At 40.3% G+C, this 64,272-nt stretch overlaps 1 protein-coding gene across 1 annotated transcript; it reads right to left on the bottom strand.

Annotated features, from left to right (window-relative positions):
* Positions 1 to 9,116: 9,116 nt before the first annotated feature.
* Positions 9,117 to 48,405, bottom strand: LOC148013858 (uncharacterized). The gene is made up of 8 exons (XM_087666852.1): positions 48,153 to 48,405; positions 47,655 to 48,056; positions 47,369 to 47,570; positions 47,163 to 47,254; positions 47,018 to 47,081; positions 12,404 to 12,517; positions 9,921 to 9,992; positions 9,117 to 9,813 (listed from the first exon to the last, which is right to left on the bottom strand). The coding sequence occupies exons 1-8, from the start codon at positions 48,284 to 48,286 to the stop codon at positions 9,484 to 9,486; spliced, it is 1,410 nt and encodes a 469-aa protein (XP_087522978.1). The 5' UTR covers positions 48,287 to 48,405; the 3' UTR covers positions 9,117 to 9,483.
* Between the last annotated feature and the right edge of the window lie 15,867 nt (positions 48,406 to 64,272).

Below are 64,272 nucleotides of genomic sequence, written 5' to 3'. Positions count from 1 at the left end.
AATTGTACATGAACACATGCAAGAGGTTGAGCCAAAACTTAGCATCATTGTAAAAAAATAATCAAATGGAAGCCAATAACACAAACCAAGTCTTTACTTCACATGGTTATTATATTGGTTTGTTCAATTGAGTTGATTCTTAAAACTAATACAATCTAAGTTTAAAATTATCTAAAAAGATAGGTAATTTAGCATTGTGTTACGATCCCTTAAGTGTTTTAAAAAACCATCAACTATAGGGAAGAAAAAAAAACTATGGTAATAGCAAAAAAAAGCTTGGTAAATACATTAATGGTCTAGAAAACTAGCAACATTTATTCTAGCATGACTTACTAATGTGAGTACAAAACAAAAGACCTAAAGGGAGCAACATGCAATTAAAATTACTATTGTACCTTTTGAACTAAAAGCTAAAGCTAAGAAAAATCATGAAGTAAGTGGTTGATTGTAGCTTAACTATTTGTACTTGTGGTTGTGTAGAGATAGTACATTACCCTCATCTTTTGCTTCTAACAACCAAATAAGAAAAGAATAAAGAAAAGAACACTTGGACACCCAAAACAATGTGTCATGATCATATTGCAAGATATGGTAAATAAGGCCATCTTGTGGGATATGCTACTTGGTGACCTCCTCTCATGACCTTTGAGGTAAAGGAGCAACATATCAGACACTTCCATAGTGTAGAATAGGTATTGCGGTGGAAGACATCATACTGTGCTTATGAGCAATAAATCTCCTCTTACCCAACGATTGATAGTGTGATCTTGTGTGTCCTAGGCTTTCGAGGTTAGAAGTTCCTACTCTAAGCAAGGCTAGTTTTATCACTTTTGCGAGAATGAGACATTATGAATGTTCTAATGCACTAATGTTTTTCAATTTACTTTTGTGAATGCGAAGGGGATACAACAAACTTGAGCACATTAATAAAAGGAATCTAGCTTTGCATACCACACAATGTGGTACCATACAATATTTAGATAACTAAAGAGAATTGTATGAGTGCACAAAAATTGGGAGAGGTGATAACTATAGAGAATTGGATAAGTGCATATAAAGTGGGAGAGTTGAACCTCAATGGTTGAGGGTGGACCCTCTAAGTTGGGTAACCTTCCAAAAAGATATTAAGAAGAACTATTTTATTGAGGCTACCTTTGCTTAGGTTAGAAACTAAATCGATATTCTTTTAGGGAAATGTAGGTTAAAGATGCTCTGATAGAGGCATTGATGCATATCTTCCCCTCATTTTACACACTCCTTGAACTAGATGTCGTATTAGTTATCTCATCCATGAAATTTGACCAAGTGATCTTTCTCAGAGGGGGTGGTCCCATTAGCATTTCCCCTGCCAAGTAGATGGGAAAAACTCACATGACCAACTAATTCTACCAATTCAATCTAGATAGGGTTGCTTATGGAAGCCATAAGTTGTAGCAAATCACTAGAGATCTCTCTAGGGACATCGAGGGGGACATCTCACATTCCTACTCTTGGCCCTCATGAAACTAGTCCATCGATGGTAATCCATAACCTTTTCATGTTATTTCATGTAGAAAACTTTGTATAGCATCCTAGAAATACTCTTTAAACCATTTTCAAAAAATAAATAAGATCATGAATGCTATGGAGTAAATGAGATCTATAATCACAAGGATTATTTTGAAAGACATTTTTTTGTAAAATGAGAGATATGTTACATTTGAATAAGTATATACATAAATAAGGCATGAGTAATGTACTAATCCTTTCAACCCTAAAAAGCCAATCTTTTATAATTAGAGAAAGAAGCCCCATACCACCAAAATAATATCCACATGTTTCCAATCTATATATTTTTAGTTTGCATTATAATCAGTAATCTAAGGCCATCTTTTGATTTTCAAAACATTTTGTATTAACTTTAAGTCCCATATTTGTCATATCTTTTGTTAATGAATAGGATTGTTAGGACTACTAAAACATGTCCAACTTTGGATATTTCGATTAAAAAAGAGAAGAAAACCATGAAATAAAGTCTACTATATCCAAAGTGGAGGAGACTCTCTTCCACTCTTTTCTTAATCTAGGTCTTAACAAAACTACATTTTTTGGCATTTTTGACCCTAATGGCCAAACCAGCCTATACGAGGAAGATATTACATCTGACAGTCAAGGAGTTTTCCCGAGTCCTAAAAACAATTGTCATCTAATGTTATGACTAACTATATGGAGAATAAACCATATATATTTGATGAATACAATATGATTTTTAGACCAAATACAATGTGAAACTACTCTTGGGGTACTCTCATCCCAAGATATTTATCATGGATCTATCTAGCATAGAGAAGCTGAAGCAACAAGTTAAGGCTCCTCTGTATGATGTAATATCATTTGTATCTACAAATGATACCTCTTCTAGGGGTGTGGACTAGCTAGGCATGGACAACAAGCTCTACATCTCTCAATAGCTTTATCTAATGTGACTCCCTACGGTGGGGCCATCCATCAATCAGATATAGGCTCTGTGGTAGGGGGGAATGGTCAAAGCTCTATAGCACTCTATGAATGTACGTTGATGTGTGTCTCTAGGTGTGTGCTCCTAATTTTGTAGGAGGTGCTCTCTATTTCAACATACCTCTAGTAGGAAGATCTTGAGACATCTCTAATCTAGGAAATCCATCACCTTGGATAATGGTCTAGATCCCTCTCTAAAAAGGAAATGGAAGTGTCCTCTATCTCATTGTACACCATGCATATGCATAATAGTGCTTCTCTATCTCTAGCTCAAGTTGACATAGGTGGGGAAATCATGTCCTCCAAGAAGAGAGAATTCACTCCATATCTATTTGTGTCGATCTATAGAGCTAATGTGATGATGTATAGAGCTCGCCAATGGCACATCACACTCCATGAGATATGTGTATATCCATATACATCATCGAGTGATATATGTAGAAGATGCTTCTGGTAGAAAGCAATCTTTGTCCCCAAGTCCTTAGCAACTATCACCCATGTCGTAGCTTTGTGTAGTTGAATAATAGCATCCTAATGATGTAGTTTGACTCTAAGTTGAGCTTCAAGTTTACTGTAGGGTGGGAGGTGTTCCATGTGTAATCCATGTAGCTATAGCCATGCCTCTGTCTGAGCCTACCAGCACCACTTTGTATCGCCCTATAATGCTAGTTGTCTAGACAACTCTAGTGTGATCCAAGAGTATCTCTATCTCAACAAGGTCTAGAGCCTGTGCAAAAATGTCATTGTCTAGAGAAGGTCCTACACCACTATGGGTGGTACTTCCATCCATGCTCTAACAATCTCCAAATCATCTATGAAATCATCAATACTACGGGACTCTCCATCTACTCCCATCCGTCATATATCTCCTCTCCCTTGGTGGGTAGTGGTCCTTATATGATATAGACTCAATCTCCATATGGGGACCCCATATAGAAGTGCTAATGTGACCAACATGTCAAAGAGCCAAAGCATTATCTCAAGCTTCTCAAACTTCATGTGTGCACATTAGCTCCCATGGATCCTAGGGCCACATACCCTCCTGTCAATCTATCCTCTACAACTCTCCTCAGAGTGAATCTTGGCCCTAAAAATGTAATGTGTAATCTGCAAGTAAGCATCTCTCTGGACCACCTTAATTGTCTTCTCTCCATATGTGAAATGGGGTATTGATCATTGTATCCACTAAATGGAGGCATTAAATATCATCCCAAGGTTCATCGTGAAATCCATATCCTGCAAGAAAGCATGTAGTGCATAGACAACACTACAATTCCTTTGGTGTACTAGAATATATAATCTATATATAGTAATATGGGTGTCAATGCCCCCCCAAGGCCAAATCCCTCCCCTCCAAGTCCATCAATGTAGTTTGATATCTCATCAATATAAAACTCAGACAAAGTGGATAAGAGAAAGTATCTATGTTTCACTCCAATGGTAATGGTGATCTCCTCAGATAATCCTCCTAGTGCTTGTACTTGTCCTGTGACAGACTCATGTAGTGCTAGTATCCTCCATCTTGTCTCAATCAGAACCTCTACCTCTTGTAGTTTCTACATGAGTCTAGCATGGGGTATTGGGTCAAAGGTCTTGCAGAGATCCACAAAGTAGCAATATAACCGCCTCTCCTATTCTTTGCTCTACTATGGGACCTTTCACTCAACCACCAAGACCCTCGGACCGCTTATTGTTTCAAGCGTTCCGAGCCGAGCACTAATGGCTACCTCTCACATAGCCGATGCGCCATCCATATCTATGGGTGTAGTGAGCTTACCTTGATGCCGTTCGAGTTACCTCCTCTCCCGCGCACTCCGGTAGCTCCACGATCCAAGTGCAAGCTTCAAGCAAGCTCCATCCTCAAGCTCCACGCTCCAAGCTCCATTGCCGCGAGTAAGACAAGAGAAGAGAAGAGAAGAGAAGAAGAGAGGAGAAGATGGAGAGCTTCTCCTCCTCAGTCCCTCACCCTCACACACTCACTCCCTCACACTCTCACACTCCCTCTCTCAAGCATAAGCTCAAGCAAGCAAGAACAAGAAGAAAAAGAAGAAGAGGAGAGCTACTTTTGGCCACACACAAGAATGAGCTTCTCATTCACTTTTCAACTTTATATACAAAACCCTAAATCCCTTTTGGGCGGTCATCCCCTTTTCCCCTTTTTACATGGCTGTTTGGCCCTTTTTCCCATTGTCCTTCATCTTCCTATCTTCCTTTCCACCGCCCGTCTACATTTACAAATTGCACGGGTAAGAGCCCCGCGCTCTTTTACAAGATTTCAGGGTGCGCCATTTTATTTTAAAATGCGCCTTTCCCCTTTTGCCTTTGCCTTGGACTTTTAAGATTGCCCTTGCGCTTTTGGCCTTTTCTCCTTTTCTTTCTTCAGTCAGGCTACCTTTTTTCCGCCTTTGCCCTGCATCTTTTCCACTTCCTTTTGCTTTCTTCGTGTTGGGGTTAACATCTACTCAATGATGGCTCAAAGTGTGAGAATCTGATCAAGTGTGGAGTATCCTCTCACAAACCTTACATGTCTATGTGTGATGTTGGTGCTTGTTTGCCCATTTTCTCACCTCCTGCTTTAGTATAGATCCATAAAGCTTGGCTACAATGTGGCCAACCATGGCCATTCGATAGTTTGAAGGAACCATGGGATCTCCAACTTTTAAGATTGGTACTATAGTATAAACTAACTAACTAGTAGTAGGGAAGCTGTGGGAACTTTCGCTCAACCGCCAAGACCCACGGACCACTTATTGCTTCAAGCGTTTCAAGCGAACTCTAATGGCTATCTCTCACCTAGCCAACGCACCGTCGATCCTACGAATGTAGTGAGCTTATCTTGATGCTGATGTGAGTAGCCTCCTCCCTCGCACACCTCGATAGCTCCACGATTCTTGATACTAGCTCAAGCATCCTCAAGCCTCCTCCATCTCCAAGCTCCATCCTCCATAGCTACGCGCGCGAGAAAAGAGAAGAGAAGAGAAGAGAAGAAAAGAAAAGGAGATGGTGAAGAGCTTCACCCTCTTGATCCCTCACTTCCACACACTCACTCCCTCACACTCTCACACACTCTCTCTCAAGAGCACACACAAGCAAGAAGGAGAGAAGAAGACTCCTTTTGCCACACACCAAAGAATGAGCTTCTCATTCACTTTTCAACTTTTTATACAAAACCCTAAATCCCTTTTGGGCAGTCATCCCCTTTTTCCCTTTTTTACATGGCCGACCGTAGCCTAGGCCCTTTTTTCCATTGTTCTTCTATCTTCCTAGCTTCCTTTCCACCGCCCGTCTACATTTACAAATTGCACGGGACGCTCCTTGAATTAAACCATGATGCGCTTGCGCTCTTTTACAATAGTTTGACTTGCGCTTTTCCTTGTGCGCCTTTGTCTTCCGTTTCTCTTTACCTTAGCCTTTGTCTTTGTCTTCTGTTTTAGCTTTCCGGATTTTCCACCACCTGACATTCTTTTACAAGATTTCAAGATGCGCCTTTGTATTTTAAAATGCACCTTTTCCCTTTTGCATTTGCCTTGGACTTTTAAGGTTGCCCTTGCGCTTTTGGCCTTTCCTCCTCTTCTTTCTTCAGTTGAGCTACCTTTTTTCCGCCTTTGCACCTTTCCCCTTTTGGTTTCTTCGTGTTGGGGTTAATAGAAGCCTTCATATAGGTAGGTCCTAGTATATCTTTGGCATATGATAGGTACCCTACTATTAGTCCATCATGGTTTTGGGCCCTGTCATTTTAAAGTCTATCAATGGCATCACAAATCATAGTTGTAGTGAAGGTGGATGATGTGGGCTTTTCCTCTGATAATTGAGGCAAAGAGGGCTATACAAGTACACATGATATAGTGAGGTGGCATATGCATGCCATGTCATTAGAGATGTCTCTGGGGTCGAGGCTCTTGGAATGCCTTCCATGCCTCTTTGTCTTATCCCACAAATAGTTGGTATCCATGGGATAACTCATTGGGATCACATCATGTCTCTAGGCGATGCTTGCTAAATTGTAGGTATGCAAGGTCAATTATGATGGCCGATGCCAATGGCATGGGAAGACTCTACAAGATTGTATGTCGCGGATGAGAGATTATTGTCCTAAAAGATATCCATCGTGCTTGCTCATATCCTCTATATAGATCCTATAGAGAGGCCTTCTCCCATATTAAGGATGGCTAATCCATATGCATCTCCCAAGGCTAGGACGTGCTTATCATAACCTGCTCACTCGACTATCTCCTATAATGCCAAACTAAGCCCCATCTTCTCCCATATTATCTATTTGTACATGTGATCCTCACTCTCAAAGAAGGGGACGTCTCTGTGATGTGGAAGTATTAAAGTCCCCACCCAACAAGACATCTCCTATGCTAGAGAGTGCATGACATCCTCATATAGTGGGAAATATGTTGACACCCCCTCCCTATGGTGTAAACAAGGAGACCACTTGAACAAAGTAATGTATTGCAATGGTCTATATATATATCTAGATCCACATGAAGTAAGGCTCCTCATCTACTTTCATGGCTTGCACAAAATGCTACAACTCCTTGTATCATACAACCACTCCCCCCATACCCTCTAGTCCCCTAGATCCACATGAAGTAAGGCTCCTCATCTACTTTCATGGCTTGCACAATATGCTACAACTCCTTGTATCATACAACCACTCCCCCCAGACCCTCTAGTCCCCCCTCGTGACCAAACTCGTGGGTGATATGCCATCTCCCAACTATAGCCTCTCACCACTAGTAAATGTGCATCTTGACTCCGATATGTCTGTTTACAAGATGATGTCCATATTAATGAAGGTCCCCTAGAATAGCCTAACATCGATTTGTATGGCTCCATTACTAGTAAATGTGCATCTTGACTCCGATATGTCTGTTTACAAAATGATGTCTCATAGGTCATGCCCCACCATGGCACATGCGTATGATAATGATGCATCCCTCTTTATATACTGCCCAATTGCCCACCTTGTGAGCCTCTATGATTTGCCACATGCATTCCTATCGGTGGGCAACCTAGGCTAGTGTAAGATCATCCTCTAGGGGTAGACTTTGTCCCCTTTAAGAGCATTCCTTTTGGAGAGGAAGTACATTAAGAGAGAGGATTCAAAGAAAACAAAGGTTTTAAAGGGTGTTGGATGTGCACCACATGGCACCCCCAACAATATCAATACAAACATTTTTCAACTAATCAAATCACCCACCTTGTGAGCCTCTATGGTTTTTCACATGCATTCTTGCCGATGGGCTACCTAGGCTAGTGTAAAATCATCCTCTAGGGGTAGATTTTGTCCCCTTTAAGAGAGTTCCTTTTGGAGAGGTAGTACATTTTTTAATTGATCAAATTACCCACCTTGTGAGCTCGCGTGCATTCTTGCTGATGGGCTACCTAGGCTAGTGTAAGATCATCCTCTAGGGGTAGATTTTGTCCCCTTTAAGAGAGTTCCTTTTGGAGAGGAAGTAGATTGAGAGAGAGGACTCAAAGAAAACAAAGGTTTTCAAGGGTGTTGGATGTGCACATGGCACCCCCATCAATATCAATACAAACATTTTGCAATTGATCAATCAATCTCAACCTCATATTCACATTGCTCCATCAACATCAATCAATTGGCATTGTGGATAACAAACTATTGGGGTCCCATGGTAGGTGCAAAGATTGCAAGCAATAAGCACTAAACTATGAGACATTCTGAAGTTAAGAAAAAAAAAAACAAAAACCATCATTTCAATGGAAAATATTTTGATAGAGTGATGGAGACATCATAAACATGTATACTTCTATTGATGCTCACAGTGGTATGCTATGAAGTGGTTCTAATTTCTAGAAAGCATCTTTTGTTCACATTACAAAGCCCACCTAGTTTTGAAACCTTTTATACAATAAGCACTAGTCCCTAATAGACATGTATACTTCTGTTGATGCTCACAGTGGTATGCTATGAAGTGGTTCCAATTTCTAGGAAGCATCTTTTTGTTCACATTACAAAGCCCACCTAGTTTTGAAACCTTTTATACAATAAGCACTAGTCCCTAATAGTGAAGCCACCAAGTTGTATTCTCAAAGGAAGGGGTTTTAACCAATAACAAAAACACCACTAAATGCGAACTAAAAGCATTTCAAGTTTTGGTTCAAAACACTACAAACGATTTTCAAGAAACCTTCTTAGAAGAGAGCTCTTATGTCAAATGTTCAAACAATCCTCTAGCTAGAAGTCCAACGAAAAATATGCAATCATGTCATACTCTTTCTAGCATGGTAGGGTCAAAAAGAGTTGGCTAACATCCTGTCATACTTCATTTACAAAGAGAGGTGCATTAACCATAGCGAGCAAGAAATTGAAATATCTCACTAGGCAAGTCAAGGGCTCAAGAAGAAAGATGTGAGACGAACCAAGCGTCTAGGCTCAAGAAGACAGATGTGAGACAAACCAAGCCTTAGACAAGAAAAGACTACAAAAATGAGCAAGGTTGGAAAACATAGTGATTGAATGCACACTCGATTGGTTTTTTATGTGGATAGTTAGGTGCAAGCCAGACCAAGAGTTATGATATGACATGCAAATTTACGATTAAAGGTTCATGATCATTTGTCAAATTTTTAAATTTATGCGCTTATACTTATCACTGTAGCATATAGCATAAGGCAAGCCAAAGACTTGCAAACTGTCAAGGACGGTTAGACAGACCCAACAGCCCAAAAAATACGACAATGGCAACTTTCAAACGTTGAGCGATCGGCGTCTTCACATTTGTAACGTTTGGTGTGCAAAGCAGTTCTGGGTGGTTAACACACGAACTCTGGTTGATCACAAGTGGACCGGGGAGATTCGCCCACCAAATCCTTCACCTTACAAATAACAATTGGAATTTGGAGGGCATGCACATTGAATTGAAGCAAGCCAATTGGGGGCGGAGCAGAGACAAACTGCACCAGAATCTATCCACAAGATTCAATAAAATCTTCTTCTCTTTGTGGCATCTAGCTGGTGTCGTCCTCCTCCTCATCAGGTGAGAGAACCGCGCTGCTCCTGCCCTGGTGGCGGAGGAGGAGGAAGGCGTCCCGTTGTTGTTGTGAGAAAGGATAGAGGTGGGCTTCTCGAGCTCCATCCCCCCAGATGAGGTGGAGGCTCTCCAGCTGAGGACACGCCCGCCGCAGCTTACAAAGAGCCGCCTCCAGTTCCTCCGCCCCCACCACCATCCTGCTCGCTTCCAATCGCAGCCGCTTCAAGGCCGGCATCACCCACCTCCCAAAATCACAGCGCGGCAGGTCCAGCACCCCAAACGCCGCAGCAGAAAGGCGCCCCATTCCCTGTCTCAAAACAAACACACCCACCCAATTTCACAAAAACTAATCCAGTTTTCTAACATGGAGGTGGAGGTGAGGTGACCTGACCTAGACGAAAACTATATGTATACCTTCAGACAAGTTGGTGCTGTCTCAAGGTCCCCTTCTCTTTTTATTGCGCAATCACTATGTAGTTCCAAGGCCTGCAAGCGTACGTCCCAACGTTGAACCACAGCTTTTTCTCTTTATAGCAGGAAAGAACGTACGAAGTACATCTTCCTTAATAGCAGGAAAGGAATTATGAATTAAATGCTACTTTTTTAACGGCAGGAAAGATAACAGTCGAACAAAACAGGATAGCGAATTATAGAGCTTTCCCGAACCTATTAAGGCCTTTCTTTCTTTACTCTGCTCTTCTTTCAATCCTTCTGCGTTTTATTTACTCTTTAACCGTTCTCCTACGAATCTTTTGACTCGTGTGGGGTCGGGGCTGGAGGCGGAGGCGGAGGCGGGGGCGGGGGCGGGGGCGGGGGCCATAATCCCAGCTACTAATCACTCAAGACCCTCCTTAAAACAGGATTTATTTCCTCTCATAGAGGCTGGGATTGAGCTAACACAAGGGACAAAATGGAGATGAGTACAGGTAGACTTAATTGACTGGACTGGCGGCTCAAAAAGTCAGGTTTGGAGCTAATCAAGTAGGCTTTAGGCAAGATATGAGCAGGGAATAGAGTCACAAGAGAGTTGTAACAGTAGACGGTTGCTCTGAGCTTGTGTGTCCAGCCATGAGGGTCAGCCTATGGCTTTATTGGCGAGGCCAGGTCTTGCTTTCAGCCGTCTTTCACAGTTTAGAGGCTGCCCAAGGCCAGTGGACCACAGAGAACTCATCTCTAATCGGTTTTCTTGAGTTGTGGGATAGTGCGATTGGTTCTAACCACACTGCTCTGGTCTAATCTCAACTCTGTTATTAACAGCCTGCTTTACCCTGGCCTTTTGCTTCAGATCAATCCATGGAGATAATGGCCGTGCTTTGCATCACTTAACTGAGTAGAAAGGTGCTGGAAATAAGGGCGGAGTGTAGCTCAAACAAATCCAAGGCCCTACTACCTTTATCTAGGAAACCATTCCTTTCAAAATAAGTCCATTCAAGCATCCCACAAGGGCATTTCACATCATAGAATTCCTCCCAAGGAGTACATCAATTCAATGCTTAAGATTATACATAATACCCTTTCTTGCAGGTTTCGAGGCTAAGCATGAAATCTATGAGAACCACAAGCTCCTACTTGCGTGTATATTCTTGGGTCTGGAGGTTCATGACCCTCTTTTTTGGAAAGTTCAAAGCCAATTATTTCTCTAGGCTCCTGAACTCTCCTAGGCCTTAGGCATATCTCTACCTACATGGCATTCTGGGATAATGACTTTCGTCTTTTAGTGCCCCTCCTTGTCTGGAAGACAATAGTGTAGACAAACATATATGTAAAACATTATACTAAAGTATCAGGTATTAAAACGTATACTTCCACTTCACAAGATAAACAGCAAGACCATGGTGCTGGAAAGCTTCAAGCACTTTTGGTTGCAAGAAAACAAAATCCTTCTCGAACCACCTTGGCAGTAAACATCTCTAAGCTGAATACAATAACACTCTTAAAAACAAATGAAACACACATTGGGATAGATAAACATCTCCCAAGTTGCTCGTCTCCAAGGAGAATGTAGTACAAGGGCTGTAAAATAACTTGGTCTTGATATCACTGATACGAAACCATATAAAATCCCCAAGTGCTAGAAAGCCTCTCATGCTAACGTGAACAACTCTTGCAAAATGCTCCAAAGAAACTCATGTTCTATAGAGATGGTGCCAAACCTTCTGCAATACTACACAGACCCCGATCTTAAATAGCAAATGTATCCAAGAGACAATTCAAGGTTCCAATAGAGTTATCTCAAGAGGAATACCACTCTCCTCTCAGCAAACTGCCTACATTTCGTGCTATGTTTTGTCAATGCACAAAACTAGACATTCTCCAAAATGCTGGGTGAAAGACTGTGCCTCATTTTACATCAGGGCGAGTTAGCAGCTCCATGAGAGGTCCTGTAATGTAGGGTAAGTAAAGGACAATGATGGAGATGGCTTGACTCATTTGAGCAATTTCTATCAGTGCCAGGGTCTTTGTATACTGTCTAGCTATGTAGAAAAAGGAAAGAATCCGAAACTTAATTTGACAACCTTTATTCAAGTAAACTGTTGTCAACAAGACAGCATGTCTTAAATAAAAGTTAAATCCTGCAAAGAAAAATGATAATTCTCTTGGATCAAGCATCATCACCAATCAAACATCACCCATAACATACACACATAATATAAATTATCAGCAATAGGTCGTTGGCAACCTCGATTTGTGGGCATGTAGATGTCAATGTAGCAAGTGAAACTTTGGTGAGATCGCAATTCAAGTAAACTGTTGTCAACAAGACAGCATGCCTTAAATAAAAGTTAAATCCTGCAAAGAAAAATGATAATTCTCTTGGATCAAGCATCATCACCAATCAAACATCACCCATAACATACACACATAATATAAATTATCAGCAATAGGTCGTTGGCAACCTCGATTTGTGGGCATGTAGATGTCAATGTAGCAAGTGAAACTTTGGTGAGATCGCAACGATTGAGAGCCAAAGCGCGCAATGGTGGCCCAGCTTGAATTAAAGCATTGAGCTCCTAGTATCCCAGAAGCAAAGACTTTTGTCACAACAAATTCAAAATAGTCAAGGATTTTTAATAGGAAGAATAACATATTAACAATGAAAATAATTGATGTCTCGACACTTGAAAAATGCTGATTTCATCTTTACTGCATCATAAATCTTTAGTATACCTACTATTTCACTCTTATTAAAAACCAAACCATAAAAATAATTGATGTCTCGACACTTTAAAAATGCTGATTTCATCTTTACTGCATCATAAATCTTTAGTATACCAACTATTTCACTCTTATTAAAAACCAAACCATCTCAAACACAAAGGTCTACATAAGCATGAGTTATACAAACCCTCAACATTTAGCCATAGCACATTCACACATAGGGACTACCTTCAACTATTGGCATTGAGCAACCACGTACAAATCTTTCATCTTAATAGACCCATGACCCCGCATCAAGACTAGTTATTACTTTTGGGTTGTTCTGATGAAATCCCTATAAGAGGTCATGATTGAGAAACAACTCAACTGTCATTTTACAAAAATATTTGAAAGCTATATATGAACAACAGTAGCACCAAAACATGTCTAAATTTGGGTTGTTCTGATGAAATCCCTATAAGAGGTCATGATTGAGAAACAATTCAACTGTCATTTTACAAAATATTTGAAAGCTATATATGAACAACAGTAGCACCAAAACATGTCTAAATTCATAGACATATAGCTTTTTGCTGATAGGCAACAATTGAATCAATAATACAGGCTACAAATAGAATAGTTTCACATGATCTCATAAAAGACTGAAAGCTCAAGCCAATAAACTGGGGTTTCCTCTGATAAGTAAAGAGCAAATTATTATTTTTCCGCAATGAATGAGATGAAATAGAGGTTGCACACACTTCTCCGTGACCATTGCTTCTCCTGTTGGCTTCATTCAAATCATGTTATTTAGGGATGAAGATGGAGAAAATAACAACTTTGCATAGAGAATAGGAAATGTGAAGATGGAAAAACGAATTGTTTAGAATGTGTTCTTTAGGCCTACTCCAATGACCACCTCGTGTGTTTGAAAGTAAGAAAGGATGCTCATTTTGCAAGCATTGAACCTCTAAGAGCACCCAAAAAAGCAACTATCCTCTCTCATATGCTTTTTCTTTGTGTATGGCTGCATGACTGCCATTAGGGAAATATGGGCTCCAAAAGGACCCTTCACTCAAGAAGATAGTGTCCTCTAGGCTCCCTCATATACATTCTTTTGCAAGTGTATGGCCATGTGCTTGCCATGAGGGGAAATATGGCTCCAAAAGGGACCTTCATGATCAACCTCAAGAATGTGTGTACACCTTCCAACCATTCGTCAGCAAGCAATGGTGCTAGCTATGATATTCATAATGCCATGCAATATCCATTAAGTGTCTAGGCCAGGTGAATGGGGTTGAGGAATAACCTGCACAAAGCATCTCATACCTCTCCTTTCTACACTATAAATGCTATATGTTGAGGAATAACCTACACAAAGCATCTCATACCTCTCCTTTCTACACTATAAATGCTATATGTTGGCAGTTCCCTCATTTCTCTTATCTATAAGGAAAACAATATCCAGAAAGAAAGAGAGAGAGAGGAGGAGAATGAAGAGAGACAAGGTTAAAACAAAATATACCAGAATGATATATGCTAAGGTGGGTACAATATGGAATGGGTGGCACCTCACAAGTGGCTCCAAAAGCATCACTCTATGAGGCACAATTGATGGAATAAGGATTACAGCAAAAGAGTCCTCAGTCCTCAAGGAATACTGCATCCTTGCTCACGTATCTTCCTATGTGTAATGGGATGGTGTTTTCCATAAAAGAGCTTGTAAGCAATCATGCTTTGAAACCATCACTACAAGAAACTGATTTGAACTTGGAGTCTATCTTCCCCTTCTAGCCTCTGAAACACAACATTAGCATCTTTTGGACACTCTAACATGTGCAACTGATGGGCACCAATGGTCACCTGAAACCATCAGTACAGGAAACAGATTGCAAATATGGACCACAAAACCAACCTCAGCCTAAAGAGAATCAGATAAACTCCAAGCCATCTTCATAATGGTCATATTTTGCTAGTACATGATATGTGCTGCCATGCCACCATTGGTAAAATCCTTGCGAATGTTGTGTGAAGAACAGCCACCATCAAAAGCACAAGAATTGAACTCACTACCAAGATCTCATTTATTCAAGATGATGGCTGACTTCTTGTGCTTCTATCTTTTCTCATACATGGTGCCAACTTCATGGCCCACTAAAACATTTCCAAACATTGTGTCTACACATCAACCAAAATATTGATATGCAAGTTATCCACTAACTCAAAGGCCACAACAACTTTAGAGAAAGAGGAGGAATGTTGTCTACAAAATTGGTAAACTGGGTGAAATACATCTTTGTGTAGCCTTCATTTTCAACCTGCTTTTTCACTGAAGCTCATGCAAGGGGTCCATCAATGGTGTGTAGCCTTCGTTCTCAACCTGCTTTTTCAGCAATCTATTTAGGTTGTTTCTTCTTTTCTCTACGTTCTCTTTCTCTCCCATTGGATCTAGCTCCTACTGACACAATCACATGGTATCATCACCAAGTGTTCATTGGGAACTCTTCCCTTGCTGCATTTCCTACATTGTCGTTGCATTTACCCTAATTTTGACCCGTGCAAGCTTGTTCACAATCTTCTTTGCATGAAGGCTCATTCAGCAGCATCCCATGTCATTGAGATGTGAAATCTCAATGAACTTTTAGTATTGTTTGTTAACTTTTCATAAGATTTTCAATTGAAAAACTTTAATTGTGAGCCTCAATCTAAGTCAAACAAGGGCATTTGGTGCTTCAACACTTTCAACATTATCCATTTCTATCACCATTACTAATTTCTACCTTTTGGCCATTTCTACTTGTTTTGCCTAAATTTATCTGGGAGGTCTAACTAGTTTTCTTAGCACTAGTGCATTTTTCTTGCAATCTACCACATTTATAGGAAGTTCATAGGGATTGGCAAATTTGCATTTCTCCACGTCTTTAGGCTATTGGGTGAGGGCAACATTACTCACACTCACTCATTCATTCTCTTCTTCCTGGACTCTTCCTAATCATCAAAAATATTTTCTCTCCTATAGCCATCTGCTCCTACACCTCACCTACGAGTCTCACTGACAATCACTAACATCTATGTGTTGATGGTATATAGCCCTCATTCTCAACCTGCTTATTCAGCAGTCTATTAAGGTTGTGGTACTTCTTTTCTCTCAAGGTTCTGTACATAGTACAAACTGATCCATACAGTATGATCTGTACAGTACCGTACCGTATGTGCTTGTACGATTTAGTGCGAAAAAACAGGACCTTTTCTGCCACTCTCCCCCGAGCCTACAACTTTCTTTCTTTCTTATTTTTTCTTCTTTCTCTCTCCCCCAAGCCTCTCTCTCTCTCTCTCTCTCTCTCTCTCTCTCTCTCTCAAAATAAGTAATTGTATTAACTACAAAAAAAGTACAAGATTACAAGATGTAGGATGGCTCTAGGCCATCATGCATATATCCAGCTCTCTTTTACTAAAGGTCAGATGACTAAAAGAGTACAAAAGTCACGGCAAAGAAAGATCAGGACCAAATCCTCCCTAGAAAGGAGATCAGTGTGCTAAATAAGGTCCATCTGCCAATGTAGGAGATCTTTCAACTTAGCAAGGTGTGTCTACAACCAAGATGGGGAATCAAAAACAAAAGCATTCCGAGTTGTCCAATTGTGCCAACAGCCCCAAAAATGGAGAAATGGACATAAAATATTCATATGCAGTTGTGCCGGAGTAGGGTATTTGGGCTGAGCAAAGACCTAATCAAAGGGCTGCATTGACATGCCAACCACAGCCCTCCAAATAGCAAACAACAGGGACCAAACTTTCCACACCAAGGGACATCAAAGAAAACGGTAGCAAGAGATTCCACACTAGTGAGACAGAAAAAACAAGTGCCATTGGCAATGTGGCATTTTGCAAGTGCTGTGGCAAGTGGCAGCCCACCAACCATGACACGCCAAAGGAAGACTTTACTTTTGTACAATCTCTTATTGAACCCACCCTCCATGATAGTAATTTTCTTACAATTGTAAGATTTATGCAAGCCCCAAACAATATTTGCCTTAACAATCACCAAATGGTGGTCCTTGATCATAAAGTGATACACTTGACTGGCCGAAGCCTTTTCCAAATGGAGTCAACCTACAAGGTCCCAATCTTGCCAAGGACAATCAAAATCAATGGCAAGGGCGGGCTCTCTAGGCTACAATGTTGTCAAGAGGTGGTCCCACAAGTCCCTATAACCTCAAGGGATGCAAAAAGCCTCCTAGCAATGAGGAAAGACATCAACCCATTCCATTTGAGGAATGTCAAGGAGTCGGAGCTTGCCTAGCATCTTGACATGCTCAGCTTTCACCTTCTAGCAGCTTAAACATTCAGTGACATACTTAAGTACATCACCTTTGAGTCTCTCCCAATGATAACGTTTCCTAACAACATTGAGACTTTTGTCATAGCCAGGATGTCCGGAGAAAGGGGAATCATGAGCTTCCCAAAGTATCTTTCTCTTGAGATTTTGACTTGAAGGAATGCATAGCATCATCTTGAAATAAGCAAGCCCTACTTCTACTGAGAAATTCTGATACTTGATCTTGAACTTAGGATCAATCTCCTTGGCTAGGATCTACCCTAACATCTGTTAATACATTGTATCCTTAGCTGCTGCTTCTTTGGCCGTCTCAATGATAGGGTTGCTAGGCATTTACACCGTAGCTGCTAATGAATCTACCTTAGAAGGTTCTTCTAGGATGATGGCATTGAGGAACGCTTTGCGACTGAGAGCATCTGCAACCACATTTCTCATTGCCTAGTCTATACTTGATCTCAAAGTTCAATTCTTACGAGATTTCTATCCGCCAACATTGACTAATATTTTGATCTCACTAAGTGAAAATCCACTTGAGACTCTTATGGTCAATGATTAGAGAGAACTTATTCCCAAGTAGATAGTGTCTCCACAACTTGAAGGCACGAATCACAACTAGTAGCTCCACATCATGAGTAGCATAATTCTTCTAATGAGTCCTCAACTTCCTCGAAGAATAAGCTATGGGGTAACCTTAGGTACACAACCTAATGCAAGAGAGCTAGCACCTATTACAGCCTCAAATTCTTTGCTTAGATCGGAAAGTTTCAGTATGGGTGCTATCAACAAGCTTCATTTGAGCTTTTCAAAACTACCTTGCTCAATGGGCATCCACATAATAGCAACTTGCTTCTTGAGCAAATCAATGAGGGATGCAACGATCAAGGCATAATTCTTGATAAAGATTCTATACCATCTTGTTAGGCCTAGAAAGTTCGCACTTCCTTAACTAATGTCGGAGGTTGAAAATACTACACATCTTTTACTTTGGCTGGATCAACTGAGATTTCTTCGGTGAACACTACAAAACCAAGGTACGCAATTTTCCTGTTAAAGAAGGCACACTTCTTCTTCTTTGCATAAAGCTTGTGTGTCCTCCTAGTTTCAAGGACAATACTTGCAGTTCATGTTCCTCATCCTCCTTGGAGTAAGTCAACATATCATCAAATAAGACAAGAACAAATCGTCAAGATAAGGCCTAAAGATGTCTTGCATTAACTTGTTAAAGGTGGCAAGAGCATTAGTCAATGCGAAAGACATAACGATGAAATCGAAATGACCATATCACATATTGAAAGCGGTCTTTGGAATGTCTTCATCCTTGATCCTAATCTAGTAGTAACCTAATCATAGATCGATCTTGGAGAAGATAATTGCTCCTTGAGTTGGTCAAGTAACTCATTTATCCTCAAAATCGAGTAGTTGTTCTTGGCTATCACTTGGTTCAATCCATAGTAATCAATGCAAAGGCGAAGAGTTTTGTCTTTCTTCTTTTAAAACAGCACTAGGGCTTCCCAAGTTGAATTACTTGGTCAATGGTATCCCTGGTCCAAGTATTGTTTGAGTTGCTCCTTCAACTTGATAGCTTGAGGAATAGACATCTTGTAGGGTCTTTTGACAATTGGGGTGGCTCCTGGTACAAGCTTGATTTCATGAGAAGAAAGCTCATCAACTCTTATGGGAATATGTCTGCATATTCCTTTAGCCAAGATGGCTCTTTCTCAAACTCCCTATCCTAATCAACTTTGTTAAGTTTGATTAGGTAGACATGTAATCCCTTTCTTAAACCTTTCACTATTGAAGAAGCTTTTGCCAACTAGATTTTGGGCTTCCTTGCTTCTCCTTGAGTGGTTACTAATTTACCATTGAAATCCTAGAATGTAACTTTGGCCCTTCCTGCAATGAATACGAGCATCATAGTCCATTCCTAGCAAACACTCGTAGGCTCCTAAGTTTATAAACCGTGAATCCCATGTTTGAAACATCACCTCCCAAATTAAATTCCACCTTAGCCGTTCGTTGCATAGACAGGACTTTCTTTTCATTTGCCAATTCCGCGAGTAGCTTTGATGCACGTATTGTGCCTATTCCTAGCCTTCAGGCACATTTTGGTGATATAAATGAGTGGGTGCTTCCACAGTCAATTACAATCTTAAAAATTTTATGTCAATAGTTTGTTGGGGTTTGAATCACCAAGAACTAGCGATTTGGCCCTTTTTGATGAAGGGCGGCATGCATTATTGCCCTCTTGACTTCTACTTCCAAGGTCGGATCTTTGTCTCCTAATTCCTTGAGGGTTACTCCAACAACTCTCCCTCTCGCAACTTGGGGCTCAAAACTACCCTTAGCAGAAGTTCTAGCCAAGTTTTGAGCACTGCCTTTTAAAGTGGCTAGGTTCATTGCAATGGAAACATCTAAGGGCTTCTTTGTTGCTCCCTGTTGGCACAAAGTTCTCAACTGCGTTAGTTTTGGCTATGTTCCTCTAGCCAGATTGGTGTTGCCCTTGGGCTCTTTTGGCATAGTCCTATGCTCCTCCTTTGTTTTGGTAATTCTGGTTTCATGGCTTGCCACTTCTTGGCTTAGACTGAATCTCTTGGACAATTGGTGCTGCTCCAATTAATGCGTCTTGGAGATCAGTTGGGCACATCGACTCTAGGCGAGTGTTTAGAGAAGCATTCAACCCATGACCAAACTTGGACACCAATTGTGAAATGTCCATTGGTGGCACATATTTAAGAAGTGATATGAACTTTGAATAGTATGCCTCTAGACTCATCCCTAACTGCTTCAGATTGAAGAACTCATTCATCTTCAATGTGCGAAAAGCCAAAAGTAGATATCTCCCACACACAACTTCTTTTAACTTCTCCTAGGTGATGGTGGTTTCAGAAATTGTCTGGTCTTTGCACCACTGCTTTCTCCATAAGCAAGCTTCACCAGTCAGCTTTAACTTGGCTATCATTGCCTAATTGGCAAGAGCTGTTCCAATAGCCGTAAAGTAATTTTCCATGGACTCTATCCAGATCTCTACCTCAAATTCAATGTCCTTCCCTTTGTCATCAAACTCTAAAGGTTCGACTTGTTTGAGAAGGTACTTCTTCTCCCGAGCTTCAACAGTACTAGGAGTTGGTGCAATATTATTTCTTTCTTTTTTTACAACAATGCCAAATTAAATTTTGTTGGGTATCTCACACGCCTTACTTACGCCTACGCTCATATGGGAGTGTGCGGGTGATCACTAGGACACTGGGGCACTTTTTACTCTCGGTAGGAGAGGTTTTTTCCCCCAGATTATGTGTACTATTTTGTATGTGCTTGTGGTGCACACTTACGGGCACTTACTGTGTTCGGGTGTGAACAGCCCCTTATAACTCTAAGGTATAAGGGTTATCATTTGTACTTTCAGCTAACACTCTATTCAGTACTATTGCATTGGGTGTCGTGCTCAACTCTGTCTCTCACTCTCACACTGTCTACTGCACTTCAGCTGCACCTCGATCCTCTCCCATCTGACATTTGGTATCAGAGCTGGTCAGCAGCTCTGTTCGGTTCCCGAGGACTTGCGTCAGCACTGACAGCTCGTCAGTACCTGTCTGGTACAGCACGTGCAGCCTGTACCTTCGTCAGCAGCCACGTCACTTGCAGCTCAGTCCTGCCCGTCAACAGTCGTCCAAATCTGCAGACGTCTTCAGTCCAGGCGCAGCCTTCTCTGCCCAGCGCGCTGGTTGCAGACGCCCCCAGCGCCACCTGCCCAGCGTGTCCGTCAGACCACCGTCAGTCCACCCGTCACACGCGACTGACCTGCGCCCGCCCGTCAACGTCACGTGCAGCCCGCAAGTCTGACAACAGCCCGCCTGTCGCCGTTTTTAAACTCCACGTCAGCAGCCCGTCGCCTGCCCTGTCCACGTCGCTGCCTTCTACGTTGGCCCGCCAGTCAACGTCCTGCCCACTTCGTCAAACGACGCCCGCCAGACCACCGTTTTGACCACACGCCAGTCTGCTCTGCACGCCCAGGTAAAATTTTCAAAATTATTGTCATTCCAGCCCAGAATAAAATTCTGGAAGCGGCGGTTCACACGCAGTTGGCACAGATTTACTGGAAAAGTAAATTTCATGCAAATTTCTGACTGAATGGTCAGAAAATTTTGGGGCTTTTGTGTATTTGGAGGACAGATGCATTTAAACTGCTGATACAGTCACAGACCGACTGTTTTTGACAGAGATTTTGGCAAAATTTTGGGGATTTATTCATAACAGTGTTGCACTGCACTGTTTGCACATTGGGAAACGTGCTGTGTCTGTCTGTGACACATTGAATGCACATTTTGGGGCTTTTGTAACAGACATTTGTGACAGAAATTTTGGGCAGAAAATTTTGGGGCTTTTGATGTTTTAGTGCTGCTGAGCACTAATTGCACCTTGGGAAGCGTGCATCAGTGACAGTTTTTGTGACAGAGTACCCTTTGCACATTAATTGCAGACTTGTGTTTGCTGCAATTTCTGGAAATTTGCAGATTTCCAGCCCGTACTGCATTGACATTGCTCTATTGCCTTTTGGGAAATAATGGCAAATCAGGGAGGAGATGTATTCACCTATGTGTCCAAGGAAGACCGATTGGATGGGAACAATTATTCCCTTTGGTCTTTCATGATGAAGAATGTATTAGTGGCAAAAAATTTGTGGGATTATGTCAGTGGAGAGGAAGCACGACCGGGAGTTGTGGCTCCCGCTACTCCTCCTCCAGGAGGACGTGCAAGAGGGCAACCTCAGCCCCCTCCACCTCACCCCGCTCAGCCACTTCCCCCAAGAACTGCAGCTCAGAAAACTTGGGATACACGGGATGCACAGGCTATGTCGCTGATTGCATTGGCAGTTCAGCGTTCTATCATTCCTCATATTCGTTCAGCAGCTTCTTCACAAGAAGCTTGGTTGATATTGGAGCAGATGTTTGCAGGAAAGAATGAGACTCGCATCTCTTTCTTGAAGAAAGAGCTAGAGACTCTAAAGATAAATGAGGGTGATTCTATGCAGGATCATCTCAACAAAATTCAGGACTTGCGGGAGCAACTCATGAATGTGGATGAGTACTACTCAGATGCGCAGCTGATTTCTACGACATTGAATTCACTGGCTCCCTCTTACTTGGCTTTTCATACTGCCTTGAACCTCACTATGAGGATTTCGAAAGAGCCCATCACTTTCATTCAGCTTGTCAGTTTGCTTCTAGAGGAAGAGCAAACTAGACGGAACAGTGGTGTGGATGGTATAGCCTCTGAGCAGGCTTTTATGTCAAGGCAGAAGGGTAAAAACAGCCAAGGGAAAAATGCTTCGCAGAGTTCTGGTAGTAGTAACACTTCACAGACAAGTCAGAAACAGGGGGGCACGCAAGCCAAGAAAGGAAAATGCCATTACTGCAAGAAGCCTGGCCACTACATCACTGAGTGCAGGAAGCGCATCGCCAAAGAGAAGAAGAAGGAGTCAGGGATGTCTGTTTCTGCAGCTCCTTCCACTGCTAGTGAGTCCGCGTCCTTTGTTGCAGACAGGGACTATTGTTTTTACACTTGCAGTTATGATGTCTCTTGGGCTGATAGAGCATTTAGCTCTACAGAAGATGCTGACACTTGGTTCTTTGACAGTGGTGCTTCACGGCATATCACATCTCGTAGAGATTTGTTTGCTTCTCTTGGTGCACCTCCCGTTGGGAAGTCTGTTCAGTGTGCTAATAATGCATCATACCCTGTTCGTGGTATTGGGGAGATTCAGCTTACAGCCATTGATGGCTCTATTCTCCGCCTACAGGATGCTTTGTATGTGCCTGGCATTAAGAAGAATCTGCTTTCCATTTCTTCTATGGCACGTTGTGGTTTGCAGGTCACCTTTGATGATGACCGTTGCATGGTCCGTGACAAGGAACACATGACATTGGTCTTGACAGGTTCTCTGTGTCATGGGTTATATGAGTTGGATGCTCTTTCGGTAGATCAGTCTGCATATTTGACATCCACTCTTACTCCTGCTATGTTAGAGGCAGAGTTATGGCATGCTCGTTTGGGGCATGTAAACTATGGCAGCTTGATGCTATTACAGCGTACTCAGATGTTGGATGGATTACCTCTCTTGGAGAGACCTCCTGAGCATTTATGCGAGGGTTGCATTTTGGGAAAAATGCATCGTTTCTCTTTTCCCCGTGATGTTGCTTTTAGAGCAACAGCCAGATTGCAGCTTGTGCATTCGGATGTTTGTGGGCCCATGCAGACACAGTCATTGGGTGGTTGTTACTATTTTGTAACATTTATTGATGACTTTACACGTTTGTGCTGGGTCTACTGCTTGAAAAAGAAGTCAGAAGTGTATGATGCATTTTTGGCTTTCAGTGCACTTGTGGAAACTCAGTCTGGTTGCAAGATTAAGACTCTCCGTTCGGACCGAGGGGGGGAATACATGTCCTCTATGCTGAATTCTTATTTGCAGCAGAAGGGCATTATCCATCAATACACTACTGCATATACTCCACAGCAGAATGGGGTAGCAGAGAGGAAAAATCGGTCACTCATGGAGATGGCCAGATGTATGCTGAAGGCAAAGAGTTTGCCTCATAGTTTTTGGATGGAAGCCGTCATGTGCGCTTGCCACATTTTGAACAGATGCCCTACCAAGGCCTTGAAAACCGTCACACCTTTTGAGGCTTGGCACAGCCGCAAACCTTCTGTTGGCCACTTCCGTACTTTTGGGTGTCTTGCATATGCCCATATTTCACAGGTACTTCGAAAGAAGTTGGACAACAAGGCTGTAAAATGCATCTTTATGGGATATAGCAGCGAAAGCAAAGGCTACAGACTCTATGATCCCGTGACCAAGAAGGTTTTTGTCAGCAGGGATGTTGTATTTGATGAAAAATCAGAATTATCCTTGGCTGGTTTTGATACATATCAGGCTGCCCGTGATGTCTTTGAAGAACTGCTGCCCATCACATTTGGTGATTCAGCTGGTACTTCAGCAAATGAACCTAATGTTCAGCCAGCTGCTCCTATGGAACATGCAGTAAATCAGCACATTGCTGAAACTGAAATTCAGCAGGAACTTGTACACAGTCAGGAAGCAAGACAGGTGCCTAGATGGTACACGCAGACTATGAGAGATAGTCATTTGGAAACACCCTTGGCTGGTCGTACTCGAAGGCAAACTCGACTGCATGATTCAGCACATTCCATGGAGTTTGTTATGGCAGCATGTACTCATGATAATGAGGAGCCTGAATGTTTTGAGGATGCACGACATAGTGTGCATTGGATGGCAGCCATGCAAGCTGAATTGGATTCTATTCATAAAAATCATACTTGGGATTTGGTGTCTTTGCCAGTTGGCAAGCGTGCCATTGGTACGAAATGGGTCTACAAATTGAAAAGGAATGCAGATGGATCCATAGATAAGTACAAGGCACGGCTGGTAGCTAAAGGCTACGCACAGAAAAAGGGCATTGACTATGAGGAGACCTTTGCTCCTACCTCCCGTATGACAACCATTCGGTCTATGATTGCCTTGGCTGCACATTTTGGTTGGAAAGTGCATCAGCTGGATATAAAGACTGCATTCTTACATGGGGAACTTCAGGAAGAAGTGTATGTACAGCAGCCCATTGGTTTTGCAGTTGAAGGCTCAGAAAATTTAGTATGCAAGCTGAAAAAAGCTCTATATGGTTTGAAACAAGCTCCACGAGCTTGGTACGCAAAGATAGATGCTTTCTTGCTTAGTCAGGGGTTTGTAAACAGCCCATCTGAGTCTACCCTTTATGTACATAAAGAGGGGGGATCCATGCTGATTTTGTGTCTATATGTAGATGACCTTTTGCTCACTGGAACACATGCTGATCAGATTTCAGCATTCAAAAATAATTTACAGCAAACTTTTGACATGTCTGACTTGGGTATTTTGCACTATTACTTGGGCATCCAGTTTGTACATGATGCTAGAGGCATTGGATTATGTCAGTCAAGGTACATTGGGCAACTTCTTGAGAAGTTTGGCTTACAGGATTGCAAGCCAGTTTGTACACCCATGGAACCTGGGCTCAAACTGTCATTACATGATGACAGTGATTTGTTTGATATCCATACTTATGCTCCAGCAGTGGGATGTCTCATCTATCTATGCCACACTCGGCCAGACATACAGTTTGCCGTTTCAGTTTTGAGCAGGTACATGCATCAGCCTCGTATGTCGCATTGGCAAGCTGTGAAGCGTGTGTTTCGTTACTTGCAGGGTACTAGAGCTCTTGGATTGCTTTATGCCAAGGGGGGACCACTGCAGTTACATGCTTACAGTGACTCTGATTGGGCTGGTGATTTTGATACTCGTCACTCCACTAGTGGGAATTGTTTCTTTCTTGGCTCGTCATGCATTTCTTGGCTTAGCAAGAAACAATCCACTGTTGCCACGTCGTCTTGTGAAGCTGAGTACAAGGCAGCCTTCACTACTGCAGTTGAGTGCGTATGGCTTAGACGCTTACTTGCTGATTTGGATGTATCTGTTACGGAACCTACTCCTTTATATACTGACAGTCAGAGTGCCATTGCAGTGGCACGGAACCCTGTGTTTCATGCTCGCACGAAACACATAGAGATTCACTACCACTTTGTCAGAGAGAGGCTACATGCAGGTGATATCAGCCTTGTCTACTGTCCTACCACCAGCAATGTGGCAGACATCTTCACCAAAGCTCTTCCACGAGACAAATTTGAAGCATTTTGCGATGCTTTGAATTTGACGCCCTTTGGTGGCGGATGATCCTTGTACACTTGATCACTCTTCACTCCAGGGGGGGTTTGTTGGGTATCTCACACGCCTTACTTACGCCTACGCTCATATGGGAGTGTGCGGGTGATCACTAGGACACTGGGGCACTTTTTACTCTCGGTAGGAGAGGTTTTTTCCCCCAGATTATGTGTACTATTTTGTATGTGCTTGTGGTGCACACTTACGGGCACTTACTGTGTTCGGGTGTGAACAGCCCCTTATAACTCTAAGGTATAAGGGTTATCATTTGTACTTTCAGCTAACACTCTATTCAGTACTATTGCATTGGGTGTCGTGCTCAACTCTGTCTCTCACTCTCACACTGTCTACTGCACTTCAGCTGCACCTCGATCCTCTCCCATCTGACAAATTTTTCATGTAATTTTGCTATAGTTCCACGTAAACTTACTTATCATTTCTCGACAACACATCTTAAATTTTTAGTACTCAAAATATAATCTTAACCACTAACTCGATTTCTTGCAAAGTACTGGAAATCTCTTTCATTAAAGATGGCTAAAGCCAGATTTATTACAAAAAGGGAATCCATCCATATGGATAAGCAGAAAGGCATTCCTTTATTTATAATTCAAAAGATTATAGTCTAATAAACAGTGTTGCAAGATTCCTAAGACTAAAGATCTAATACATTGATAAGGAAATAGGTTGGGTGATTACCATCAATATCCAAGAATCTATATTGGGAAAAGGGAAGATCTGGAAGACCTTCAACATGGAAGTCATTCAACTACAATGGATTTGAACAACCACCCTATCAACAAGTATCCCCCTAGTTACTTCATTGTAGACGTAGTGGTCCAAGGAAAATTGTCAACCACTAGTGTACATCATGGGGTTTCTCCCGGACTTACAAAAAATGAAAGCCTCAATGACTTTCAAGTTTTCTATCCATTAAAACCTCTTAAGATTTGTTTGTATGTATGGAAAACTGTCGACTTCGATGTAACAATAGTGCCCATTCGAGATCCATCTCCTTTCTCGATACAGTGGAGAGGAATCGTACGAAAGATCGAGAATGCGCATTCGCCACTCGAAATCAAGAGAATGTAGGGCCAACATGTATGTTGCCCGGAATACCAAAAAGCATCCTCATGCCTCCATACTCTGTCAAAGGTTTATTCTTCCAATTAACAAGTAACAACTTAAGGAATCATTCTTACATTAAGATTATCAATCCCTTGAAATCAAAAACATACATAGGTTAAGTTGAACTCTGATACCACGTGTAACGTGCCACCTAGAGCTTCTTTCCGGGTCTCGATGTTGTAGCCCATCAGGAGAGGATTCCAAATGATGCTACCCAACACACCTTGAAATGTCCTGGGGTTTGCCACTCAAATGTGCCTGAGTTTACATCGCAATTGAAGTAATTTGGTCGAACCCACTAGGATCTCGACCTAAATCCGAACCCTAAAGCACATCTAGGGTCACCTGAAGTTTGCTAGTATCGGTCTTTGAGTGTCCCACTTTGTGCAAGAGCATCTGGACCGAAGCGGACTCATGTTGCACTTGGTTCAAAAAGAGTGAGAAACAAGGGGAGTGCAACACATCAACCCCTCCACCCATTAGGCATAGTCTCACCCCAATTCCCTAAAACAACACGAAGTCAAGGGTTCTATCAATTCCTAAACTTGGTCAGCGTAGTTCTTAAAGAAGCTCCCAACTAACCGGGACCACTCTGCTGTAGGTTAGATCTGTCGAGAATCATGCCCAGCCACTTCCCTTGTTTAGACAAGTCATCTTTATTTAACCAATTACCTACCACGAATATGCATAGCACTTACAAACAGCTTCCTTAATTAGGCCTTTTATATATATGGGCCGTTCACATATTTTAAGTCACAACACAAAGATAGAATCAAGCAAGACAGTTCCTTTATTATCTTAAAAGGTTCTTATTACAAGTTTTTCCCTTCTTTCCATATACAGAAGTAATCGTCCAGTTCTACCTCAATTAGCGATCTGCACCCACTAAGATTCCACCCTCAAGAAGTATCACGGCCTCAAGATCCCATCCTCAGTCACGTAGGGATTAAGTAGATCCTTGAAACGTAGAGGGATTTGCTACCAGAGCCCCCCCTTGGCACCCACACCTCCTCCTACCTAACTGACTCCCTAGTGAATGAACTTTGGCAACAAGGCCAATCTTAAGCTCTCCAAAGCGGTGAATATGACCCCCTTGGAGTAGGGTCCCAGCAACTGGCTTGGGGAAAGCATGGCGCATCCTTTCTTTTTATCCTGATTCCAATTAGATTCAATCAAAATCCTGGTTAAGAAATCACAAGCATTCCTTTGGTGCATAAGGAACCCACCCTATTCCAAATGTACAAGGAACCTTACAAATCAACATATGGTCTAAGGTGGAATTCACTTAGAAGCAAACCTTTCACCTAGTTAGGGATACTCTTCTCCTTGGGATTTCTCATTAGAGTTTCAACCATGAGTGAACCCGTGTGTTTACCTTCTTGCACTCCCTCTTGCACTCCAATTATTAGATTCCTTGAACAGTTAATCCAATTGTGATCCTTTGATCAAGAACAATTCATCTTGATCGATCGTGGTCACCTTTGTTGACATGATTCGTGACTCAACATTAGTCTCATTCCCTAGTGTTCACATACACTAGTAACTGGCTCATTCAACTTAAGTTTGTCCAAGGGATTTGACGTCTCTTAGGGTATAGGATTCTAAGAAGTCAAGGTTTTTCATCTTTCTATCTTGATGGATTAGGTTTCATGCCTTCAAGGGAGGGGGAGTATCCATGCCAATCTTGAGTAGCAAGTAATGAAAAATTGGGCGATTGATCGATTTGATCAATGTATGTCTACAAAATTGTTTAATGAAGAAATAAACTCTAGGCAAATGGTGCCTAACTTAACCTGCTCTTTAGTAAAATGGTAGTGCACTGCTACATGCTTGGTCTTAAGATTGATGATAGGGTTACCAACGGGTGCTATGGTACTCCGGTTGTTGCAAAAGACGATGGTTGGAATGCCATATGAAAATTGAAGTACTGCAAAGAGTTTTTACGATGCAAGGGTTATCTTCCTACGTTGTACATACATGATCATATGGTATGATCTGTATTGTATTGTATTGTATGGTTTGATTTGGTATGGATTCATATTGCCCTTGAGTGGACACCACGTTTGGCTCATTCTTGCACGTGCATTTCGTGTTTGCTTTAGCCCCCTTTTCCAACTACACACACCATTCCTCCCCCCCCCCCCCCCCGCTCCCAAAAAACAAAAGAAAGAAACCCCCTTGGATTCCAACCAACTTTAGCCTTGACCCTTCTCAACTTCACACACTTCAACCTTGGATTCCAACCATCTATACTCTTGGATTCCTCTCTTCTCTCATACAGCAAAAGATGCTCCTCCCCTCCATCCTTCCACACCAAATTAGCAGGGATTGAATCTTCTAATCTCCCTCTCCTAAGCATCACTTGACAGTCAAGTTGTCACACTTTCATCTACCCCCACTCCCTCCCTCTTCAAGCATTAATGTATCAAGTCTCTCCCACCTCCTCTCTCTTGCCCAAGCCTCTTGCTCTCCCTCTCTCTCAAGCCTCTCACTTGTGCTCTCTCCTAAGTCTCCCTCTCTCTCTTTTTTTTTCATAAAACGTAATTGTATTAATTACGAAAAAAGAGTACAAGTTTTCATGATTACAAGATACACGAGGGCTCTAAGCCGACGTGTAAGATCCCAGTACTAAGCCACACAAAAGTTACACAAGCGATGGCAAAGACGTAGAGGAAATTGCCATATGCCAGGTAAGCAAGTCCTCCCGAGGGAGCAAGTCCGAGTGTCGAATGAGATCTATTTGCCCATGCAAGAGACCTTTAAGCCGGGCAATGTATTTCGGTACATTAGAGGCGGAATCCTAAGTCTCTCTCTCTCTCTCTCTCTCTCTCTCTCTCTCTCTCTCTCTCTCTCTCTCTCTCTCTCTCTCTCTCTCTCTCTCTCTCTCTCTCTCTCTCTCTCTCTGTGCCTCCTGCCCCCCACTCAAACTTCTAAGCCTCCATCAGCATCAATTTGCACATCATCTCTATTTTCATGGCCTCTAGTCTTTGATGAAGCTTTTAGAGCCTCTTATTAACTCTCCAGCTCGAAGGGCCCAAGAAGCTCTTTCTGGCTTGCGCCTACTACCTCTTTTGCATCTGCCAAAATACCAAAAAATTAGCCAACCTGCTCTACCCAAAGTGTCAGTGAGGGCATCAGATCAAACAAATGACAATTGTAGCACCAAGCATGGAGAGTGAGAGTATACATCTGTAAACGCGGAAGACTGAAGATTGAAGAGTGTGTGTGTGTGAGAGCCAAGAGGGAGTATGGCTATAAATAGCCAAAACACCAAAAAATTAGCCGACCTGCTCTTGTAGGAGCCAAAAAATGTTGGTTGTTCAGCACTAAATGTTGGGATCATTGAAGAGGGCCGACAAGGCATTGTAGACAAAATTACAAAAGTAGGCTCATTGTAAGAGAAAGCAAAAATTTTAGGTCGAGCATCATAAAAAGCATATTTTTTGTTTGCCACGACTTATACATACTATTTTAGGCTTTCTATGTGTTTTGTTTTTAAAAAATAATATCTATTAAAAACATCAAAAATATCATTTATAGCCCAATATGACTATATTTAACCTTTGCAAACTATATAGTTTGAACAATACTATCTATTAATAAGTTCATGGATATTTATTTTGATTATAGTACTATTTATTTATTATATTATAAATTATTAGATAATATAATACACGGTTTTTCATATGGAGGAATCATAAAATTAATATGTTTGATAGTTTTACGAAGAAGATCGTTACATTCGATCCCTTTTTAAAAGCTTTGTCCTCAAAGCTTAGCTACCTAGCATATATTAGGAAAGATAAATGACATTTGATTCCTCTTTTAAAAACTTTGTTTTTAAATCTTATTTATTATTATCACATAAAATTTAGACTCGTTAAGCTAAAATATCAAAGAACAAGAAGTAAAAACCTTATCTTTTGCATTTTCTTAATATTTATTGTCATATCTTAAATGTGTTTATAGATCTTGAGCGTCACTTGCATGGATATTTATATTTAAATCCATATATATATTCATAAGAGTAAAGTCTTAAAATCAAGAGTCTTTGTTATAAAATATCCACAAATAGTCTTCTCAACAACTTGCATCGTCTTTATAAAGTTTCACAAAGAGTCTTTTGAGTAGTTAGATTCATGTAGATACTCTTTTATTATTTATCTCCATCGCTTCCTTGTTGATTGTCTATTTTCACTCTCCCAAATATCAACTTCATAGTCAAATCTTCATTATATCTTTAAGTCAATCAGAAAATCATCATGCTTAATAGTAGATTCTCCAGTGTCATCTTCAAAAGATCTTTCTCTTCTCTTTGCTTGCTCTTGTGACCTAGATTATTGATGCAGCTTTTCTGTCGGCATGCCCATACAAGTCACATTTGCTTCACATCCTAGACCCACGATGATCTTTGGTATCTTTGCAGTTTTCTTGCTGACTTCTTATCTTTTCAAATCAACAAAAAGACGTTGAATAAATTCTTCTTGCTCCTTGATTCTTTGCTCCATGCTTTCCATCTTCATTGATCATAACTACCTTGATACCGCTTGTAATATGACTCCATAATAATGATAAATCACATAGTCAATCGAACTAATAAAGATACATATGGAAAAAATAGAGAAAAAGATAAATCAATATAATATTTGATCAAGCCTATAGAGTATGAATAATGAAACATCACAACATGCACTCCAATATGGAGCTCAAACCTCTCAACCACCCTCGAGATCATATCATGTGCATAATAAGGGATCCCAATCTCACTCTCACTCTCACTCTCAATCTTATTCACAATCACAATCTGAAGATGATGATGATGAATTTTCTCGATTAGTTGTCTGCTATATAAATCCGTAAACTGTGTATCTTATCAAATAATGTATTTCTCAAGAAAAGCATATTCCAATTTGTAACATATCAAATTAGATGTGTATACATGACTCTTAATCCTACTTTCAATATCAATTGTTATAATCAAACTCAATAATATAAGAGAAATAATATCTCAAGAAAAGCATGTTCCAATTTGTAACATATCAAATTAGATCTGTATACATGACTCTTAATCCTACTTTCAATATCAATTGTTATAATCAAACTCAATAATATAAGAGAAATAACCATAGATAAGATGAAAAGAAAAGAAGTGAGAAACATGAACTCCCTGTATCTATGTAGTCCTGAAGAAGTCTGCAACTTGTTTCTATCATCACTTACTCTTACAAACTCAAAACGTAGATGTGCGCGAGTACTCGAATCGACCGAAAGACATGTGATCGACAAGGCAATGTGGGCAGAATTGCAAAATTAGGCTTTTTGTAAAAGGAAACAACGAGTTTAGGTTGAATGTCATAAAAAGCATACTTTTCATTTTTCACGACTCATATATACTATTTCAAGCTTTCTTATGTGTTTTATTTTTAAAAAATATAATAATATCTATTAAAAATTTCAAAAAAAACATTTATAGCCAATAAGACTATAGTTAACCTCTGCAGACTATATGGTTTGAATAATAGGATATGTATTTTGATTATAATACTATTTATTTATTATATTTTAATCGATTTGATAATATAATACACATAATTTTTCATATAGAGAGATCATAAAATTAATATGTTTAATAGTTTTACAGAGAAGATCGTTATAGAACGGCACCATCCTCCACTCTTGCTGCATCCTAGGTAAATATCACACAGCTACCAAGCCGTGTAAGACCATGAGTAGACAAAAGGTTAAAACCTAAATGTGGTACATAGAGAACTTTGGCTGAAGAAGACTGCCTGTCTGACAATAACAGTTTTACAGAGAAGATCGTTATAGAACGGCACCATCCTCCATTCTTGCTACATCCTAGGTAAATATCACACGGCTACCAAGCCGTGTAAGACCATGAGTAGACAAAAGGTTAAAACCTAAATGTGGTACATAGAGAACTTTGGCTGAAGAAGACTATCTGTCTGACAATAAAGGAATAGTCTTCACTCCGCGGATGGAAACCGCTAGAATTATTACCAATGGTCACTTTGCCCCTTTTGGCACTCAGGTCTTGAAGCCAATCTTGTCTATAGATCATGTGAGAAGAGGCCTTGTTATCAACAAGCCAAGGCTTCTCCTCAATGGAACGGCACCATCCTCCACTCTTGTTGCATCCTAGGTAAATATCACACAGCTACCAAGCCGTGTAAGACCATGAGTAGACAAAAGGTTAAAACCTAAATGTGGTACATAGAGAACTTTGGCTGAAGAAGACTGTCTGTCTGACAATAATAGTTTTACAAAGAAGATCGTTATAAAACGGCACCATCCTCCACTCTTACTGCATCCTAGGTAAATATCACACAGCTACCAAGCCGTGTAAGACCATGAGTAGACAAAAGGTTAAAACCTAAATGTGGTACATAGAGAGCTTTGGCTGAAGAAGACTGTCTGTCTGACAATAAAGGAATAGTCTTCACTCCGCGGATGGAAACCGCTAGAATTATTGCCAATGGTCACTTTGCCCCTTTTGGCACTCAGGTCTTGAAGCCAATCTTGTCTATAGATCATGTGAGAAGAGGCCCTATTATCAACAAGCCAAGGCTTCTCCTCAATGGAAGAAGCAAGAATTGTATCCTCCTTAGCAAATACATGCACAAAGATAGGCTCTATCATCATGGAGGCAACCTTCGTATGCTTCGAATCCTTCTTCTTTGGCTTCAAATGGGGGTACTTTTGCCAACACTTCTCCTTAGGATGAGTGCCCTTTCCACAATGTGAGCACTTGGGCTTCTTCTCATCCTTCTTGTCCTTGGCTTGCACCTTCTTCTTCCCTCCACTTGTACATGCAGTAAATGCCTTGGTGGAGCGAGAATCACTAGCCCCAACCTCTTTGCATCACTCATAAAGGTCCAAGACAAGTAGTGAAAGTGTTAGCAAATTAATCAGTTCATGGCTGAGTCTGTGCATGTGGTAAAGCACGTTGGGCACCATAGATATTTTAGATATTTTATTTGCAGCATTTATTGTGATTTGGCATTATTTGTAGCCAGTCAGCCAACATTTAATGTGGCCGACCAATCATACTTTATGGCATTTATCTGGCCTATATATTCTCAAGCTCCCTTCTCCACAGTCATTCATTCATCACCTGACAGTTCTTGTGAAGAGGGAGCAAGTGCCAGTGCCCTCACAATCGATGACTCACATTGCTTCTATATTGTCTCATGTCTTGGTATATGAATTTCATTTCCCGAGCATCTCTTTTCTTCTAAGTTCTCTTGCGGTGTTTCTCTTTTCTCTTTTCTCTCTCTCTTGTGTATAGCAGTCTATTACGGCAGTTTCCCACACTTCCATCACTGCATCCACTTCTAACAGAAGGCTCCTCCCATGAGAGTGTCTTATGGGTCCTTGATGTGATAAGGCTAGTATAGAAGACATGGAACCAAGGAGATGGTAGCTAATTCAAAAGGTTCATAGCCATGTCTTCGAAAAATATCATCCGACCAAGAGAGGCAAGCTCATCCCTCATGTCCTCCATCTTCATGATGTGCTCCTTCAAAAAGAAGGAGTCATCAAGACTAAGCATCCGCAACTTCTTCTCAAGGAAAATCTTGTGGTTCATAGCCATGTCTTCAAAGGATATCATCTGAGAGAGGCAAGCTTACCCCTCATATCCTCCATCTTCGTGATGTGCCCCTTCAAAAAGAAGTAAGCATCTGTAACTTCTTCTCAAGGAAAATCTTGTGGTTCATAGCCATGTCTTCAAAGGATATCATCCGACCAAGAGAGGCAAGCTTACCCCTCATATCCTCCATCTTCGTGATGTGCCCCTTCAAAAAGGAGTCATCAAGATTGAGCATCCGCAACTTCTTCTCAAGAGAAATCTTGTGAGGCAAGGTCACCCCTCATGTCCTCCATCTTTGTGATGTGCTCCTTAAAAAAGAAGTCATCAAGATTGAGTATGCACAACTTCTTCTCCAAGGAAGTCTTGTGGGCAAATGTCTTATGTTGATACAAAGACGCAAGCTTCTTCCACACTTCTGCCGTAGTCTTTAACTTGTGAACATACACAAGGATAGAATCTCGCAAACTCATAAAGAGAAAAAGATAAGGCTCGATAATTGAGCTGATCTCATGAGTCTGCTAGGTCCATAGAAGTCCTATCTATTGAATCCTTCTAAGGACTAGGGATAAAATAAAAAACAAAAGTCTAAAGATCGAACATATGGAGTATGCACTCCACCTTATACGACCATAATGAATAGTTGGAACCATCAAGTTTGTCTTCTTTAGGTAATAAAGGTAAGACCAGCACTTGCAACGAGGGTATCAAGGATGTCATCTTCACTGAGAATGGAGCCTTTGGTGATAGATGAATAGAAGGGGGACCGGTGCTAACAGAGGACTCCTCTCGCCGACTATAATTGCACCTTGGTTCAAAAGAGAGTTTGGAAAGAAGCGCTTTCTCTGAGTCATCAAAACGCAAGAAGTAGTAAGACATCTTCAATCCTACAATCACCTAGAAAGTTGCGTTTGTCAAAGAAAAGTTGTCGCTAGCCACCAAAAGGGGGTTGCTTGCACCAGGAAGCTATCGCCTATGTCAGAAAGTTGCCAGTTGTGCAAGGAGACTATTACATACAAAAACGCAAAAAGTAGGGGCCGCTTGATGCTTGGATGTTGTTGCCCAAGTCTTCTAGAGAAGTTGCATGGCTGCCAGAAAGGTCAAATGGGCAATGGACCACTTGTACGGACTATAAATGCAGTAAACGCAAGTTATAAATCTACGTTTAATAAATCTAGACTACTCCTTTACAATGAAAACCTACTCTTCTACAAGAAATCACTAGATTACGTTCTCACTTAGGTGATGGTACCATATGAGAGTGCGCAACGGAAGAGAAATGTGAAAATAGAGAGAAGCAGAGAGAGAGAGAGAGAGAGAGAGAGAGAGAGAGAGTAGAAGATGAAGAAAGAATATTACACTAACTCAAGAAGAATGTTGATACAATGGGAATGGACTGATCAGTCCTTGCACGCAAGCCAAAGCAGCAGTGTTGATAACAATGGCAACACTAAGCACAGAGAGTCGAAGTGTACACCTACAAACAGAAGATCGAAGATTGAAGAGTGTGTGTCTCTGACAAGTGGAGATGAGGCTATAAATAGCCAAAACACCAAAAAATTGGCTGACTTACTTCTGTAGGGGCTTTAATGTTGGCCAACCAGCAATAAATGATGGTGACTGAAGAGAAAAATGCCAAAAAATTTGGGGAGACCTTGGAAAAATCTCAGATGACAATGACAATGTTTGGTAAGAGTGTGGAAAGCAAAAATTGGCCTAGGAATACACACAAGAAGTCGACAAATTAAAAAAATGCGCATAGACTACCAGAGCTTCTATGTCTGTGTCAGGACTCTGAGAGGAGCTCACAACTAGGAGATGACAAATTGACAATACTAACATAGGCAGCCTAATAGATTCTTCATTGGCATTCTCTTGGGACAAAATTTGGCTAAGAGTGTATATTTCCTGCCCTGCCCTATGCAGCTCTATGGGCTCAATATTCTACACAAGTTGTTGCATTGAAGCACGCAAGAGAGGTTCAACGAAGCACAACAACTGAATACCTATATCCATTTCAAAGCTGAACACGGTCTTCATAGACCAAGTGGTGGATGCCTTGAGGCCTAATTCAAATCATAAAGAGCGAGAAGAATTGGTTCCTTGTACGGAGATGGTTGTCCTCTACCTACATCCATTCCAAAGTTGAACACGGTCTTCATAGACCAAGTGGTGAATGCTTTGAGGCCTGATTCGGATGATAAAGAGTGGGAAGAATTGGTTTCTTGTACGGAGATGGTTGTCCTCTATTCCAAGGTTGAGCGCAATTCTAATATGCAACCCCCCGTTAAACATAGTAAATATGTCTCCAATACAATGATAGAATGCAACGAGCACACCCTTGATGATATAATGGCAAATTCTTAAGCCCTCCACAATCTGAGCATTGTACTTGTTCTTATGCACAAATGATCTCGGTTATTGAGGAGTCCCAAGACTTGGACAAGGAACATCTATTGGAATTTGCCATTATACTATTTGGTAAATATGTTTAACACAAACAGGAATTCTTTCCAAACTAGGACAAAGAGGATGTGTTGAATGCTACTGTGGATACCAAGATTATATTGTGTTCTTTTTTAGCCTTCCATGAAAGAGGGTCATCTTTTTTTTCACTAGCAAGATTCCAGTGCTCTCATGGATCTACCAATGGTTGAACGCCATTTTACGCGCGACTGTGTAGATGAAATCTTTGTTGGCCCATGAGGCTTCTATGGGATATTGCTCAAATCGACAAGCTTCTAGCTAGAGTTCCATTGTTCTTTGATAGATGCTTGGTTCATCTAGTGGCTTGGTATCACAAGGACGTGAAATTTTTGGATGCATGATATAATGGCAAATTCTTAAACCCTCCACAATCTGAGCATTGTACTTGTTCTTATGCACAAATGATCTCGGTTATTGAGGAGTCCCAAGACTTGGACAAGGAACATCTATTGGAATTTGCCATTATACTATTCGGTAAATATGTTTAACACAAACGGGAATTCTTTCCAAACTAGGACAAAGAGGATGTGTTGAATGCTACTGTGGATACCAAGATTATATTGTGTTCTTTTTTAGCCTTCCATGAAAGAGGGTCATCTTTTTTTTCACTAGCAAGATTCCAGTGCTCTCATGGATCTACCAATGGTTGAACGCCATTTTACGCGCGACTGTGTAGATGAAATCTTTGTTGGCCCATGAGGCTTCTATGGGATATTGCTCAAATCGACAAGCTTCTAGCTAGAGTTCCATTGTTCTTTGATAGATGCTTGGTTCATCTAGTGGCTTGGTATCACAAGGACGTGAAATTTTTGGATGCATGATATAATGGCAAATTCTTAAACCCTCCACAATCTGAGCATTGTACTTGTTCTTATGCACAAATGATCTCGGTTATTGAGGAGTCCCAAGACTTGGACAAGGAACATCTATTGGAATTTGCCATTATACTATTCGGTAAATATGTTTAACACAAACGGGAATTCTTTCCAAACTAGGACAAAGAGGATGTGTTGAATGCTACTGTGGATACCAAGATTATATTGTGTTCTTTTTTAGCCTTCCATGAAAGAGGGTCATCTTTTTTTTCACTAGCAAGATTCCAGTGCTCTCATGGATCTACCAATGGTTGAACGCCATTTTACGCGCGACTGTGTAGATGAAATCTTTGTTGGCCCATGAGGCTTCTATGGGATATTGCTCAAATCGACAAGCTTCTAGCTAGAGTTCCATTGTTCTTTGATAGATGCTTGGTTCATCTAGTGGCTTGGTATCACAAGGACGTGAAATTTTTGGATGCATGATATAATGGCAAATTCTTAAACCCTCCACAATCTGAGCATTGTACTTGTTCTTATGCACAAATGATCTCGGTTATTGAGGAGTCCCAAGACTTGGACAAGGAACATCTATTGGAATTTGCCATTATACTATTCGGTAAATATGTTTAACACAAACGGGAATTCTTTCCAAACTAGGACAAAGAGGATGTGTTGAATGCTACTGTGGATACCAAGATTATATTGTGTTCTTTTTTAGCCTTCCATGAAAGAGGGTCATCTTTTTTTTCACTAGCAAGATTCCAGTGCTCTCATGGATCTACCAATGGTTGAACGCCATTTTACGCGCGACTGTGTAGATGAAATCTTTGTTGGCCCATGAGGCTTCTATGGGATATTGCTCAAATCGACAAGCTTCTAGCTAGAGTTCCATTGTTCTTTGATAGATGCTTGGTTCATCTAGTGGCTTGGTATCACAAGGACGTGAAATTTTTGGATGCATGATATAATGGCAAATTCTTAAACCCTCCACAATCTGAGCATTGTACTTGTTCTTATGCACAAATGATCTCGGTTATTGAGGAGTCCCAAGACTTGGACAAGGAACATCTATTGGAATTTGCCATTATACTATTCGGTAAATATGTTTAACACAAACGGGAATTCTTTCCAAACTAGGACAAAGAGGATGTGTTGAATGCTACTGTGGATACCAAGATTATATTGTGTTCTTTTTTAGCCTTCCATGAAAGAGGGTCATCTTTTTTTTCACTAGCAAGATTCCAGTGCTCTCATGGATCTACCAATGGTTGAACGCCATTTTACGCGCGACTGTGTAGATGAAATCTTTGTTGGCCCATGAGGCTTCTATGGGATATTGCTCAAATCGACAAGCTTCTAGCTAGAGTTCCATTGTTCTTTGATAGATGCTTGGTTCATCTAGTGGCTTGGTATCACAAGGACGTGAAATTTTTGGATGCATGATATAATGGCAAATTCTTAAACCCTCCACAATCTGAGCATTGTACTTGTTCTTATGCACAAATGATCTCGGTTATTGAGGAGTCCCAAGACTTGGACAAGGAACATCTATTGGAATTTGCCATTATACTATTCGGTAAATATGTTTAACACAAACGGGAATTCTTTCCAAACTAGGACAAAGAGGATGTGTTGAATGCTACTGTGGATACCAAGATTATATTGTGTTCTTTTTTAGCCTTCCATGAAAGAGGGTCATCTTTTTTTTCACTAGCAAGATTCCAGTGCTCTCATGGATCTACCAATGGTTGAACGCCATTTTACGCGCGACTGTGTAGATGAAATCTTTGTTGGCCCATGAGGCTTCTATGGGATATTGCTCAAATCGACAAGCTTCTAGCTAGAGTTCCATTGTTCTTTGATAGATGCTTGGTTCATCTAGTGGCTTGGTATCACAAGGACGTGAAATTTTTGGATGCATGATATAATGGCAAATTCTTAAACCCTCCACAATCTGAGCATTGTACTTGTTCTTATGCACAAATGATCTCGGTTATTGAGGAGTCCCAAGACTTGGACAAGGAACATCTATTGGAATTTGCCATTATACTATTCGGTAAATATGTTTAACACAAACGGGAATTCTTTCCAAACTAGGACAAAGAGGATGTGTTGAATGCTACTGTGGATACCAAGATTATATTGTGTTCTTTTTTAGCCTTCCATGAAAGAGGGTCATCTTTTTTTTCACTAGCAAGATTCCAGTGCTCTCATGGATCTACCAATGGTTGAACGCCATTTTACGCGCGACTGTGTAGATGAAATCTTTGTTGGCCCATGAGGCTTCTATGGGATATTGCTCAAATCGACAAGCTTCTAGCTAGAGTTCCATTGTTCTTTGATAGATGCTTGGTTCATCTAGTGGCTTGGTATCACAAGGACGTGAAATTTTTGGATGCTTTGCTTATGCTAGATTGACATTTGATTAATTTAATAATCAAATGTGCAATGTTGAGATGCACATGTAATATGCAAGCTAGTATTTCATGGTAACAGGCCAAGGACCTTGAGGAAACAATAGGTGTCAAAGGCAAAAGTCATAACAAGTTATGTCAGCTAGATTCTAGGTAATTGTTGGTGTCAATTTGACCCTAGGACAATTAATTGGCTTCATGGTAACAATAGGTATCAAAGGAAAAAGTTGTAACAAGTTATGTCAACTAGATTCTAGGTAATTGTTAGTGTCAATTTGGCCCTAGGACAATTAATTGGCTCATAAGTGTCATTGCTCACACTAGGGACTAGGCATTAATTAATTAATTAATGTCTACCCATGGGTCAATTAAGGCTTGGGACCACTTGGGGTTGCAAATGGCCTAACGAATTAATTTGTGGATGAGCATATTTAATTTTGGGAAAGGCCAAAAGGATTGAATTAATAGTCAAAATTTATTAATTTTAAGCTGTAATTAAATGGCTGAAAATTGCATTCAAAAATTTTCAGCCATATGGAGCAGATCTCAATCAGATTTGGTAGACAGCAAAGAATTTTTTGTTGTTAACCCTAATTTACAACAAAAATTAGGGTTTAGCAACCACCTTGGGACCCATGCAAGCAATTAGATGATGTGAAAACTAAGATCAACAGGTAGAATTTGAAGAATTGTCAAGGATTTCAAGAGTCAACCCATCTCAATTGATTTGGAGCAGCATTTCTCCAGCCAAGGGTCAATTTGAGAAAGTCCTAGGTGAAAATCAAGGGGCAAATTGACAAGAAGGCATGCTGAACATGGCTGAAATTGCTAGAAAATGGATTAAGAAGGCTGCTACTTGGCAAAACTACCTAATGCAAGAGGGGAGAAGGTTATTTGGGGTTGTTAGAGGCTTGTTTGGGTGAATGCAAGTTGAGAGAGAGAGAGAGAGAGAGAGAGAGAGAGAGAGAGAGAGAGGGAGGGAGGAGGAAAGAGGCTACTAGTCTAATTTTCTGTTGTGGAAGACTCTTTGGAGGTTTGTGACAACAGCAACCACCCATTCTAGAGCAAGCGATAGCATTTATGACCTCTTCTATGGCTGATGATAGAAGCTAGGAGCCGGTGAAAGCATTTCTTGGCCTCCCTAGTGATAAGAGACAGCTCCTGGGGCAGATTTAATAATGGCCGTTTTGGAGGGTTTCTTTGCGAAGAAATTGTGAAATTTCTTTTTTTCTAGCATTCAGTCACCTTCTCCAACCTATACTCATGCATTCTTAGAAATTCCTAGCCATTTGGAGCAGATCTCAACCAAATTTGGTGGATGGCAAGGGAAGTTTTATTGTAAACCAAAAACTAGGGTTTACCAACCACCCTAGGACTTATGCTAACAATTAGAGGCCGTGAAGACTAAAATCAACAGCTAGAGTTTTAAGAGTTGCTAGACATTTCAAAAGCCAGCCCATGCCAATTGGGGTAGGCATTTGGCCAGCCAAGGGTCAATTTGAAACAAATCCTGGTGAAAATCAAGGAGCAAACTGACAAGAAGCTTTATTGGTTGTTTATGACAGCAAGAGACACTTGGAACAATAGAGGAGATTGAAGTATCTCGGTTGTACTCCTTTCATTTGCAATATAAGTTAAAGAAATACTGCAAAGGGCACCAGTTTCGGGGCCAATAGGATGTCCAATACCGAGATTGTGTGGTAAAATTTGCATTTGCAGTTTTGAGAATTTATTCATTGCTGTAATTCAGTGTTGCATAATTAGGTTTTCACCACCCTTTCCGAGAAGGAAAGCTAGTTTCACTTGGAGACTGTTGATGGACTTCCAACGGTTACTTCAACATGAATGCCTAGTATGGGTTGAAGTTGATGAGTGTTTTCGAATATTGTATTGGCCTTTGTTTAAGAATGTTATTCAGCACTTCCTTTTTGCTCTTTAACATATACACCCATGACTTTCTACTAAAATCACCAATAAAAGTGACAAAGTACCATGCACCACCATGTGAATTAATAGGCATAGTACACACATCCAAGTATACTAAGTCGAGCATTGAACTTTTTAACGACACCAATGTAATAAGGAGACTTCACATGTTTTCCATATATGCAATCATTACAAAAGTCAAGACCAAAGCCTTTTGCATCAAATCTCCCTAAAGAGAAGAGAACCTTAAGGTCTTTCTGGCTCATATGGCCAAGTCTTTTATGCTAAAGTTCCATCTGTGAATGAACTTCAACCATAGCCAAAAACTTGCGAAGTAATGCTTTACAATGCAAATAATATAAAGTTTCCTTATTGCTACCTTTAACGATCAACATAGAGTCCTTGTGAACCTTCCAAGATCCACCACCAAAGGTAGTAAAATATCCTCTTGTATCAAGCTGTCCAACTGACAATAGACTTTTCTTTATGCCAAGTACATATTTGGCATCTTGTAAAATCAGCTTTTGGCCATTTTCAAGGGCCAATTGAATGGTTCGTACACCCTCTATTTCACATGCATAAGTATTAACCAAGTAAACCTTGCCTAGACAACCTGCAATGTATTTAGAAAATGACTCCAAAGAGGGAGTAACATGAAAAGAGGTGCCGCTATCCACTATCCATGATCGGTACAGGTCATCATGAACTCCTTTTTGGTGATGTGCATATCACCTGCTGCTGCCATAACATCTATATCATTACATGAAGCTGCAACAAGTATCTCCCCAGTGCCAGAGAGCTCTTCAATGACTATACTAGATGCAACATTTGCCTTTGCAACTTCTTTTCAGTGAGAGTTATCATCATCTTTCTTGTCATCGTTCTTTTTCTTTCCTTGTTTCTTTCTTTCTTGATCTTTCTTATAGTACCGACAATCGGGCTTTTTATGCCCTTTACACCCACATTGATAGCAAGTAACATCATGTTGTTTGCCCTTGCTTTTACTCCTACTTTTTTCTTTATTTTTTGCATTATCCCTCTTTCTGACCTGCCTCTAAGATAGTAGGCTAAACCATTACTTTCTCCACTAGACTTTCTTCTAATCTCCTCATTGAGAATAGAGTCCCTTACACCTTCCTTCTAATCTCCTCATTGAGAATAGAGCCCCTTATACCTTCAAAGGTTAAAGCAGAGTTGTTATTTAGTGAAACAACCAAAGACTCCCAGCTATCAGATAAAGTCATCAACAAGATAATAGCCTTCAACTTATCATTGAAGAGATGCAAACCAGAGTCCTGACCCTATAAAAGCACTCAAATGCTCCGATGTTGGCTTAGACTCATCCAACTCCATGTTCACAAGCTTGCGCATGAGATGCACTTGATTTACTAGAGTTGAATTTTCATAAGCGTCCATCAACTTTTTCCATATGGCATAAGTCGTATCAAGATACTTAACGTCTGTTAGTATATCATCAGATACAACCATTTTAATATATGCAATGGCCTTCTTCTCAAGTCTAGCCCAATCCTCATCTGTTATAACTGCAAGCTTGATTTTCAGCAAGGCATCATCACAGTCCTTGAGGAACAAAATACCTTGCATGCTATCATTCCACAAGTCGAAGCTAATGCCATCAAACCTCTTGATTCCAAGAAAGGATTTAGTGTCACTGTTGCTAGAAGCATTAGTGGCCAATTATTCAGCAAAGTACCAAGTATCAATATTGTATTTTATGACAATAAATATTCAAGAGATAAAAGCAAGATTTGATCCAAGTTCATGTACAACAATAGAAGGAATGACTTTCAACAATATAACTAAGATTTCAGTACACAATCCATCGTTACACTACGACAAGGTGATCCCCACTTCAGCAATATCACCAAAAATACATTTGCAACAGTCCTAAATCTAAAAATGATCACTAAGACTGTTGCATCATGACTATTAAGCAATACATCAACTCAATGGAAGTTACCAACATGTGTACTGCATGTATATGTGCCCAAAAGCACATTTGATACACGAAAACACTAGAATTCTCTGCAATTTTTTCAAAAATCTCACAAGTGAAAGATAATAAGCTCAAATTTCACTGCGTACATCATCAAGATTGCTTCAACAATGTCCACAATGTACATTTCACACATTAATTTTGCCAAAATTCACAAATTTTGCGAAAGCCCCAAAATTTCGCTAATCAATCTATCCCAATTGCATTAACGTGTATTCTCGATAGTATAAATTTTGCAGAATTTTGCTAAAGCCCTAAATTTATTGGTCCAAATGTGCACCAATGTCAAAAAGTTCAGCTCAGCGGAGCAAAATTTCACTGATATATGAAAAGTCCCATAATTTTCAAGGCCAATGTGGACAATTTTTACAATTTCTGGGTCCAATGCAACTATTATGCATAACTAGCATCAAATCTGGGAAAATCCCCAAATTTTTTAGCATAGAAATACAAAAATCTGGGAGCTGTGCTTATGGTGTGGGCTACTGGATTCATGTTTCTCATATCTTGGTATCGAAGTGGCGCTCGTTGATCTGCCGACCTGCCTACTGTGTCGTATCGTCGCTGGCCTGTCGTGCATGACCTGTAAAGAGCTGTCCCCTGGAGACTGGCGTCGTATCTGACCTATCGTCCGCTGTCGCAACTGCACATGCCGTCACCACCTGCTGGTTCTTGGTCAAAACGACTGTTGCCAGCTAGCCTGTCGTGCCACGCTAGTCAGACTGACTGTTTGTCGGTCTCAGTCTGGTCACGACAGCTACCGATGGGCTGTCTCCTTGTCAAGTCAAACGCCTGATCACGCTCGACCGGTTGAAAGGCGAGCCGTAAGCTGCATGACTCCTTGGCGCACGAACGCAGAACTAACTCTCACTATCCTCGAGAAGTGCACACACTCTTTCCGCAGCTCTAATACTAGTTTGTTATGATGAGTGCGCAATTAAGTACAAGATAGAAATGGAGGAGCAATGCTAAGAGAGAGAGTGAGAGAATCCCAAGGTGCGTGTACCAGATAAGTAAGTTTGTTATGATTAGTGGCCAATGAAGTGCAAGATAGAAATGAAGCAGGAGCAATGCTAAGAGCTCATGAGAGTGAGAGAATCCCAATGTGGGGTACAAAGAAGGACGTGTGTTCACAACATTCTTTGTTAGGGTACAAAAGAAAAGTGTGTTCTCACCTATAAGTATATACACATGGAGATTAAAGGGACATTACACCCGACAAGATCCGGATGAGTCATAACGCGCCAACTCTAAAGACTGTAGTCATGATACCTTGAGAATCAATTTAGCATTGGAATTACTAGTTACCAATCACAAATGCCATTACTAGTACTCATTGGACATTGGATAAATTGTTCACATGACATGGTTACATGTATCTTGATTTTTCTTATGATGTATCTTAGTTTTACTGTTTTTAATGTCAATTTTTAGATGATTTATAAGCCATAAATTATAATTCATTTTGTTATTTCAAGTTTTGAAAACTGAGTCTTAACTATGTTAAACTATCTTAACCATTGAGTCTTCACTCGTGGCACATGTAATGAATCATGATTTCAATCATATGACATAAAGACTTAAAGTTTTCTATAAAATTTGAAGATGCGTTGTTGTAAGCATTGATATATTTATATATCCACATAATAACATATTTATTTTAGTGTACAATCCAAAATACCATTTTCCTATCTTCAAAATTTTACCGAAGTTGCAAACTCTAGTTTTTTCATTTTCGTTTTCCCATTTCTGAAACTCCCCTGTGCTATGTCTCATGCAACAAATCTACACTAAGTCTCTTCAAGTGAAGTTTATAGCCTTTCTTCCTTACCCTTGATCCCAAACAATCATCCGATTCATGGTAACACATCCTCGTCTCATCAATGCCCTAGAGGTGGTTATCTCCTCGGCTTCCTTTAACCTTTGTTTCTTAGAAACAAACCAAGAGAGAAAACTAAAAAGATAAAAAAGAGGGTCTACTTGCCATTTTCTCTTGGCTCCTTTCTTAGGCTTGAGAAAAGCCTTGAAAAAAGGAGACATTCCTTTGATGACCACCTCACTGATGCATTTCAATAAAGTTGCCTCCTGAGAGACCTAAAAAATCATGAGCTTATCTAGAGAGCTCTTGATAGATCTTATAGGTTTTAGCCAAATCCAATGAAGAAAGAATTTAATGAACTTTTGAAAAAGTGATCAACAGGATATAAGTGTCACCATTCTGCTAAATTCTAATAACTACTCTTGGTGAATGGCTCATTCTGCATTTATGCGGTTTACAAAGCTTTGCATTATCAACAAGAACAGCTTTCCAATACCAGGCATATATGATCGTTGGGATTTACCATGGGAACTTGTGCACACAATACATATGATCATTGTTCATAGGCACAGTTACATAGCATCATTTAGAGGATAAGGTTTGAAAATTGGTATCTGTCTTCGTAGCCCAAATTCGCAGTGCGTGACTAGTTAAGCTCATTGCTAAAAATGAGATCCTTGTGCATGTTAGAGAGGATTACAGCATGATACAATGCATTCTTCATATTGTCAGGCCTGTCCAACACTGGTGCACCTGTGCAGCCTCAATAAACATTTTTTTAATTGGTCGACAAGTAAGCATTCTCTAAATCAGGATGCATAATGTGATCCCTACATGCTTATAGTTGTGGGCTTTTATACATTCTCCTTTCATGCATTTGTATTCATGAATGCATGTTCTAAGAGAATCTTAAAATTAAAGGTATCTCATTTATTGAAACCACCAATAAACCAGAATGATGTAACTTTTATCAGGCTTTAACATGCTAGAACTTGATTCAGGGATTCATCCTTCTGTTACTTCAAACAGTTGTAGTAAATGACCACCTGATCTGTGACTCGCACATGCGACTCCCAAATAAGTTTTGACTTTGTGGATTGACCAAATGACCTAGGAACAATAAGAGCACAATTAGAGACCGCTGGATTTGTTTTCACAAGAGTTGCAAACTTGCATATCATGAACACTTACGGCATGCGAAGTTCCACTGAAAGTGTTTGCAATTTTGATAGCATCCCAAGTTCCATGAAAATCTTTTGTAAAGTATTCCTGAATGTTACATGCTGATTGGCTCCAAAAGATATAATCAGAGATAGAGACATCAGACAAAAGCACCAGAGCAATCTCCAGTGACACAGGATTATTGCAAGTGATGCAACCTGGAATCAAACACTTACTTGAAGAATAAGAGTAACAGATGCCAATTCAGGGCAGTACTTGTGGATTCCAAAGAAGGCTCTCTCTGATATTAAGCTGCAACCACATGACAGGTCCCGGGCCTCCATTCCAGTACTTGAAAGATCTGAGCAATCAGCTTTTGGTGTGCATATGTGCAGTAGCCGGAATGTATGCAGATAACGACACTTCTTGAAGAGTAGCCTGCAATCATGCTGCAAAAACTATGATTCTGAATTCGTAAGTCATGGATTTCTGTAGCGACCTCAAACATAACATTATGCTTACTGCATGGCTTCATCATTGATCCGAGCAGACATTATGTCGACATCACCGAGAAACCTGCCCATGACCATTTTTTCCTTGACGATTTTCAAAATGGAGCAGGGCCTCATGGAGGGCTCTCTGACAGGCGATGGTGTACGAGGAGATGGTGCATGTTCGTCAGAGGTGCCCTGGAGATGGGTTGATGAATGAATGGAAGGTGTGCTGGGTAAGCCAAGGCTCTTTGGAACTTTGAAGAAGGCAAGGGGGGAATGAGCTGAAGGATTGATCCAGTGCTTGGGGGGAGGAGTCTTAGGTAAGAGCGGAGTGGATGAGGTCTTCAGGCCCATGGTGAAATCTGAGCAACTGTCATCCAGAGTCCAAGAGCGAAGATGAGCAGGCTCAGTCGCTACCATCCGCCACACTCTGCACGCCACCATCAGATTCATCACGCGCTTCCATGTGAAAAGCAGACGGCAAGGAACTGCATCTTCCAATAGATTGTTTCGATATGTTGTTTACCTGCAGACGGCAGACGCTGCCAGGATGTCTTCTGGCGACGATAACTGGCGCAGTATGATGGACACGATGTCCATACTCTGCAGCAGCCTTACCATTCCCACTCCGTCCATCGTGCGTTTCTTCTTCTCCTCCATGGTCAGGTTGTAAGGTGCGGAATTTCTGTATTCAAAAATGCAGTGTTAACGGCCACTCTTAGCCTCAGAACTCTTGTGCCTTTTGTGGCAGGTGACGGAGGGGGCGGTTGCATACATTCTTTAAAATCTCCCATGAACGTTGCATATTGCTGGGTAGACCTCGGTCACAAGAGCCATGCCACGCGCAGGCAAAATTTACTTGTACACGTTCAGCAATCCCCATGTGGCACATTGTGTTACCTCTCAAAACGTGAAGATAGATTCGAGATGGTCACTTGAGAGTAGTGTACTCATCAATCAATACTTTCTCACCTCATCCAAGCTCAAACCAGGCACATTCTCTCTCCTACTAGCTTGCAATGGTCCGTCCATGTGTGTGTGTGTGTGCGTGCGCACGTGCGCATAGACACTCCAAAGTCCACAGTCCCTCTGCCAATAGTCCATTTTTTTGTACGTCGAGGACTCTGACTAGCCCGGTTGTGAAAGTTGGGTTACCCCTACAAAGTTGGTGAACTTGCAAAGTGCCACAAATCAATTAATTGTCAGCTATTAAGTAAGCTAAAGCGATGCACTTCATGATAGAATTTTTTTGAAGTCCTAAGTGTGATTACCCACTGAGAAATGACCCATGCCTGCCCTCAAAACTATCTAAGAATACATTTGTTTACACACTAAATGGCACCTTAACTGAAGCTTGGCCTAGAAGTTTAAATATTTCAATGCATGTTGATGGCAAGGATTCCAATCTCGTCAGCATGTGCATAATATTTTTTAATTGAAAATGTCTTGTCATTTAGCAAGATGGGAGAGATTGCCCACTCGAAAGTGTCCAACCTCAACAAAATACATGGCATATATCATTGTAACACATGGCTAACAGACACTTTTTTCCCTTCAAAGTTGTCTATCCACACTGCTGTGTAACTGGCCTAAGGTCTGCAAATTAATTTTCTAGAGTAAGCGTCAAACACAAGACTTTCTTACTCCTTACCAAAGTATTATCCCTCATTGGATGCTTTTTCACTTGGAGTCAAATATTGGCGTGGGTCCTACCATATACAAGGAGAGAATAACAAAAATAGAGAAGAATCTGAAAAAGTGTTCAAGGGTGCCCACTATTTCATGTGATAGATAAGTTTTCACTGTTTGTTATGATTAATATCAATGAAAAATAGTAGACATATTGTTTGACAAACACAAAAATTTTTTACTTCTCTTCATGGACGAAATAGCCAAAGTTAGACATGACAACTCACAATTACTTTTGCTTGGGTACCCTTTTGTTTTATATATAGAGCAAAATGGAACTCTAAGAGAAGTTTTCCAATCGAGCAAAGCTTGACAAAATATAAGGGAGTTTGACACTCACTTAAAAGACTCGTCAATGGAATCTAAAATCAAGCAAAAACCATGAAAGGAGGACTCAAAAATGTTAATAAATCATATTTACCTCAAAACTAACCAAATATTATTGTTTAAGTGTTAAGGTCCAACATCTATTAACCTTAATGGCTTTGGTTCAATAAGAAGCATGTTGGGTCTACACCTTGCCTTTTAGGCAAGACCAAAAAGTAAACACGTACATCTCAAACTAGACATGCTCCCTAAAAGCTACAAGCCTAAAAGGGTTAATGTAGTTCTAACTTGCATATGTGCATGCCACCTAGGCCACTTTGGGGATGTTGTACTTATTGCTTTACATTAAAAGTTCTTGCATATTCTTTAACATCAGCCTTGGGGAAGAGGTAATAAATGGTGACAAGATAAGTGTTTTAGGACTAGTTAGATTACATTAGAGCCCTTCTAATAGTTCATTTTCTTCATAAGTTGACCCATTGTCATCTTTAGAGGAGGTGGTTCACAGATTGGATGTCGTAAGCGCGCGTAGTGAGCGACAGAAGGTCCCCAAGAACAAAAAAACTCTATTTTTTGCACAAAACTCAAGGTAGAAAGCATGCACGACATGAACAAGAGACCAATTGGGTGCAATTTCCCCCCATACCTTGTGTGAGCGCTCCACAAAGCATGTATTTTTATGTATTAATCATCTTCAAGCTCAAATAATAGCCCAAATTACAAAATAGCACGCTTTTGGCTTTTGAGTTTGCTTTAGTGCCAAATAGAAATAAAGCTAATGGGCGGGTGCCCAAGAAGTCAGGCATACCCAATACAATGTCCAAATACAAATATCATAATCATGCGCCCATGCACATACAAAAATAATAAGTAAATATCCAACGCCTTGATAAATAGGCGCGACAAAATATAGGCGCCATGCCTAAAGTATGCGCCCATCAAAATATAGATGATAACTCGAATACACACTATCCTCCAATCCTTTCCACCGCCACTGCTGCTATCTCCAAGTGAAGCATTCACAATCATTAGTAAAATAATACAATTAAACCGACAAAAGTGAATACCTAGCAGTCTTCAGCTACATAAATAAATCAATTGGTTAGAAATCAATCCTAACCTTAATTTATCATGAGTGCACACTCTAAACTCATAAACGTTTATTAATTTAATATGTATTTTGCGGAATCACCTACTATGGAATCACCCATATACACACTAAATTAACAAAATGCCCGAAAAGGATAGGCGTCCCCATCGACTTCTCGCACAAAGAATCCACTTTGTGTATGAGCCCCGATAATAAAAGTTTACGGAATCCACCGTAAAACCTCACGGAATCCACCGTGAAATATACCTCCTGGCATCAGGAGGGAGGTCTAATGAGGCTTCTAATCCTAGTTTTCCTAAAGTTAATATGAGGCTAGAGAAAAATCCATCAAAAATCACCAACAAAAGGATCAAAGGGATCAAAGGGAGGTCTCATCATTATGAATGGGCCATTGCTATCACTAGACTTTTCTAACATGAGCATCAAGCATTTGATGCTCATACTAAAGCAAAAAGAGGGACTTCAAGGATGATGTTGCATAGTCCACCTTGCCTATCTTAGGTGCTTGAGATTAGGAGGCCCCACACTCTCCTTCTTTACTAATATGGACAAAAGAAATCTTTTCATATGGATTAGATTAAGTGCTCGTGTAGCTATAGTTCTTTAGCTTTTGAAGGATTAATATCATAGGCATTGTTGACGCCTAACTCTCTAAGACTGGGATGGTGGGTCTTCGCACCTTTGTACCATGGCTTTTGCATTTTTCTCTAAAATGCCCCAATCTTTGTAGGTCCATGTTTTTAGAGCATGTTCCCCATAGCCTCAGTTGACTCTCAATAGGTTGGACATAGCGATTGCTTGGTGAACTTTTGTGCTTTGATTGGTGCAACACTAGTGGATTACCTGTGGTGGATAAGGACAGAGAAAAACATGGTTATCACATAAACATGTTTTATTAGCACAATGTTGGTTGCCTATATGCCAAATACATTGTGCTCACAAAAAGTGACAGAAGTATTTGATAAGCTTTAATATGGATCGCAATGGAATTTACTCACTACTAGTACATTAAGCACGGTCTTGGTGAGAAAGTGTTAACTGTTTCAAAAAAATGCATTTGAAAGGCATCTCTTCATATGTAGACACCTTTCTAATTACTAGTGTTCCTTGCATGCTTCGTGAAGCTATCATGCAAAGTTGCCAATCTCTCAACTTTCTTTTCCCCCCTTGTGTGTGTGTGTGTGTGTGTGTGTGTGTGTGCGTGCATGCGCGCGTGCAGAGCTAATCTCCACCCATGCTACCTTAACGCCACCTTCTAGTTGATGCATCACCACCACCACGCTATCTGGCTAGTGTTGCCTTGATGTCATTCCACCTCCTTCATGCCAAGCACTCCACCTACTTTGGCGCTCATGGCCACTTTGTTGCTTTGACAACTAACAATGTCTGCAAACCAAGTGACAATGGGATTTATGTTAGTGTCATCCATCATCTACAAAGTGATAGCTCCACCATGCCACTCTTCCTTTGTAAAGAGAGAGAGAGAGAGAGAGAGATCACGCGCCATTGTGCTCTACATTCACCAATTGCTTGCTTGCTCCATCTCCCTTACTATTGCTCGGTGCACACAGCCTTAACACATTCCATTAGCTATTTGACTATCCCCTACATATATGTGTGTGCATATTTATTGAGAGAGAGCAACACGATATGCCAAGAGCCCTGCTTGTTAATGGACCTTTTCTCCTTCATGGACCTACACAAGCACTATTATTTTCTACTCTCTCTCTCTCTCTCTCTCTCTCTCTCTCTCTCTCTCTCTCTCTCTCTCTCTCTCTCTCTCTCTCTCTCTCTCTCTCTCTCTCTCTCTCTCTCTCTCTCTCTCTCTCTCTCTCTCTCTCTCTCTCTCTCTCTCTCTCTCTCTCTCTCTCTCCCCATGTGTGCACATAAGTGCCAACAATAGGGATTGGGGGCATTAGCATGTTGGTTTGCCTTCATGGTGGCATGGGATTGGTTACCGCTTATTTGTCGTGATTGTCGTTTGAATCAAGCCTTTACTTGTGGCGATCGGTAAGAGGCATCTTCATTTTCCCAAATTTGGGGGGCACTGGAGGAAAATCAAGGCAAGGCTTCGATGACTTGATAAAAAGGCTATCAAACATGTATATTTTTGCATTTTTTGACGTCGTCTTGCAACAAGTGTTGTCTAACCTGATGTGCTACTACAAGTGCTATGACTTGCAAGTATTGGCTATTGTGTTTATACCATCTTCATCACAACCTAATTATTAACTTGTTGTATCAATTTTTGATTGCCCATCGATCATGATTGAAGGTTCCATGAATTTGATTCACTACCGTGAATTTTTGATTGCGCATTGATTATGATTGAACATACATGCACCATGAAATCTATTGTTGCAATTCTTATCATAGATATCTTCATGGACTACATGCAACATGAATACACTTGCTACTTCTGTAAAAGAGATATTGTTCTAATCCTATTAGAGAAATCTTATTGCACTCCTCTTTGAGAGATATTTATGCAATTCATGAAGATTGAATTCAATTGCATCTATTCCTTTATAGGCATATTCATGAATATAATTGCAGCTATTCATTTAGAGACATATTCATGCTGAATTCCATTCAACATGAATATAATTGCTATTGTTAATATTGAAATCTTATTGAATGCATGAAGGATTCAATTGTAGCAAACCATGTTAGAGATATCTTTGTGCACTACATGCAGCATGAACTGGAACCATGGTCTTATCATTTATTGCATGCATATATAGAAGTATCAGTAACACATCAATCATGCATCTTAGATTGACCTTTATTGTTGGCTGGATGCATCATTTGAATTGTTCTTTGGTTTCAATCATGTGTTAATAATATGGATAGATGAAGTACTAATGTGGGTAAGCTGCCTCTTGTGCTATGTGGATGCTACTAGTGATCAGAGCCCTGGAGATGCTACAACATTGGAAGTGTATTTGTTGCATCAATAGGGATTCTTCCAATTATTTCACGCATCTAACAAATTGCAAGACACTTTTATTTGTTGCATATATCATCCGATTTTTTAATTTGTAATTTCAAATAAACAATGCACTCATTCGTGCTTGCTTCCTCCACTACATTATGTAGCCAATTATGACCTTGGACATGCTCTCATTCGTGCTTGCTTCCTCCACTACATTATGCAGCCAATTACGACCTTGGACATGCTCTTGTAATTGATTCAACTTGCAACTGAGGTATTTTCCCGGCATGTTATCCTTCTTTTGTTCTTTTCGTTAATGTGATACATACATGTGTGATATGTTGCATTGAAGAGCAACAACACTTCGACCATCTTGGTTCTTTCAATTGTAACATGCTATATATAGTCTGGGATTGTACTGGCACTTCGATAAACTCTCCAGGCATTTTCCATATGTGCTCTAACTCGTGCCTTGAGAATCTTGGTAGCAATAGGTTATCACTGTGTTGAAATTTATTGTGATGTTGTGATTAACTACATGTTGCGGATTGCTCATCTTCTAGTGGTACATTTGCATGCTACCCATCTAGCTACCACTTGTTTAGTCAATTCTTCAGTGATTGCCATATATTCATGATTGATTCATATTGTTTGTGCTCTATTTGTTTGGCTTAATTGCATGAGTTTTGGGCTACATTCTTTGTAGCGTAGGATACTTGAAGTCAGGAGTGTGTGCGAGAAGCGATCTTTTGGAGTGAGCTTTTGAGCAAGCTTTTTTTGGCAACCTCTAGTTTTATTTCACATAGTCCACTTAGTTCTCTTTTTTTTTGGGCATATATCAAGCACCATTGCTACTCCTCCATTGCCACCACCACCACAACCACAACCACACCACTAGCACTGCTACCACCTCCACCACATCTTACTCTCACCCTCTTCATTAGAACCACAACCAATTCTCCTCTCTCTCTCTCTCTCTCTCTCTCTCTCTCTCTCTCTCTCTCATCTTGGAGACCCACAACATGCATCTCCCTTTCCTCCTCCCCCTCAATAACACATACTCTCTCTATCTCTATCTCTCTCTTTCTTTTTTACCCCTAACTCTCTTCTCTCTCTCTCTCTCTCTCTCTCTCTCTCTCTCTCTCTCTCTCTCTCTCTCAACACATTTGTAGTTTTCTCTCCTTAACTACTTTACATCACTACATTAAGCTTAAGTGATTATTTTTTATAATATTATTACAATGTTAGTGGTTGAATTATACATATACAAGTGATATCACACTCACTTATACATTCACATCTCCCCTCTCTCAATGATTTACATGTATATTATAATTACATCATGATGTATTAGTACTTCAATTGTGTACACATGAGCAAAATCAGATACACTTACACTTATGCATTCCCCTCACACACACACACACACACACATTAGGGATCTACTACATGCATCTCCCTCTCCTCCTCCTCCTAAATAACAACCTCTCTCTCTCTCTCTCTCTCTAACAATGCATTAGTAGTTCTCTCTCCTTAACTTATTTACATCACTAGATTAAGCTTATATGCTTATCTTTGATAGTATTATCACAATGTTAATGGTTCAATTACACATACACATGAGATATCACACTTCATATACATTCACATCCCCCCTCTCCCTTCTTTGCACGTAGTTTATAATTACATCTTGATGTGTTAGTACTTCAATCATGCACATACGAGCAAACCATAGACACATCTACTTATATTTACGCATTCCTATATCTCTTTCTCTTGCGCTCTCTCTTCCTCTCATTTTTAGGTTTACATATGGATTGTGTTATGCATCAATTTACATTAGACCCTAGCAAGCAATTGATTCATGATCTTCGTAAAATATAACTTTGTATTGCTTTATTACTTGTAGCTTTTATTTCTTCCAAGAATTCTTCATTTTAAACTCCAAGTCTCAACAATCAAATATTTTAGTATACTAATATATTTCACATTATATTGCATGAACTCACTACAAAAACTACAAAAAATATACTAAATCCAAAAATACATTTGTAAGTTAGTGAATTACTATGCGCAAAGCAAACGAACATATTTATTACAAAGATTAAATATCAATCTAGCTCCATCGACGGAGGGTGAAATGGGTATTCTCTAACAAACTCCTAGACTCCCTCATGAAAACTTGCTGGCTTAGTCAAACAGAGAAGCATATATTCTAAGAGGATGGTATCTATGGGATTTTCCTTAGTCAAATAGGGAAGCATGTGTTTGAAGAGGATGGTACCAATCCATGGGATTTTTTTGAAATGTAGATGGACATATAAAGGAGTTAGATTGCTTACATTGCATCTTCTTTATGCTATCATCCATAAATAGTATCATTATAGGGCTAAAGTGTGGTTGTTCAATATCATTAAAACATTTTAGAAATTGTGGCTTCACCTTGAATCCTTCCTGAAGAATGAGTTACGAGAACAAATGCACCAATGGTATCACTTTCCTATGATCAACCATAGTTTCTTTAGAAGAAGACATAAAATTGCAACATATTCTAAAGAATACATGTGGAATTGCTTACCAGGAACTTGGATCCACATTGTTTTCTTCAAGTATTTTTGGTATAATGCGTTCTTATTGAAGGGGAACTCACCTTTAGGTAGTTGAGGAAGATAGGACATATTTGGTATACCTCCTCATTCCACTATTACTCAATTTGATAATCCTTATATGTGAGATACTCCTCCTTCCAGTCCACCTAGCCCCTGCATTTCCCATGGTAGACTTTGCAATACCCTTTGCCCATACATGAACCCTATAGAGAAGTCTCCATGCTACTAACTTGCATGATTTCTGAGACTCAATATCATCATTTGGTTTGAAATTCTATTTATCTCCTATGTGAACTAGAATAACAAAGCTTTGTCCACTTGAATGTTGTAGTAGTTTCCTCGTTAAAAATGTGTGTGTGTGTGTGTGTGTGTGAGAGAGAGAGAGAGAGAGAGAGAGAGAGAGAGAGAGAGAGAGAGAGTATATTTGTGTGCATTTTGATAAAGGTCCAAAGTTATTAATGTAAGAGAAGCCCAAAGGTAGTATTGTAGTATTACTGGAGAGAGTTGCTAAAATTGTTTAGAGAGAGAGAGAGAGAGAGAGAGAGAAGTAAATAGGGAAGTGTTCATTTGATCACATGTCACAATCCAATGTGATACAAGTTCTATCGATTTGGAGTACTTGCACAAATGTTTCCATATTCCAAATGAGAGAGAGAGAGAGAGAGAGAGAGAGAGAGAGAGAGAGAGAGAGAGAGAGAGTGTGTGTGTGTGTGTTATGTGAGAGAAGAGAAAGAGAAAGAGAGACATGTAGAGAGAGAGAGAGAGAGAGAGAGAGAGAGTGTGTGTGTGTGTGTGTTTGTGTGTTATGTGAGAGAAGAGAAAGAGAAAGAGAGACATGGAGAGAGAGAGAGAGAGAGAGAGAGAGAGAGAGAGAGAGAGAGAGAGAGAGAGAGAGAGAGTGTGTGTGTGTGTGTGTGTGAAAATGGTAGTGAAGGTAGTGATAGTGGTGGTGGTAGTGGAAGTGAAAGTGGAGGTGGGTACATCTAAGGGTGGAATAAGTGAACTATGTGGAACAAGAATAGAGGGGTTGCCAAAAAAAGCTCTCTCGAAAAAAATTGCTTCTTGCCCTTTCTCAAAGTTAGGATGAGAATACTATATGATTCTCATATACATTCTTTATGATTACTCATGTAGCTATTATTTTCATATTTAACTAATGGCTTCCTACTAGTAATGGTTATTTTGCATGATTGCTAAAGTTCTTGCCATCAATGTCTATAACATGCGGTGCTAATGCCTTAGGGTTTTGGATTCTTTATGATTTGTAAGGGTTCAACTACTCCCAAATTTCAAGTCTCAAAGCCTATTGTCCCTTAGTGCCACTGTGCTTTACATGCTTGGAAATTTGCATAGATTGCTCATAAAATAATAGGGCAAGTAGGGTTTGAGTCATGTGCATTCCTATATGGAGCATGTCCATGCGGTTAGGGAGTCATTATTGCACTAAATCTGATAGATAATCTTGTGATGTCCTTGCTACTTTTGTATCCAAGATCATTTTGCTAGTGCTGTCTACCTTAGCTTGCATGTGTGCAAGTTGGTGTCATGTATTATTATTGATCTTTGCTAGTCAATTTGTGCCTTGATCATTCACCTTTATGAATTTTGGTACCATGACTCCTAGGATCACATAAGAACATCCAATTTTGTAGCGTATTTGGAAAGATTCATGGTAGTTTGGAAGTCATCCAAGTTATCTTGATAGGACTAGGGTATTTGCTCTACCTTGAGTTCTTTTCCCCCCAATTATAGGTATCTTCTTTAAATTTTTAGGTGTTATTTGTTTGTTGGGTTCATGCAACTAATACATTTTGACTTTGCATAGTCAAAGTGCCATTGTTTTTTGTGTGTGGGATACTTTTACTACTCTTACACTGAGATTATAATCAAAGGGACAACCCTTGCAATATGATAATCATCAAAGGTTCATGATTGATTAATGTACTTACATATATGTAGTTTATATCGATTACATGATTTTGTGGCAGCATTGTTCATAGAGTAGGTTGCTTGTAGTTGGGGTATGAATACTAAATGATTGTTTGTGGTTCAACATGACTCTTGTTGCGGGCTTGTTGCAAGAGATTTATTATGATTCAACAAAGTAAACATATCTTTGTTTTATGTGTTGGGGGTAGTTTGATTGCCCTAATTGCACCAAAATTTTCATTTGATGGTTTATGTTTAATCCACATGGTATGTTTAAGACAATATTCTTTATGATTGTTTATGGCTCTTCATGTAATTGATATGTTGAGACTTTACATGGTCTAGCTGTCCTTCTTTTGTGTGTGTGGAGTAGTCCCACTACCTTGCACTAGGATTATCATCGAAGGGATCACCCTTGCACTAGGATTTACATTGAGGGCTCATGATTAATTTATATGATCTATGGCTATTTATGAGTCTTGCACTATATGATTGATTAGGGTTATTTAGGAGTTTTGTTTTCCATTGGGATTACTCTTGTGCTAGTATCATAATTGAGGATTCATGATTAAATTTTGTGGTTTATGGTTATTTATGGGTTTAATTTTACAATTATTTAGGGTGGTTTATGATTATCTACGAGTCTTGCACTATATGATTGATTAGGGTTATTTACGAGTCTTGTTTTACACTAGGATTATCATTGAAGGGATTGACTTTGCACTAGGATTATCACTAAGGGTGCACTATTAATTTACGTGGTTCCACTGCCCTTGTGTTAGGATTGTCATTGAGGGTTCATGTGTTTGATAGGTGGTGCATAGTGCTTGTTTTTTGATAGTAGGTGCTTTGGTTACAAATAACTTGTTGATTTTTGATTTGTCAATAGGGCAAACGCCACATTATTACACGAAATATTATTGTACCTCCAATAAAAATAACATCGATTTCACATGAAAAACATTGTCACTAAAAGGACTTTCATTTCCTCGATTAGAGTTTGTGTAATAAAAGGTTTTCACATATGTGCATTTGATAATGCAATCATTCTATTGTAGAGATGAATGAGTTTAACAAGACCATGCCCCCTCGTGTGATCAACACACCAATTAGACAATACAATATAATGTCTCCCAATATGTCCACATTATTGTAGCACTTATCCAGCCATCAACACACGCACCACCACATGCCCCACAAACATTCCACACAAGTCCATCATTTCCACTTATCATGGCATCCTCCATAGCGCATGTCCAACCATCAATACATGGAACATAGTAGGCCTTGCAAAGTCTCCATACTGGCCCTCCACCTCAACATTCTATGCATGTGCCATTGCTAGCAACATAGTCCACAAAAAAGAGGGGCATATAGAGGCCTTATTCTTCATCTCCAATCCTAAATGTTGACACTCTTCTACCACCCTAGTCAGCTCCATCCCAACTTGGTGACACACCTTCCTCTTTGGTAATTGATGACGATGATGGCAATAACAAGAAAAATGGCCACAATTGGGGAGATGTACAGACAAAAATACTATTAAAGCAACTACGAGGAGCATTGTGTGGATATCTACAAAGGAAACTTTTGACCAAACGATTGGGATGCTATCACATGGACAATGTGAATGAGGAGATAGGTGCCACTTTCATAGTTGACCAGTCAAAAACAAGGTAGATACCCTTTGTAAAAAATATAGGAAGGAGAAGAACACGCCCTTAGCATCGAGGGGGGTTCCCTCTACATAGGAGTACTTTGATGTATAGTTTGTGGTTGCACACCCCTTAGTGTATTGGAGTCCCAAGGGGCATTGACAACAATTCTATTAATGCACATGAGATCATAAATGATGCACCAACATCCAAAAAAGTAAAAGACAACGGAATATATGCAGACAAGGACAAGGACACATTCCAACCAAGTGAGGGCATGAAGGGGAAAAAAGTAAAAGTTAGTAAGAAGGGTTCCTTGGTCTAAATCTCAAAGGTCTTGGGTAAGGGAATGGAACAGATGTGTGAGCCTATGCACAACATGGTTGAGGCTTAGGTGGCACAAGTGAATGAGAATCAGAGGAGTGGCACAAACTACATGATGAAAGGATGCATCAAATGCAATTGATCGAAGACACAAGATGCATGGGTATGCACATGAAGATACGCTTCGACATTGCAAAGCCTTTTGCAAAGAAAAGGTAATGCATTAGATTGTTGATGCTCATGATGTTGTAATGCATCATATTCATAAATGTGTCACACACACACACACACACACACACACACACACACACACACACACACACACACACACACACACACACACACACACACACACACACACACACACACACACACACACACACACACACACACACACACACACACACACACACACACACACACACACACACACACACACACACACACACACACACACACACACACACACACACACACACACACACACACACACACACACACACACACACACACACACACACACACACACACACACACACACACACACACACACACACACACACACACACACACACACACACACACACACACACACACACACACACACACACACACACACACACACACACACACACACACAGAGGAATTGGATTGGTACATCCTATACTCTTTCTTGTATGTAGAGTACATACTCTGCAACATTATTACTAAAGGCCCTATGCTTTACACATGCAATCAAAACGTGCATATACTAGAATGATATGTGAGGTTGGTGTAGATGAAGATAATGATGAGATCATATTGATGATGTGCTTTATTTATCATTGGGCCTTATTGTTTGTGTTGGTGGAGGATGGTGTCATAAATGCACCTCGCACTTATGGTGGTGCTTTCCAAGGCAAGTTGTCTTCTGGAATGGAATCCATTTGCAAATATGGTCCAATGCACACTTAGAGAATCAATATCCATGTGTGACATGCTATCATATGTCCTACATAGCATTCCGTGAGTTGAAATCTTGGATAGAGCCACATTTTCCATGTTCAAACAGAAAGGCCCTTGTTAGAGACCCTAAAGAAGTTGACCTAGCTTTAACATGTGTCGTATGGCATCTAGCTCATGACCTGCCATCAAGAGTATGATAGAGCTATTTGGGATAGGCGACTCAACAAAATTAGAAAATATGTGAAGCTAATAGTCAACATATTCTGCACTGCATCTATGTTTGCTAGGAACTTGATAACCATCTTGACTTGCAAATGCTTGATGACTATAAGGATGGAGTTTGAGGAGTTCACATGTCTCCCAAACATGTGCAAAGCCATTGATGGCATGTAGATATACTTGTTGTCATCATTCTCATGAGCTAGACTACCAAGCTTATGAACTACTTATTCTTTCAAGCGTTTTGAGCAATGTGGTGGCTTCTCTCACCTAGCCATTACAACTCTCCAAATGAGTATAGCAAACCCATCAATTTACCTTCTCGTTGTAGTCTATGTGTGGAAGACTTGTTGATGAACCTATGATCCTTGTAATTCACTGCAAGGAAATCTACCTCCTTTGATTCGATTACTACAAAAGCTTCACAAAGAAGAGGAAGAATGGAACAAGAAAAATGAGGAGAAGAAGAAGAAGAGGAAGAAAGAGATTCTCGCACTTGAAGACCCACTTAGTGCTAGGGAAAGTTCATTGCAAAACCAAGGAGATAGGTCTATCAATGTTTTTAGGCTATCCTACCCTTGAGGGACCCTTAGTTATTAGCAAAGTGGGGAAGGGCTAGGGGTTACGGTCCCCTAGGTGTAGTGACTGTGTGTGACCCTTAGTCTTTTTTTTGTGTGGAAGCAGGGTGTACAAGTAAACGAGGAGGCCTTCTTTGGGACTCTCTTTGATTTCTAGGTGGTGGTCAAGGTAGTGACTGCAAGAATCTTTCTAGGTATGCTTTGCTCATCATATAGGTCTTTAGTGTGGACATTGCTGCCAGTGTATCATTGGGAGGAAAGGGTGGCTAAAATTGGTGAATTGGCTGATGCACATGTTTTCTAGTAGCTCAAAATAGTATGTTGATAGTAGTGAAGTATGAAAGAGTAACCTCACCATGGCATACCTGTCTATTCTTGCATTCACATCAAGTAACAATGGGTGAAGACCCTTCTCTTTCGCCAGCTTCTTTTGATTGATCAATTGGAGAAGCAATCTTAAACAATTGTACATTGTAATGAAAGTAGGGTCTGGGTAGGAAAGAGAAATCCTCCATGAATCGTTTGAAAGAAGGAATCAAGTCCTTCTCTTGAAACTTGAGGCTATCTTCTAGTCTTTCTACATTGACATTGTATATCAAAGGGAAATCGTGCACCTGCCATGCCTAATAGAGTTGTAGTCAACTCCATGTCTCTTAGGATAAGGCATGTCAGTGGGGTTTCCTAGTTCAAATGGTAGTGAGTTGTAGAAGACCACCCACACTTCCATGTTGTCATCCAACATATTTCTTCTCTAAGCAAGGTGAGACTCTTAATCCTTCATAGTCCATGGTACCTCAAACACGTTGTCATGCCAATTCGTGTTGCCATAATCTAGGGTCTTGAATTTTTTCCACCATCTCTTTTTTCACTAGCCGTAATAATAGCTGAATTACCTTCTCCACAACTATCAAAGGTAGCACCTTTTTGAGCCCATGTGTGAGAAGTTAAAAAGGGTATATCTAGCAATGGCTGAGTAGCGGCAATGAGCTTACTTCTACTTTTTTCCATCCATTCTCTTATTCTCAGCATGGCTTCCGTAATATTTCCTGTAGGGGTGAGTGCCTTATCTATTTCTATGGTAGTTTTTAGTTGTGAGAATGTTGGCTGCTCATGCTCTTCTTGTTCCCAATCTACTTCAAGTGCAAGGGGTGATGATAGTGGTGCTTCCATGGTTTGGGCCATTTTTTAGTTATGGCTATCCCAATCATCTTTAGTTCTTCTGCGGAGAGCCCCATTTTCCTAAGCCTTTGCATATGTTCTTCCTTTGTCATGCTATATGCTCACTAGGGAACTGTCACCTCTAGATTGTGCTTGAGTGCGACTATTGATGAGGTACAACTTGTTCTTGAGATTGTGCATCATGTTGTCCTCATGTGGCTTCCACACCTCAAGTAGTGTGTTAATGAAGCATTGTTGTTGAGCATGTATCATTACTTGAATTGCCTTAGCTCTTTCTACTATTAGGCTTCTTTCACATTTTGCTTACACTAAATGGGTGGTCATGTTCTATAACACCTCTTCCTTTGCTATCTCTAGTCCTTAGTTTTGCCATTTGGCAAGGATTTCGATCATGGTTTGTTGTTCTTGCCAAGTTTGGGCAAGGATATTCCTTTGTTGCACTTCATAGTCTAGTTGCTTTTAGAGTTGGGCATAGTTATGCATGGATTTTTCTATCTCATTTTTCAACTCCACTAGAGGCTAGCTCTTCAACTAGGCCTCCTCTTTAGTTCACTTTTCCTCCTCCATCTCCCTTATTCATTGTCCTTGGACCTGCTTCATCTTCTCTACTTCCACTTGTAACTTAGCTTTGTCTTTCATGGCTTGGGTATACTAGCCTTCAAGTTGCACACGATTCTCTCTTCCTACTTCACACTGTTCTTGCAACTCTTCATATCCTTTTTCCTTGTCATTTTCTTTCTTACCATGGCCAATTCTCTCTTTAGATTGAAAACCTCTCTCATTTTCTATTGATGAGGGACACTACACAATACAGGCCATATATAGATGTTCAAAGCAACGCAAATGTTCATTAAAAAAATTGCATCTGTCATTGCTAAAAGTCTTGGTATAGACATCTCTACAAATTCGTTGCAGATAATGTTGCTATTTGTGTCACTATTAGCATCTTCGGTATAGGCATCTCTAAAAATTCGTTACAAATAACATCGCTATTAGTATCTGCAATGCAAATAGTGATGTGTGCAGTAAATTAGTGATGCAAATATCGATGATTACAAATGAAAAAAAAGGTGGCAGGGCATCATGTGCTATATACTATTCTGCAAAGCAATTACATATTGGATACACAATTGTCATCAAGACAAA

The sequence above is a fragment of the Lygodium microphyllum genome, chromosome 25, assembly GCF_053477565.2.
Source record: "Lygodium microphyllum isolate KBCC chromosome 25, Lygodium_microphyllum_v1.1.10, whole genome shotgun sequence".
Taxonomy (NCBI): Eukaryota; Viridiplantae; Streptophyta; class Polypodiopsida; order Schizaeales; family Lygodiaceae; genus Lygodium; species Lygodium microphyllum.
The sequence above is the reverse complement of the archived record's forward strand: the minus strand, read 5'-3'. Positions and strand labels throughout refer to the sequence as shown.

Coding starts and splice junctions, on each gene's coding strand:
- LOC148013858 (XM_087666852.1), bottom strand. CDS start 48,286: ATGGAGGAGAAGAAGAAACGCACGATGGACGGAGTGGGAATGGTAAGG. Junction 47,082..47,162: donor TCAGTGGAACTTCGCATGCC/GTAAGTGTTCAT, acceptor TATTGTTCCTAG/GTCATTTGGTCAATCCACAA. Junction 9,814..9,920: donor CAGCACCAACTTGTCTGAAG/GTATACATATAG, acceptor GTTTTGAGACAG/GGAATGGGGCGCCTTTCTGC.